This window comes from Zingiber officinale, chromosome 1A (assembly GCF_018446385.1).
Source record: "Zingiber officinale cultivar Zhangliang chromosome 1A, Zo_v1.1, whole genome shotgun sequence".
Lineage (NCBI taxonomy): Eukaryota > Viridiplantae > Streptophyta > Magnoliopsida > Zingiberales > Zingiberaceae > Zingiber > Zingiber officinale.
In genome coordinates, this window is record NC_055987.1 from 181,268,322 (window position 1) to 181,340,410 (window position 72,089).

Sequence of the window (72,089 nt, forward strand, 5' to 3'; positions counted from 1 at the left end):
ATATTGTCAAACATCGAAATCCTAGAGGTCGATTGCACCAACAGGAATATTACAATTACCTCGCATTGATATCATTCGAACTGGAATCAGAAAGTGAGACGGAACAAGATGATGAGTCTGAAGATGAATCAAGCCATGAGTTCGCACTCGTTTCCGAAGGTTTGAACGAGGTATCTTCCATCTTAGCCTCAAAAGTCTTTAGAATTATCGCATGTTTAAATAAAAAATTAATTAAATATGAAAAACAAAATAAAACTCTCCTTAAGGAAAATCAACACCTCAAAGAACATATTGAAAGTACAAATCTAAATCAAGTTGTAAAACTTGAGGAGGAAAACACAATATTAAAGAATAAAATTAACAAACTTAAAGGATTGTTAGAAACTTTTACCACTAGATCTAAAAACTTGGATTTAATTCTTAAAACCCAAAAGGTTGTATACAATAAATCTAGATTTGGATACAAACCCATCTCAATAAATAAAATATTTATATCACTTATAAGCCAAAATAAGAAACAAACTAAACCTTGGGTTCTGAAAGTATGTCTTATTACGCAAGTATGACTCAATAAATTCTATGTACCCAAAATTGAAATTCATTATCTAAAACCAAATCCAACTAAACTCATTAACTCAAAAATAAAGAATCAAATAAAGTCAAATAATAAAATAAAGTCAAACAAGTCAAACTCAAATAAATCAAATAAGTATCATCAAGTTTATTATAACTATAAAAATAAATGATGTAAACCTAAAATATAAAAATTCAATAATTTAGGAGGAGGCTCCAAATTAGTTGACACCTCCAAAATATTAGTTTACTCGACTGGGCAATTAGAATTAGATTAAATAGGGACAAAAGTTTAACTTGAAAAATAGCACTGAAGAAGTTTTGGATGATAGTAAGTTAAGGAAGTTTTGTTTATGCATGTCTAAGAAGATATGGCTTCGACCTGGTGTATTTGTCTTAGTGGAACTAACTGAAGCTACCCTCTACTAATCCTACCTAGTTAGACTAAAGTTTTATGATTAAGTTTAGTGGATAGAACTATTTAAAAAACCTTAAAGGCATAGTTACTCTAATAATGTTCAGGTAACTCACAATAGCCCAGAAGTTTATTCAAAGAATACCTATTTGTTGAACCCAAAGCTAAACTTGAATCAAACACAAAATTAAACCAAACCCTGAAATTTAATTTAACTCATCTCACAAAACTATAGGATCCCTCTTGTTTGAAAATTTAGACTAGTAAGATGAATAAGGATAATTTAAAAGTAAGTAATAATTAAACTAAAGTCAAAATAATTAATTAAAATTTTTTACAAATAATTTTAAAGATATTGCTTGTGTCTGAAAAATCTTAGATTAAAGGGATAATATTTATTCGGATAATTTTTAAAATTCTAGGAAAATAATGTACTTATATTTTCTTAAAAATATCATATTTTGTTAGTTTTCTAAAAATTTATTTTCGCCTTACCCTAGATCAAATCCCTAGAAAGCATGATCCTATAGATCTAAGAATTGAGCATCTCATAAACACATTAGGTTACCTTGATTGTGTATGTATAAACATAGAATGGTGTGAGATGTCTAGGCATTTTGCTTGAACTTCAGATGCTTATATCAGTGCATCAACATAAGTCTGGGAGAAAAATACAAGAGAATATTGATCAAATCAAGTAGTTATTTTTCAATAAATATTTAATTGGACATAAATACTTGATTTGACTAACTAGATAAACACTGCTATCTTCTGATAGTTAGTTAGTGTAGGTGCAGCATAGACCGGCAAGAGGGGGGTGAATTGCTTCTGAAAAATTAAAACGATACCCTTCTCGGATCTTTCAACTCAAAAATAAAGCAACTATAATAAAATTAAGAGCAGAAATAAAAGGAGACAGAAATTTAACCTGGTTACAACCAAGAGGGTTGTTAATCCAGGGCAGTAAGAAAAACGCAGTAGAAAATCTCCTTTCACTATGTGAAAAATGACTTTTTACTTCGTTGATTACCTGAAGTAAAAGACCTGTTTTTACCGAAGTAGACACGCGTGTAGTAAAAAGATTCATTTTACTTCGGATAAACTTCGAAGTCGTAGGCCCAGAAAAAACGAAGTCGTATTGGGTGTCGGGTTCAGACATATTACAAAGTAAAAAGTACATATAACTTCGTCGGTTTTTAAAAACACCGAAGTAATTAATCCTTTTCGACTTCATCGTTTAGTATTTGTTGTGAAGTAATATACCTACTTTAACTTCGATTAAAAATGAAGTAATGGATTACTTTTACTTTGTCAAATATCATTAATTCCTGAAGTAATTATCGATTAAATTACATTTAGCTTCGTTCTGGATCGAAGTAATAGATAGATACTACTTCAGAATTTTTGGTAATAACCGAAGTAGTTGATACTATTTTACAGCAACAAATTGTGAATTCAAATTTTGAATTTGAAATGACGTGCATTGACTGAATTCAATTTTCGACTTTCAAATGTCGCAAATGCCATGTCTTGACTGAATTTCTTTGACTGAATTCAAATTTCAAAATTTCAAATGTCGTGCCTTGACTGAATTGCTTAGAATGAATTCAAATTTTGTATTTCAAATGTCGTGCCTTGACTGATCTCGACTTTGGAAAATGTCGTGCACAGCTCCAGCGGTGACGTGCCATTCTTGAAACCACCGCCCTCCCTGTTCATTTTGACTTTCGGGGCACAAAATTTGAATGCAACCTCTCTTGCCTTGCTGGCCACGGTTTCCAAGGTTGCCACACTCTTCTTCCCCAAGACTTCACCGGAGAAACCTTTGAAGGTCTGCGGGCCACCAGAAGCAGTTGCCGTCGCCGGAAATTTGTGTTCCTTGCCTTCCCATTGACCAGTGAGGACTATGGCAGCCCCCACCACTGGTCTCATCACGATCCACAACAACAAACCAAATAAAGAACAACCGAAAACAGAAGTATCTACTCCAAGAAAGCATCATGAATCAGCCCTTTAGGTAATGACCTCGTAAACATAGAGACTGAAAAAAAAAAGCAAAAAAAAATTCCAAACACTTGTCTTTGTTGGAAGAATAGCACCAAACCTACAACAAATTGGAGACCGTCTAAAACATGATTTTGCAAAATAAAGGAGGAGAAAAAGAAGAAGAATAAGAAAAAGAAATCGAAGGAAAGAAACCTGGACCTCAGCCTTCCGCCAGCTCTGTCAAATTGAAAACATACGTTATATCTCAAACACTTGCAACCTAAACCCTGCGTAAGAAAGTTCAAGTTGCCAAACCTTATTTCGGAAGCCCTAATGAGGAAACCTTCATCTCTGTTGCCTAAGACTCCAAATCAGAAGCCCTAACGAGGGGGAACGGAGAGGACTGAAATGAAGGGGAAGGAAGAGGAGGTCCAAAAAATCCATTTCGGCAGAGGGAAGCCCTAACCCAAGAAAACGAAAAAGTAGGGGGATGGGGGAATAAAAGTGGTCTCAAATAAAAGTTAACTCTTGTACTATTACTTCGGAGTAAACACTAAAAATTGTATTCACGACGTTACTACTTCGGTATTTAACAACTTTCCGAAGTAATAGCTTATTTCAGTTTAAAGCGAAGCCCGTGTTTTTAAATCTGCGAAGTCTATATTTGTATATACTTCGTCGGTTTTTTCAGCAAAGTTGCTTATACACTTTTACTTCGTATATTTAAATTGACGAAGTAAATTGTGGTGAAGTAAAAAGTCATTTTTCACATAGTGTTTGCTGAAGGCGGAGCAGCCTTTTACACACTTAAAATGCTCACTAGTTGCTAGAAAAGACTACAGAATTGATTGCTTGAGTTGTTGTTTCTTTCCTAGCTCCAGGGGCCTTTATATAGCTTCTGGAAAGTCTATCCCGAGGGTTGAAGGCGCCTCTATAAGCCTTGAAGGTGCCTCCATGACTTTTGACCGGATAAAACTCTATCTGTGCTCGAACGACTCTTTTGACCAGGCTTGAGGCGCCTTAAACAAACTTGGAGGCACCTCAAATGTTTGAGGTGCCTCAAATGTTTGAGGCGCCTCCAAGCTTGATTGAGGCGCCTCAAAGGTTTGAGGCACCTCAAATACTGCTTGAGGCGCCTTTGGCTGTATTTCCAACACATCTTCTCCTTTGCTTTGACTTCCGAAGCTTCACTTGGTTGGGTGATTGCGGTCAACCGAAATAGGGCTCACCCGAATCCAATTTTCGGCCTTCTCCTCGAGCAGGCTTCCATTTGGCTTCTCGTCCCTCGAACGCCGCGCACATTCTTCTCGTCCACCGGAGTACTCTTCCGCAGCTCTCTCGTCCTTCAGACGCACCGAGCCCATCGACTCCCTTCCTGTGTCGTCCTTCTCGCTAGTTGCGTCTTCCGCTCGACTTCCTGCGCTCCTAAGCTCCTGCACACTCAGACACAGGGATCAAACACAAAGCAGGACCTAACCAACTTGGTTGATCACATCAAAACTATCACGGGGTCCAACAATCTCCCCCTTTTTAATGCGCATCAACCCAAGTTCAAGTTAGGGTAAAAATAGACAGAAAAGTAATTTTAAAAGAAAATTACTAAACTAACATATTAAGCATCAGTTTGCAATAAATAAAATTGCGACTACTAAATTAAGAGTTAACCAAAAAAATATTTTTAATTTTAAAAAATTCTCTCCCCCTAAACATGCACTTCTCTAAACTTGTACCTTTCTCTCCTCCTTTGATCACAGCAAAAACGGGGTAACCGAAAAAATTTTAGCATAAATTTTTAAGTTAGAAAAATTTCTAATAAAAAAAAAATCTAAGTGAAGCTTTCAAGAGACATAAAAATGAATTTCTAAGGAAATGTTTAAAAACTTTGCAAAGCATTATTTAATTCTAATTCTAATGCTTTTATCAGAAAGTTAATTAAACATTTTTATTTCGATATTTCAGCTTCCAGGTCGTGGCGAGGCACTAGACCTTCTTGGTTATTGGAGCAACAACCACTTCCTTAGACAAAGCTTCCATAAAGAAATTCAAAGTTTAATTTTCTTACTGTAAACTTTTAATTAAATGAATTAATTTAGCACAGATTTCGAAACCCAATAGAGGTTCCTTCCTACAAGGTTATTCAAAAATTTTAGGGGTACATAGTTCTTAGGCACTCTTCTAAGTTGACCCTAATGATTTCTAATGTACCAATTCAATTTTCCATAAATTCTAACTTTTGATTTTGGAAATCTATTTAAGCATACATCAGTTTTTAAATTTTTAATTTCTAATTTTAGATTATCGTACATCTCAAGTGGACATGCTTTTGCTAATTTCAATTTCAATTCAGCATTTTCTTTTTCTAATTTGAATAGGTCTTTAGAAAGAGACTTAATAAAGCGAAAAGACTGAGTCGGGGTTAGATTGCATACCTGACTTACTTGACTTGGTGATGTTCCCCCTTCATCGTCGCTTTCTACTGATGATGTTCCTCCCCCTTCATTTATGCTCATCTCTGAGCTTGACTCTTCTTCTATCTGATGGTTAGCCATTAGCACTAACCCCGAGAAGGCTTCGATGTTTGATTCGGAAGACGACGAATCTGACCAAGTGGCCTTCAGGTTCTTGTGCTTGGAGGATTCTGGCTTCTTGTACTTGACCTTTTCTTTCTGCTTGCTCTTTAATTTCGAGCAATCCTCCTTGATGTGCCCTTCTTCATTGTAGTTGTAGCAACGAACTGTTCTCCTTTTTCGCTCATGCTTCTACAATCTAAATTTGTTAGATTTTAAAAACTTATTAAATCGTCTTACCATTAATACAGCCTCATTTTCATCAATCAAGGCTTCGGAGTCAGAACCGTTTGTTCTTGCCTTCAAAGTAATGTTCTAGCTTGTCTTTTCTACTCCAATGGGCTCTGCAATTCGAGATTCGTGAAGTGCAAAAGTTGAAAATAAATTTTCTAGAGTACTTACCTCGACGTCCTTAGAGATGTAGTACGCATCTACTAAGGACGCCCATTCTTGAGTTCTCGGGAAGGCGTTGAGCGCGTATCGGATTGAATCCTGGTTCGTTACTTCTTTTCCAAGATTAGTTAGTTGCGTGTTCAACTCTTTGATCCTTACTTGGAGTTACGCTACCTTCTCGCCTTGGTTTATCCGGAGGTTCGTTAACTGGGTCCGGAGGATGTCGCACCTCGCTAGCTTAGCTTCCGAGGTACCTTCATGAAGCTTCAGGAATTTTTCCCAGAGGTCTTTCGTGGAGGAGTAGCTTCCGACTCGACTTACCTCTTGTGGTGGCTGCACCTCAGCAGGTGGAATTCTACATTTCCGTTGGCAACAAACTCGGCCTGCTCCTTCTTGCTCCACTGATGCTCTTCTTTGTCTTTCGGAACTTCAAAACCATATTTCATAGTTAGTAAAATATCGAAGTCGGTTTTAAAGAATACCTCCATCCGGCATTTCCACGTTGCGAAGTCTCTGTCAAACTTCGGGGGATGAATATTTGCTCCGGCCATCGTCTTGATCGTTGTGCTTCAATCGGCGATTAGTCCTTCTGAGGCGGTCTGACTCTGATACCAATTGTAGGTGTAGCGTAGGCCGACAAGAGGTGGGTGAATTGCTTCTGAAAAATTAAAATGATACCCTCCTTGGATCTTTCAACTCAAAAATAAAGTAACTATAATAAAATTAAGAGCAGAAATAAAAGGAGATAGAAATTTAACCTGGTTACAACCAAGAGGGTTGTTAATCCAGGGCAGTAAGAAAAGCGCAGTAGAAGATCTCCTTTGCTGAAGGCGGAGCAGCCTTTTACACACTTAAAACGCTCACTAGTTGCTAGAAAAGACTACAGAATTGATTACTTGAGTTGTTGTTTCTTTCCTAGCTCTAAGGGCCTTTATATAGCTCCTGGAAAGTCTATCCCGAGGGTTGAAGGCGCCTCTATAAGCCTTGAAGGCACCTCTATAAGCCTTGAAGGCGCCTCCATGACTTTTGATCGGATAAAACTCTATCCGTGCTCGAACGACTCTTTTGACCAGGCTTGAGGCGCCTTAAACAAACTTGGAGGTGCCTCAAATGTTTGAGGCACCTCCAAGCTTGATTGAGGTGCCTCAAAGGTTTGAGGCGACTCAAATACTGCTTGAGGCGCCTTTGGCTATATTTCTAGCACATCTTCTCCTTTGCTTTGACTTCCGAAGCTTCACTTAGTTGGGTGATTGCGGCCAACCGAAATAGTGCTCACCCGAACCCAATTTCCGGCCTTCTCCTCGAGCAGACTTCCGTCCGGCTTCTCGTCCCTCGAACGCGCACGTTCTTCTCGTCCACCGGAGTACTCTTCCGCAGCTCTCTCGTCCTTTGGACGCACCGAGCTCGTCGACTCCCTTCCCGTGTCGTACTTCTCGCTAGCTGCGTCTTCCGCTTGACTTCCTGCGCTCCTAAGCTCCTACACACTCAGACACAGGGATCAAACACAAAGCAGGACCTAACCAACTTGGTTGATCACATCAAAACTACCACGGGGTCCAACAGTTAGTAACTAAGGGTTAGACAGTTAAGGACCAATAATAGATGAATATTTTTAACTAAGATTTTATTACTACTGATCCGGCGGTAAGAATGGGGGACCCACTTCCTGAAGGGTCCCAGCTTGAGGACAGATGGAGGGCTGATTAAGCGGTTAATGGCCGCGCCGAGCAGCTGAGTAGGTCCGAGCGGAACCAAAGATAACCCAGTCGGGCTGGGGTTTCCGACGCCTAGGCGGGAGAACCGAATGGCCGGGCGGGGCGTCTGCTCGGCTGGGACCGAAGGGCCGAGCGGGTGGTCCGTTCGGCCAGGACAAGGGCGAGGGTACGAAGGTTAGCCGAGCGGCCTATCCGTTCGGCTCAGAATATGGGATGTCAGCAAAGGCATGTCTGATGATTATGCCGTACACAAGAGTGCACGATGGAGGATCTCGCTGTCATATCATGGAGAGGTTGATACAGTGGCGGTATGGCCTTATGGACGTCTTTCTGACAGACCCATATCTGGGCATAGTCCTTCTGACAGACTCATACCTGGGCATGGTCGAAAACAGTAGATTGCTTCGACTGGCGCGCCCAGGCTCCGTGGAGAGGTCTATATAAGGTCTCCGTTTCTTCACCAGAGGTACACGAGTCTTCTGCTTCTAAGCCACTTCATCTATTTCCTCGCCTGACTTGAGCGTCGGAGGGTCGTCGCCGGGACACCCCTCCCGGCTCGGTTTTGTTGCAGGTTCGCCGGAGCACCTGAGGATCTAATAGGGAGCGCCACATTCCCAGCGTTCGTTGACCCCTGGTTCGGACAGGATCAATTTGGCGCCGTCTGTGGGAACGCACCTGCATCCGAACAGAGACAATGGACGAGGCTGGAAGAATACACCATGTGGCACTCTCACAAGAAGAGTTGGACGCTCTGGTCGAGATGAGGGCCGCCAAACTTGTGGAGCAAAAACAGAAAGAGGCAGCCGAGTGGCCGGAGCAACAAGCAACATCTGCGTCGGGTGGCCGAGCGGAAGCACCTCAAGCCACCGTTGCGTTCCATCGGGCCTTATTCCGCACCCCTGAAATCGTACCAGCTCGGAAAGATAGAGGATCTTCTTCCGACGAAATGCCCAGGCGAGACGCCAGAAAGGGGAAAGCTCCCCGCATCTCCCGAGCGGATCAATCGCCAATTCTCGGAGGCTATTCTACGAGACCCTTTGCCCAAGCATTACGTGCCTCCGACGATCGGCGAGTACAATGGAACAACAGACCCGGATGATCATTTGGGTAAGTTCGATAACACAGCTACGCTCCATCAGTATACAGATGGAGTAAAGTGCCGAGTCTTTCTTACCACTTTATCGGGATCGGCTCAACGGAGGTTTCGGAGGATCGGACGGATCTATCACTAGTTTCAAGGACTTCGACGGCCTTCCTCCACCACTTCGCCAGCAGTCGGCGTTATCAGAAGACAAGTGTCAGCTTGTTCGCAATCAAGCAAGAGCCGAGAGAATCGCTTCGAGCTTACATCCAGCGATTCAACCAAGTGGCGATGGATATTCCCACAGCCACATCGGAGACAATGATGAATGCCTTCACGCAAGGCCTTGTGGATGGGGACTTCTTCCGGTCGCTCATCCGAAAGCCGCCCCAAGATTATGATCATATGCTGCACCGGGCCAATGAATATATCAACGTGGAGGAAGCGCAGGCAGCCAGGAAAAAAGAAACACCAACCGAACGGGCTCCTCCTGCCGAGCGGAGACCCTTAGCCGCTCATCAACCGCCGAGGGGACCAAGGGCCGAAGCAACCCGCTCCCCTCGTGTGAGGTCCCATGTATAGGAGGTAGCTGCCACTCAGCCTAAGCCAAAGAAGAGATGGACCCCTATGTTCTGCTCCTTCCACCAGACAGATACGCACAACACGAGGGATTGTCGAAGTCTTCCCTTCGTGGCTAATCCCGTTCCCAAGAAAGCCGAACGACGGTCTCCTCCCATCGGTAGGAGACAAAGAACCCATGAAGCCGACCAGACCCGCACCGAGAGGCAACATCGGCATACGCCCGATCGGCACCGGTCTCCAAGACAGGAGAATCGACGGGCGTCCAGAGAACGGTCCCGACCGTCCGCTCGGGAAGAGGAGAATAGAAGCAATATTGCCAGAGGCGAGATCAACGTTATTGCTGGTGGGCCTACCGGAGGAGATTCCAACCGAGCCAGAAAGGCAGGCGTCCGGCAGCTCCAGATCCACGCAGTCGGTTGCAGCCAAGAGCGGGCAAGTGGGCCGGAAATCACTTTCGGGCCCGGGGACTTAGAAGGAGTCGAAGTGCCCCACGACGACGCCCTGCTCATTAAAGCGGTAATAGCAAATTATACTATTCACCGCATATTTGTTGACACAGGGAGTTCGGTCAACGTCATATTCAAGAAGGCGTTTGACCAGCTTTAAATTGATCGAGCCGAGCTGCTTCCCATGACAACCCCGCTCTACGGGTTTACGGGTAACGAAGTTCAGCCGGTCGGACAGATCCAGCTGGCTACCTCGCTGGGAGAGGAGCCGCTCAGGAGGACCAGGACAATAAATTTTGTGGTGGTCGATTCTCCCTCGGCCTACAACGTCATTTTGGGCCGACCGGTGCTCGGCGAATTCCGAGCAGTCGTCTCAACCTTCCACCAGAAGATGAAGTTCCCCGTCGAAGACAAGGTGGGAGAGGTATGGGGGGATCAGTTAGCAGCTCGGCGGTGTTACATAGAGATGGTCCGAGCAGAATCCAACTCCGCTCGGAAGGCGCCTCGAATCGAGGTAAATGCTATCACTGAAAAGCCACCCGCCTTAATTTATGAGGAAAAAGAGGTGGTGCAGATTCATCCGACCCGATCGGAGGCCACGACTTTTGTTGCCTCTGATCTGGAGGAAAAGCAGAAGGAGGAGCTGATCCAATGCCTCCGACGAAATCATGATGTATTTGTCTGGTCGACACATGAATTGCCTGGGATCTCGCCGAGCATAGCACAGCATGAGTTGCATGTCCGACCGGACGCTCGGCCGATAAAGCAGAGAAAAAGAGATTTCAGCGCCGAGCAGAACTCCATCATCCGAGCGGAGGTCGAGCAGCTTCTGGAGGCCGGCCATATACGAGAAGTACAGTTTCCGAGTTGGTTGGCTAACGTAGTATTAGTCTCCAAGCCGGGCGGCAAGTGGAGAGTCTGTATTGATTTTCGGGACTTAAACAAAGCATGCCCCAAAGATTTTTATCCCCTGCCCCGGATAGATCAGCTGGTGGACTCTACGGCTGGCTGCGAATTAATTTGTATGCTCGACGCCTACCAAGGGTATCATCAAGTGCCGCTCGCCCGGGAAGATCAAGAAAAAGTAAGCTTCGTGACGGCCGACGGCACATATTGCTATAATGTGATGCCGTTCGGATTGAAGAATGCCGGGGCCACTTATCAACGCTTAATGAACAAAGTATTCAGAGAGCAGATCGGGCGGAATCTGGAAGTTTATGTGGACGACATCCTTATCAAGTCCGCCCGAGCGGCCGACCTCTTCAAGGACATGGAAGAAACCTTCCGAACGCTGCGCAAATATGGAGTCAAGCTAAATCCTCAAAAGTGCCTGTTCGGAGCAAAAGGAGGGCGTTTCTTGGGGTATATAGTGACCGAGCGGGGAATTGAAGCCAATCCCAGCAAGGTGAAAGCTCTGCAAGACATGCCGCCTCCAAGGAATACAAGGGAAGTGCAACGATTGACCGGTCGGATAACTGCTTTATCCAGATTCATCTCAAAAACCGCCGACCGGAGCCTACCATTCTTCAAAATTTTGCGCAAGGCCACTAAATTTCACTGGGACGAGGAATGCGACCGAGCATTTGAAGAATTGAAGACATATCTTAATTCTTTGCCTATACTAGCCAAGCCGATCGGGGGTGAGTCACTTTATATTTATCTGTCGTCAACTGAACATGCTGTAGGCTCAGCACTTGTGAGGGCGGCGAAACAACAGTGTATTTTCTAAGCCACATTTTAAAAGATGCTGAGTCTTGTTACACCGGGCTCAAGAAGTTGGCCTTTGCTTTGGTTCTAGCCGCTCGGCGCCTTCGACCATATTTCTTGGCACACACCATCATCGTCCGGACAAACAGTCCACTAGGAAGAGTGCTGTTGAATCCAGAAGCGTCCGGACGGCTCATCAAGTGGACGACAGAACTAAGTGAATTTGATATCCAATACCAGCCCCACTCGGCGATCAAAGCGCAATCCTTGGCTGATTTTGTGACGAAGTGCAGAGGCCAGAGCCGGAAGCTATGTGGAGGATATATGTGGATGGGTCGTCCACTCGGCTCGGAAGTGGGATTGGAATACTGCTACTCTCACCCCAAGAAGAAAAGATACACTTATCTGTCCGGCTGGACTACAAAGCCACCAACAATGAAGCAGAGTATGAGGCCCTCATATCCGGATTGCAGGCAGCACGGCATGTAGGAGCCGGTCGGGTGACACTTTATTCGGATTCACAGTTGGCCGCTCAGCAACTTTCTGGCACCTTTGAAATCAACAGCGTTCGGCTTAAGCTCTACGCTGAAGCCTTTGAAAAACTCAAAGCTACCTTCCGAGAGGTCCTTATTCGAAAGATTCCCCGAATGGAGAACCAGGTAGCCGATGACTTGGCCAAACTAGCAAGTTCTATAGTGCCGGTCACCATTCAGCAACCAATTGAAAAAGTATTGCTGGTAGCGCACGTCGACCGGATGGAAAGCCTCACGTTTCCAAGCGACTGGAGGACACCCATCATAGAGTTCCTCCACTCGGGAGCTACACCGGCTGATCAGGATGAAGCCCAGTTGCTCAGAAGGAGGGCCGGTCGCTTCACACTCATCGGTGATCAGCTCTACAAGAAGGCTTTCTCACGTCCGCTGTTGAAATGCATGAGCTCAGAAGACTCGGCTTACATTCTCCAAGAAGTACATCAAGGATCGTGTGGAGGGCATCTGGGCGGACGATCATTAGCCAAGAAGATCCTGCTAGCTGGATACTTTTGGCCGACCTTACAAATAGACGCCGCTCGGACAGTATCTACATGCCTTTCGTGCTAGAAGTATCACAACTTCTCCCACCGACCGGCAGAGGAGATGAAGGCATCAACCGTCTCATGTCCGTTCGATCAATGGGGAATGGATATCGTGGGTCCATTTCCGATGGCGACCGGGCAGAGGAAATTTTTGCTGGTGGCGGTCGATTATTTTTCCAAGTGGGTGGAAGCCGAGCCACTAGCTAGGATCACCGAACAGATGGTCAAAAAATTTATATGGCAACACATCATCTGTAGGTTCGGTATCCCTCGCCGATTGGTTTCCGACAATGGGCGGCAATTCACAGGGAAGGTGCTAGAAGATTGGTGCAAAAGCTATGGCATTGAGCAACACTTCACGTCCGTGGCTTACCCCCAAAGCAACGGTCAAGCAGCCAACCGGAAATTCTCCGTATTCTGCGGCTCGGCTCGACCACGTGGGAGGAAGTTGGCGGATGAAGTGCGGGCGTTTATGGGCCATCGGACAACTCTAAGGAAGCGGCAGGCGTCACCTTTTCATCTTGTGTGCAGTGTGCGATCATCCGGTTGAAGTCGGTGTCGAGTCCGTCCGGTCCAATTGTACGATGAAGACAACGCCAATCGGAGGAACATGGAGCTGGATTTGATTGACGAGGAGCGAGCCAAGGCATCCGTTCGGTGATGGCATACCGTCAACGAATGAAGCAAAACTACAACCGCCGCGTCATTCCCCGATCATTCCAGGTCGGCGACCTTGTCTGGAAGAAAGTCAAACCGGTCGGCGACGTCGGCAAGCTTGAAGCGCCGTGGGCAGGCCCGTTCAAAATCATTGAAAAGCTCCGCTCGGGCGCATATTATTTGGAGGATGAGGAAGGCCGACAGCTAGATAGACCGTGGAGCACGAACCACCTCCAGCCTTACCGGGCGGGGTGAAAGGTGTGCCAATGTAAATCATCCTGTGTACTTTTTTCGACTGAATACTTGAAATGCAGAAATGAAAAATCAAGAGAACAAATATAAGGCATCGTCAACAAGGAACGAAGGCCCCGCGCCGTTAGGCCGGAGGTAAATGGGTCGAGCCAAGTGCTCGAAGATCGAAGACCCAGTACCTTCCGGATGGAGGTAAATTATCCGAGCCAAAATGCTAGACGAAGCAAACCCTGAGCTGTTCGGCCAGGAGTACGTTCTCCAAGCTAGGTGAAAGGGGCATATGGATTATCCGAACTAAGTGCCCGAATAGTAAAGGCCTCCCAGCCGATTGGATTCGCAAGCAAATGACCCGTGCCGTTCGGCCGGGCACAAAGACTCCAAGCGCGAGATAAGTTATGAAGGCCAAGGTCGCTCGACCTGGCAAGGAGTTAGCCTAAAAGGCCGTCTAGCCCAGATGTTAAACCGTGGAGCCGCGCCGACCGGCTATAAATATCCGCGCCGTCGAGCTATAAAGATCCGAGCCGACGAGCGGAACACCGACGAGCTCCGTTGTTAAAGATCGAGAGTCGCGCCGGCCGGCTATAAACATCCGCGCCGACGAGCTCCGTCGTTAAAGATCGAGAGCCGCCGCTCGGCTATTAACATCCGCGCCGACGAGCTCCGTCGTTAAAGATCGAGAGCCGCTATAAACATCCGCGCCGACGAGCTCCGTCGTTAAAGATCGAGGGCGGCGCCTATAAACATCCGGCCGACGAGCTCCGTCGTTAAAGATCGAGCAACCGGCTATAAACATCTGCGCCGACGAGCTCCGTCGTTAAAGATCGAGGGCCGCGCCGACCGGCTATAAACATCCGCGCCGACGAGAGCCGCGCCGACCGGCTATAAACATCCGCGCCGATGAGCTCCGTCATTAAAGATCGAGAGCCGCGCCGACCGGCTATAAACATCCGCGCCGACGAGCTCCGTCGTTAAAGATCGAGAGCCGCGCCGACCGGCTATAAACATCCACGCCGACGAGCTCCGTCGTTAAAGATCGAGAGCCGCGCCGATCGGCTATAAACATCCCCGCCGACGAGCTCCGTCGTTAAAGATCGAGAGCCGCGCCGATCGGCTATAAACATCCGCGCCGACGAGCTCCGTCGTTAAAGATCGAGAGCCGCGCCGATCGTCTCTAAACATCCGCGCGACGAGCATTCTCAAAAACTAAATTGTTTAAGTCCGATCGGCCGTCGGTTTGCCAATACTTCGCATTCAAACAGTATAGCCAAGCGTTAAACGATTTCAAGGAAAACGAGTCAATTGATTAACCTGATCGGTTGTCTAGTGGGAGACACGTATAGCTTAACTAACTCTACAAATGAGCACCAAACAGACAGAAGAGGGCAATGGAGGACAGACAAAAATGGAAGCAAAGGAATGCAATTAGGCCGAACGGCACGTACAAAAATTTTACATCCGCCGAGCGGATGAGATACAGGAAGTACTTAGAAGAATTCGCCTCACTCCGGGTCCTCAAAATTGAAAAAGGCGTCCGGGATATCGTCAATCATGGCCGCCAGGTCGAAGGCTGGAATGTGCATTCCCGCAGGAAGGTGGCCACCCTTCTTCAAGTACGCCATGGTGACCTTGATCGCCTCAGCGAAAGTTGATGAGACGTTGCCGCCGAATTTTTCGCCGAACCGTTCCGAGCGGAGGTAGTCTTGGCGCGCTGCTGCTAGGCGACTCGGCTCCCCTTCCTTGTACTTTCTGAAAGCCACTCGGGAAGCGATAAGTGAATCTTGGAGGACTTTCTGGTCCACCTCCGCTTTAGTGCGCTCAGCAGAGCGCCCCTCCCGTTCGGCAGCTAGTTGGGCCTCCAGATCCTTGGATCGCTGATCTAGCGCACGGACATCTACTTTCATCTTGTCCAGATCAGCTATTGCTCGCTTCTTCCGGGCAGTAGCGCGTTTGGCATCCGCTTCGCGCTTCTTGATTTGGCCCTCTAGCCGAGCCACCTCTGTAGCCAGGTCGGCGGACTTCTTCTGTTCGGCCTCAAGGGTTTGTTTCTCCCGCTCGGCCGATGGACCCCCTGACACTTGGAGTTTCTCCAGGAGATCCTCCAGCTCGGCTAGCCGATGGCTAGTGGCGATTTGCTCAGCCCAGCGCTGTAAGGGAAATAATAAAATGAGGAACCGGACAGTAGCATAGCACAGAAAGAAAAATGAATTTACCTGAGTGGCCTGCTGCATGTTGTTATCGCCGAGCTGCTTGGGCGTCATGAGGGCCACTTGAATCTGGGCGTCCTCGAAGAGCTTGGCGAGCGGGCCCATCAGGGTTATTTCATGAACGGGGCTTGATGGCCGATCAGCAGACAATAAATATTCCTCCGATGGGAATCGAAGGGTAGTCTTGACGGTTGGGTGGCCGGCCGGCGCTTCCTCAGCCGCAGTCGCCTGGCCTGAGGACTCCCCTATGGTAGAGGTTTCGCCCAACCGTCGTAAGCGACGACGAGTTTGGGGGGGGAGAGCCAGAGGGCTGTGCGGTGGGCGAAGCCACGGGGGTCCCGATCTGCGGCGGTGTGCGGTCCGGCGAATCTACCCCGATCGGCGCTTGTGGTTCGCCTTCTTGGGTCGGCGGAAGGTTGGGGTCTCTTCGGCGTTTCCGCCGAACTTCCAGTGGAGGATCCCCGACCTGGGGGACTCCCAGCTCTGCTGGAGCAGAGGAAACAGGATCCGCCTCAACCTCCGTTGAAGCGGCTGAGGTAACTTCTGTTTCAGGGGCAGACTGCGTCCCCCCCTCTCCTGTAGCTGCCGGGCGGCTGGGGATAAGACCCAGCTCGGCGAGTTCTTTTTTAGTCGCCGCTTCAATTTCCACGGACTTCAACTTCAGATGATCGGTGGCCTTGGAGCGCCACATGACTTCAGCTGTAATGGAAGAAATTAAAATCAGTTAGACAAAAAAGGCGAGGAGAGTAAAAAGTCCTTACTCATGCGGTAGGGGAGATTGGCCCGAACGGGAGATAATCCGAAAATATACAACACCCCCTTGAGTAGCAGCTGGTCGATCTTGTACCGCTGACCGGACAACCAGTTCGCCGCATGAAGGTAAGCCGGGTTGCTTCTGAATTTGCCAAGCTCCGGCTGGGTCGGCACAGCGGTCTGCCATTTGGTTCTGAATGCTAGCCGCTCGGGAAGTCGTATGTAGAAGAAGAACTCCTTCTAGTGCTTGTTAGAGGTCGGCATATTATCAAAAAATTTAAAGCCTATTCTACTTTGGAAAATGAAAGTGCCCGGCTCGGATTGTTTGGGGTAGAAGAAGAAGTGGAATATTTTGGGGTCAAGTGGGATACTGTGCAGCTTAAAGAGGACAACCACCCCGCTCAGCAACCTAAAGGAGTTCGGCACAAGTTGGCCGAGCGGGATGCGAAAATAATTACAAACCTCCAGAATAAAGGGATGGGTAGGAAATCTAAGGCCGCCCTGAAATTGGTCTAGAAAAAAGCAAATGGTGCCGATCGGCGGGTTATGGGGCCGATCGGACGGGTCGGCTATAATTATTTCATGGTTATCAGGGATCCCATACGTCCGAGCAAGACGCCGAGCGCCCTCTTCATCAAACCGACTCTCCATGGTCATATACCAAGGGCCATGAACACCAAAAGCGGGCTCAGAGGAGCTTGCCATCTCGGAGAAGCAATAAGATGGAAAGAGACCAGAGGAACGGGAACGAAAGAGGCAAAACGACTTGGGAGGACCTTGTAAACGAAGGGAGAAGACTCACTGAGAAGGAAACGGGCGGAAAAGATCACCGGTGGGATGGTAGCCGCCGAAAAACAGGAACCGGATCGTCGGAGGTCGCAGCAGAAGAAGAGGCGGAAGGACAACGCACAAGCAAGTATGCGGCGAAGGAAGTAGACGGAGGCTTTATATGGCCGAGGCTGGTCGGCCTCCACCGTCGGATGCAGGTCACGAGAGACGAGGTCATCATCTAACCGTCCATTTCAAAGTAATCGGCGTCCCATCGTACGGATCATCACCGCCATGCAAGAAGAGCCACGTGGCGCTGTCACCAGGCGCAATTAAGGCGCCCATACCACGCATGCTTCGGTTTAATGAAGATTGCGTGATTTTCGGAAAGATTTAGACAAGCAAACATCCACGTTGAGCGACAAGACCACCAAGCAGGCGGTGAATTTGGCGAAGGGCGAACGGCCGAGGATATTATAGCGGCGGAAGGCGGCGCCGCTCGGACAACATAGTCGATCGGTCGGACTCCGCCTCCTTCGACTAGACTTGAAGGGAGGCAAGTGATCGGCGGTAAGAAAGGGGACCTTCGAAGGGTCCTAGCTTGAGGACAGATGGAGGGCTGATTAAGCGGTTAATGGCCGCGCCGAGCAGCTGAGTAGGTCCGAGCGGAACCAAAGATAACCCAGTCGGGCTGGGGTTTCCGACGCCTAGGCGGGAGAACCGAATGGCCGGGCGGGGCGTCTACCCGGCTGGGACCGAAGGGCTGAGCGGGTGGTCCGTTCGGCCAGGACAAGGGCGAGGGTACGAAGGTTAGCCGAGCGGCCTATCCGTTCGGCTCAGAATATGGGATGTCAGCAAAGGCATGTCTGATGATTATGCCGTACACAAGAGTGCACGATGGAGGATCTCGCTGTCATATCATGGAGAGGTTGATACAGTGGCGGTATGGCCTTATGGACGTCTTTCTGACAGACCCATATCTGGGCATAGTCCTTCTGACAGACCCATACCTGGGCATGGTCGAAAACAGTAGATTGCTTCGACTGGCGCGCCCAGGCTCCGTGGAGAGGTCTATATAAGGTCTCTGTTTCTTCACCGGAGGTACACGAGTCTTCTGCTTCTAAGCCACTTCATCTATTTCCTCGCCTGACTTGAGCGTCGGAGGGCCGTCGCCGGGACACCCCTCCCGGCTCGGTTTTGTTGCAGGTTCGCCGGAGCACCTGAGGATCTAATAGGGAGCGCCACATCCCCAGCGTTCGTTGACCCCTGGTTCGGACAGGATCAACTACTACTCTTCTTAAATTCTAATCTCAATTAGTCTTCCAACCATTTCAACTTAATATTTAACTTAATTACTAACTTAAAACAACTCAAAATAACCTTTAAACTTGAATTAATTAATCCTTAAGTTAATCTATTCAATCAACCATTAATTAAATTCATACTTTTTCGTAAATCAATCTTCTTAAGCTAATTAATCATTAAAATTAATTATAATCTATGTTAATTAACTTAAACTTAATTTCACAACTTGAAATTAACTTATAGCTTACACAACTTATTTAATTTAATCAATTATATAAATTTACTTAATTCTTAACCTAAATTGAAGAATTGACCTAACCTAATTATCTCTTAACTTATTTAACAAATTGATTAATCTATTAAAACTCTCAATTAAAATCCTTAACCTTAACAACTAAATTAACCATTTTAACTTATCATCTTCTTTACTTAATTTTCAAGTTCACCTAATAAAAATTAATTAAACAATTTAACTTGAATCAATTTGTCACTTAAATTAATCTTTAATTTAATAAATTTTAAATTAAATAGATCCTAAAACTTAATTATTTATTTTATATATATATATAAAATAAATAATCACGAACGGGAGCCCAAAACCAAGGGTGCCCGCCCCTAGTATCCAAGTCTGAGAGCCCGGAAGGGGGTTTGGGCGCCCCACATCGCGCCCAAATCCAGGCATTTGGACCGAGTTCGAGCACCCGGATCGCCCTATAAAAGGGGAGGGGGGTAGGGGTGCCCCAACCCTTGCCCCTCACCTTTTTCTCTTTCACCAAAAGCCCCTTACGGAGTTTTACGAGCAAAAGCAAGAAAAGGAAACATATTGTCTCTAAAACTTTCCTATTTCGTTTATCAAGTCGTGCATTGTGGATTAACCGAGGTCGTCAGTTCTTTTATAAATATTCCTGATGTCTCAGTAAATTATTTTTTAACCTTAAACTTTAATTTAATTTTCTTTCTTGCTTAGAATTTCATTTTAGGCTATTGTTTGTTAATTAGGAAACAATCTCGTTATGGTGCTGGTCCCTTGACCGCTAGTACAGACCCTAGGTTCCACACTGATGAACTTACGATTAGATTTTCCTTACCATATATGTTCCTATTCCCTCTAGACTTTTAGATAGACACTTTTTTATGCGATCATGCATTCTCACTATAGAGATTATTGATTACTACATCTTGCAGTGATTAGTTTATTGCTCTAGTTCAGTTAATGTAGGTCTGTGTGCTGAGCTGTATAACAATCTAGTTAGAGTCGATGACTTTACCTACACTACTAGGGTCGTCGGTACAGATATGACCTTATCTCCCACTATTATTCGCGACTTTTTGGGTTTACGTCCATCCACATGTCTTTTCCAGTGCTACCCTCCTCGAGATTCACCATTTGGTGATCCCTGCTCACTCACATATCACACTTGATACGATCTATTCATATTTTTTGGGGGTTAGTGTATACCAACTGTGACCCTATTTAAATCAGTTATCTTTAGAGTTCAGGACTATGTCCTCTATCGAGTTCTAGTTACATGCATTCTGCCCCTAACCACTTGTGATGTAGCAATGATGCGTCCTTTTTATTCCTTTCTCTTTTATGAATTATGTCATAGATTAGATATAGACATTAGTTTGCATATCTTTCAGACCATCCTCTATTCAGCTAGTATTACCACTAGTCAGCGGGTCCACATGCCATATTGTCATATTTTGACTGCATACATTGCCTCATTGGACGTTGATGTCACTATAGGTAATGTTAGAGTCCTAAATGACTTTGGCATGGTGGGTCCTAGGAACTTCTCCTTAGGGGGTGTATGTATAGATAATGAGGGCTGATGTGCGTAGATTATATACACTTTTATGCATGCTTTGACGCACATCTACTTGTATTTCATTAGCATAATTTATGTTTATTACACCCTATTTCATTGTAATGTCATAGTTCCATTATATTTTGTTCGGAGATCTGCTCTTTGTTTGTTTTGATTGATAGGACATGATTTCGAGCAAAAATGGAACTTAAATGAAGTCTAGAGCTTCCAAAGTGTCACGGGCATGCAAAAACTAAGTCCTTGCAGGTTCTGGCCGTGTGGAGACCACATGGTCGTGTGGAGGCCGTGTTGGGGGTGTGTTGAGGCCGTGTGAAAGTCACACGGCCATGTGAAGGTCGTGTGAATGTCACACGACCGTGCGAAAGCCGTGTGGAACTTTCAGCACTGCAGACCAAAAGTAAAATGACCGTAACTTTGTGCTTGGTTAGAGTTTTGGGCTATTATTTATACCAATTTGTAGATAACTTCAAGATCTACAACCTTTATGAAGACTTCAACTAGAGAAAACCCCATATTGATGGTGTAAAAGACGCTGAAATGAAACTTATCCATTTAGAGCTATGACAAGGTTCATACAAGGGGTGTGCAAGGGCCATGACAAGGGGTGTGCAAGGGCCATGCAAGGGGTGTGTGAGAACCACATGTCCATGACATGGCCGTGTCACATTTGCAGAGCACAAGCAGTATATGGTCGTGTCCTAGACACGGTTGTGCAAGCCTACTAGAGCTAAAGTAGTGCATGGTCGTGTGTGTCACACGACTGTGCAACATTTCTAGAGACCAAGGAAGCCTTGGCCGTGCAAGAGTTCCAGAGTCGGAGGTAGAGCAGGCCATGTAGATCTACGTGGCCATGCAAGGGTGCAATGGTTGAGCATGCCACGGTCGTGTAAGCTTCACACGGCTGTGTCACCCTGGCAGAGAGGGGAGTTGGGCGGGCCGTGTGAGCTTCACACGGCCGTGTCTTGAGGTCGTGTGGCGCCCAAACCACATCTCTATATAAGGGTGTCTTCCACCATTTGAAGGGGATCTTCTCCCCTTTGAGAGAGAGCAAGATTTGGGGCGTTCCTCCATCTTCTTGGAGGGATTTTTCGGCGATTCAAGGGCAGATCTTCAACGTATCGACTCCGTTATTGAGGATTGGATCTGAAGATGTTATTCATCGTAGATAAGCTTTCTTTCCCTCATTTCTTGAATTTGGGGATCAAGAATGCTTGTAATCTTTATCTTTTCGGTTTCCCTTCCTCGTTCTATGGATTAAATCTCTATGTTCTAGGATGGAGGGAGTATTTGTAAGATGAACTGATGTAAAACTATTGTGGATTTGCCAATTTCATATTTCTATGATTTTGTCCTGTTTGTACCTATTCAATCTTGTGTGGATTGTTATGATTTGGACCTAATTCTCATTCTTGATTGAATGTTTGAATATCTTGTGGATCTTGTAGAGATAATCTCTCATTTGATTTTTCGAGGGGTGTTCGTGACAGACAAGCCCGTGTAAGGACGTTTGAGGGATGATCTTGAGGGTGAAATAGGATTATTCAAGGGGGTAGGATAGATTGTATGCGTTCATATCTTATATCTTGATGCGGTTGAGGAGTGATGAATTCCATGTTGATTATCCGAGGGGCGCACATGACAGGCAAGCCCGTGTAAGGACAACATATATTCATTCCTAATTGATCACAGTTTGGTATAGATTTCAGTTCTAGGGCGGTTGTCTATTGCAAGAGAGAACCGACAACCTTCTACAAATGATGGACAATTAAGGAATAAGATTTGGTAGATCATTTACATTGATTAACCTTACAAAGAAACCAAAACTCCTAGAACATCCATTTATCATAACTCTTATTCTTGTTTCTATTTCTTTTATTTCTATGTTTGCTTTTCATTAGTTGCACTTAGTTTCTAAAAACCAATTGATTAGTTGTTTAGCTAATTCGTGTTGAGAAATCTTTAGTGGTTATTCCAGTTCCTATGGATATGATATCTTTTATTATTACTTACGATATTTTTGTACACTTGTGGAACGTCAACAAGTTTTTGGCGACATTGCCGAGGACTACGCTATAACATTAGAGATTATCAATTGAATTAGACTAAACATAACTTTTCTTTTCTTTTCATTAGCAAAGTTGTAACTAATCTTTAGAATTTTGTTTTCATAATTTTTGCATATCTTTCTACTTCTTGACAATTCATTTTGTTGCAATTTTAATTCTAATTCTAACTTTGCATTCTTGATTTCTAGCACTCTAGTCTAGCTTTTCTCTGTTTTTTCTTTGATCTAACTTTTCTTTTTTCCTTCTTCTTTTCTTTTGAACAATATATCTTGCAATCTTATTCTTGTGTATGAGAAGATCAAACTTCATAAAGGCATCAAGAACTTATAAACACATTAGTTGATTAACATATGAATTATTCTTGACATTTTTCTTTTTCCTCTTGTCTTTTCTTTCTTGTTTTCATTATGCACTTTCTTTCTTGCAATTTAAATTTTGTATTTTCTTTCTTGCTTTTCATATTGCATTTTATTTCTTGTCTTTGATTCTTCAATCTTTTCTTCTAATAATTTTTTCTTGAATATCCATGAGCACTAACATGTCAAGCAGGCCCATGAGAAATTTTTCTACACCCTTTTCTGCAAGATTTTTATCTCTCATTGTACAACCTCAAATTGAAGAAGAAAGTTTCCAACTAGATCCAGAGTTAATTTCCATGATACAAGGTCACAAATTTGGAGGAGAAGTATCAGAAAGTCCTTATCTGCATCTTGAAACATTTTTAGAAATTTGTGATATGGTGAAATGTGAAAGAGTATCAGCAGATGCAGTTCGATTGATGGCATTTCCTTTCAGTATCAAGGATAAAGCAAGGACTTGGTTATATTCTCTCTATCCTCAAAGTATCACAAGTTGAGAGCAATTGGAGAAGCAATTTCTGAATAATTTTTTCCCTCCAAGCAGAACAGTGTATATAAGGAATTGCATAACAAATTTTGCTCAGACATATGGAGAATCATTATTTGAAGCATGGGATAGATTCAAGAGTCTTCAAAGACAATGCCCTCATCATGGTTTTGAAAAATGGTTGATTCTGCACATATTCTATGGGAGAATTTCTTTCTCAGATAAGTGTTTGTTAGATTCATCAGCTAGAGGTTCTTTTATGGATAAGAGTGTAGATGAAGCATATATGTTAATTGATCAAGTGGCATTGAACCTCCATGAATGGTCGAACAAAAGTTGGATGGAATCTCCCTCAAAAATTCAAGAAGTGCAAGCCATAAATGTAAGAGAGCCTGTCAATCAAAATGCAGCTCAACCATCCAAGAAAGTTGAAGTTCACAAGTCACAGAATGAGGAGTTCAAACATTTGGGGGAAAAGATTAATAGTATAGTTTCAAAATGGTTCAAAGAAGACCTTCCTCCTTCACAAAAAAGATCTAGTATAAATGATAATGATCTTAAGTTGAGAAGTGGCAAGAATCATGAAGAACTTCTGAAAAAGGACATGTTTAGAATTGAAGAGAAGAACAATAGAAGTCCACATGAACTCAGTTCCATTATTCCAGGAGGTTCCCAAATGCCACAAGTATCTTTCCCTCAACGATTGATCATACCAACACTAGATAATCAAGTTGAACCACCTCCACAAGCTAAAAGAGAATATGGGAAATTAGAAGTACCTTTCCTAAGACCTTCACTAAGGGTTCATTTTCCACATAGGTTAGTGGGGGTCAATGAGAACAATGACTTTAAAAAATTCTGTGACACTGGTAAGGTTGAGTGCAGATTTCATAGTGTGTATAAAGATGAAGACTCTTCAGATGATGATTGTGATGATAATGCAGTGGATAATGAGTTTTTAGATCTACTTCCAAGTTTTATTGGAAGTTATAGTGAAATTGAATTTTCAAATGATGAATGTGATGTGGTAGATTAACTTAAAACTGCAAGTGAAATTATTGATCCTCCTATAGTTGATTCTCCTATTGAGGATATTGATGTTGGTTTATTTTTTGATGTTTGTGTTGATGATGTTGATATGGAACAATGTGTAGGGAGCTATGTTGTGGAAGCAGCATCTCAAGAATCACCTCCTTTGCCCACACAATCCTTAGATGTTGTAAGAGTTGCAAGGATTGAGCATGTTATGGACCAATGTGTAGGGACTCAAGTAAATATGGTTGAGTCTCAAGAATCACCATCTTTGATATCACCAACACCTGAACCAAAGCCAGAGCCATGTTGACCTCCGCAAGTGTACAGAAATATCGCAAGTAATATAAAAGATTATCGTATCCACAAGGACTGGAATAAGCACTAAGAATGTCTCAAAGCGAATTAGCTAGACAACAAATCAATGGATTAACAAAGTCTAAGTGTAACTATGAAAAGTAAACAAAAGAATGAAAGAATAGGCAACAAGAATAAAGGCAATGATAATGTCATGCCCCGGAGGAGTCCCTGTCCGAAGAAATTTCGACAGCATCTCCCCTGTACGGCGGACAATCTGAAACTTTTCTACATCCTCATATACCTCAGCCACATGCGGCTAGAATAAAATAATAATAAAATACAATCACACAAACATCCACGCAGTTTATATATAAGTAAACAAAATAGTAATACCATGACTCGAAACCAACCCTACTCCACTACACCCATAAAACACAAATCCGATAAACTCACCTCTTCTGCCATCCAGGCAGGCATGTAGTAAAACATATCGAATAAAAATCCATCGACATCACAAAATCCATACAATGTCTATGCCATCGACCAGAACATGTTTAGCATAATCTAAGTAAGAAAACCAAAAGACCAATAATATCTTTGAGATCTGCAGGGATTAGCAACTGGAACTCTCTCTTGATAGCATCAACCTGAAAAATAACAACAATGGAGGCGGGGTGAGTCCAACACTCAGCAGGTACAACTGATATGCAAAGTAGGGAAATAACATCTAGCACTAATCATGCGTACAGTCTCCTGATATAAAAGGATGAAATACAACTGAAGTAAACAGGAGAAAAACTGTACTAACCAGGACCTGGGTATAAGGACAATCAGTCCGAGTGGCATAGAAATCCTGTATGCATGTCAATCATAGGCGTCCAAACTGTTGGTTGCTACTCGGAAAACCTAGAGGTTCCACTGTACAAAATTTTGTACAAAGGTCTGAACCTTTCCTAGCTACCATGTGTTCTTTTAAATTAAATTTTGGATCGCCTGCGGAACTTAACACGTTTGATCCAAAACTTAATCTATTCGTTCTTTTAGGTTTTGACTTGGGTCTCCTGCGGAACTTAACACGTTCGACCCAAATCACCTTAAGTTATTAATTCCATTAAATATTAATTTCCATAATTGGTTCCCAGTACTGACGTGGCGAGGCACATGGCCTTCTTGGATATGGGAGCAACCACCACCGACTAGACAAAACCTTTTATAGAAAGCTAATATTTAATTTCCTAAAATAACTTTAGGTTAACCGAAAAGAACAATCAAATCACAAGGAAAAATAAAACAAAAGAACACAACATCGAAAAACATATTTGAAATACTAGAATTGTAAGCCTCTTGTATTTGGTATTATTTCCATAAATAACTAGTATGATGCGGAAAAGGAAAAACAACTAGTTATACCTTCTAGAAAAACCTCTTGATCTTCTACCGTATTCCTCTTCTAACCTCGGACGTTGTGTGGGCAACGATCTTCCAAGATGAGAATCCACCAATCACCTTCTTCTCCTCCTAGCTAGGTTCGGCCACAACAAGGAAGCTTCACCAAGGATGAAGATCAAAACTCCAACCAAGCTCCAAGAGATGCAAGCTTTCTCTCCTTCTTCTTCTTCTTCTTCTCCAAGTAGTATCCGGCCGCCACAAGAGCTCCAAGGGGAGAGAGAGGTTCGGCCACCACAAGAGGAAGAGAGGGAGAGGATGATGGTCGGCCACACCAAGGAACAAAAGAGGGAGAAAAATAATAGAGGTTGTGTCTCATGAAGGCACCCTCACCCCTTCTTTTATATTCCTTGGCCTAGGCAAATTAGGAAATTTAATTACAATAAAATTTCTATAATGTCCTTGACATGATTTAATTGAGAAAAATAAAATAAAATTTCCCCAATTAAACTATAATGGCCGACCACCACATGGAGAAATAAATTAGACAAGTTTTAATCAACAAATTAAAACTTCCTAATTTGTTTCCGAAAATTTTAAAATTAAAATTTCTCTTCAAAAATCTCTTCATGGTTGATAAAAAGAAATTTCCATAATTTTAATTTTACAACATGTGAATAATTTTTAAAGAGAAAATAAAATATCTCACCAATCTACAAATAAGGAAAGAGATCTAATCTCTTTCTTTAATCTTTTGTAGATCTTTTACAAGAGAGATATTTTAATTTTAATTCTCTTTAATAAATTATATCTTCCACATAATAAAAATTAAAATTAAAATTCTTTTTTAATTTAATTTGGCCGGCCCCTCTAGCTTGGGTTCAAGCTAGGGCCGGCCACCCCAATTTATGCTTAGGCCGGCCCTAGCTTGGTTCCCAAGCTAGCTTGGCCGGCCCCTATTAGGTGGGTATAGAAAGTGGGTATAGGTGGGTATAGTACTCTATAAATAAGAGGCTACGATAGGGACCGAGAGGAGGAATTGGTTTTGGTCTCCCGATAAAATTAAGCATCCCGTGTTCGCCCCGAACACACAACTTAATTTTATCAATAATAATTCATTCCACTAGAGAACTATTATTGAACTACCGCACCAATCCCAAATTACATTTTTGGGCTCCTTCTTATTATGACTGTGTTAGTCTCCCTATGTTTAAGATATCGAATGTCCACTAATTAAGTGAGTTACTGACAACTCATTTAATTAATATCTTAGTCCAAGAGTAGTACCACTCAACCTTATTATCATGTCGGACTAAGTCCACCTGCAGGGTTTAACATGACAATCCTTATGAGCTCCTCTTGAGGACATTATCAACCTAGTATCTCTAGGACACAGTTTCCTTCTATAATCAACAACACACACTATAAGTGATACCATTTCCCAACTTATCGGGCTTATTGATTCATCGAACTAAATCTCACTCATTGATAAATTAAAGAAATAAATATCAAATATATGTGCTTGTTATTATATTAGGATTAAGAGCACACATTTCCATAATAACCGAGGTCTTTGTTTCTTTATAAAGTCAGTATAAAAGAAACGACCTCAAATGGTCCTACTCAATATACTCTGAGTGTACTAGTGTAATTATACAGTCAAGATAAACTGATACCTAATTACACTACGACCTTCTAATGGTTTGTTCCTTTCCATTTTGGTCGCGAGCTACTGTTTATAATTTATAAGGTACTGATAATATCATCTTCTGGATGTGGCACCACATACTATATTATCTACAATATAAATTAATTGAACAACTACAACTAAATGTAGACAATTTGACCAAATGTGATTCTTTATTCATAATGAATGTTTACAAAGCTTAGGCTTTCAGTATACACTCCAACACAAACAATATATAGCATATAAATGCAGTAAGCACAAACACAAGCAATAAATGCATCATGCATATGATGCCAATGATGCGTCCTAGTCACCCCTGACACCAGTCAACCATCTCACACACAATAGTGAGGTCGAGTGGGTAGAGCTGTGACAACCGTGCACTCTGTCGTCACTACTCCTGATGAGTGACCGAGTGGACGGGATGCTGTCGGAGTACACCTATCCTCCTACCCCAAATCATAAATGGGGGAGCGCAATGCTCTCAACTCCCGGTACACGATGACGGGGAGGAATCCCTGCTGGCTAACACGTTGCATCACGCTACCCATGAGCGGACCAACGGAGCAAAACAAAGTCCCTGCTGCAACAAACACTGCCTGAATCGACCACTAACCCATGAGTGGTGGTGTGTGCAGATCCATGTAAATGGCGATGTGCTCAACAATAATGGAACGGACTATCGCACAGCATGCAATCATGCAAATGGTGCATGGCACTAACCACAAAATATCCTGAGCTAATCCATAGATATATAAAAGTGCACCATAGGTCAACGAATCAAATCAAAGGTACACTGAAGGTATAAAACATAGGTCCAGAACATGGTGAAGCATGGTATATCACTACCCCTATAAGCATGTATCAACAGGTAAGGAATACATAAGATGCAAAACAAACAATCAACCAATCATGTAACAGGTATCGGGTAGTGATTAACCGAAACAAATAAGAGAACATAATTATTGCTACTTGTTAAATTCACTACTATGCATATCAAAGACATAAATTCAAAAGTACCCACCTCCAAATCGAAAAGTCCAATCTGGTCCACGACGTCGAGATACTCGTCTCGCGTCAAAGTCCTGTATCACCAATATATACATTTTTATTTAGCTAATATCCAAATGAAATAGCTAAATAAAAATCTTTAACACTAAAAACAGGGCAAACCCTAATTAACACATAATATAAACCTAATTTCATTTACACATGTACAACTAATTACGAAATCCATTTTCTACACCTCACCTCAATTCATAGCCCTTAATGAATTTCTGCTGGAAAGGGTAGCCGATACCAAATGGAGCTGCAGTCATCCAACTCCAATTTCCCAACCTAGCGCTGTACTTAGACCCATACTTAGATAAATCAAGCTTTAGTCAATCCTATATACCAATTCAAGTTCAATTCGATAACCTTACCATAGATCTGTGTCAGTAATGCAAGGACCAACAGTGGACCTAGATCGGCTCCATCTGGCAGGTGAAGCAGCAAGTAATGTTGATCAAAGCTAGGGCACGAATGAAGAAAACTATGGCGTGTAGGTGGCTCGGCAGAACCTGGTGTCCAACAATCGGCACAGTGAGGACCTCCCCCATTCTAGTGACGGCTGGACTCAGCAAAGTCGGCGTGGCACCATGCGATGAAGAGGAGAAGAGGCTCAGAGAAACAAGCAGTGGCCGGCGCTAGGGCTGTGGAGGGGTGGTGATGTCGGCCAGAAGGGGTGCGCCCGAGAAGAATCGGCTGGGGAAACTCGGGATGGAGGAAGAGGAGAGAAGGCCGACACTACTCGGCGTCGGCGGAGATGCTAGGGCATAGAGGGACGGCGGCCAGCGCTGGGGAATCGGTGTCAGCAGTGGCGTCAGGCTAGCTAGGGCACAGACGGCGTCGGGCAGAAGATGAAGAGAAGGGCGTGCGCGCTCAGGAAGGAAGAAGAAGATGTAATGGCCGAGGCTTATACGCGAGGGAGGGAGGAGAAACCGCCGCGGCCGGCGGTTAGGGCTCGAAGGAGAAGATGGTGTCGACGCCGAGTGAGGCTCGGGAGGAAAGGCCCACGAGTGAGGGAATAAAAACGAAGGAAAAGAAGAAAAACAAAAATAAAATAAATGAAAAGTAAAGGAAAAGAAATTAAATTTTTCCTCGTTTAAATGGGTAGCCTAAACAGGCTTTTTCCCGGCCCCGTTTTTATCCCCGTTAACTCGTCTGTACGAGCTCAGAAAAATTCCCGAAAATTTTCCAAAAATTCTGAAAATTTTCCTTATTAATATTCGCCTATTTTCGGTATTTTACATTCTCCCCCACTAATAAAAATTTGGTCCCCAAATTTCGTTATCTACCATCAGCACGTACTAACAACTGACAGAAAATATAAATGCTGAACGGTAAACTGAATCACATACCTCACGTAAAAAGATGGGGATATCGAGCTCGGATAGTATCCTCGAGCTCCCAAGTAGCCTCCTCGTCCGAATGATGCTGTCATCCGACTTTAACCAGCCGGATAGTCTTGTTCCGCAACTGACACTCTTTCCGGTCGAGAATCCGTACCGGAATCTCCTCATAAGTAATGTCAGGCTGAACTGGAACTGGGATATCTGCCAGCACATGTGTCGGGTCAGGTACGTATCTCCTCAGCATAGATATGTGGAATACATCGTGCATGCCTGACAGGGACGGTGGTAGTGTCAGTCGATAAGCTACCGCTCCGATCCTCTCCAAGATCTCGAAAGGACCAATGTACAACGGAGCTAGCTTACCTCTGAGGCCAAATCTCTTCACCCCTTTCGTGGGTGAAACTCGCAGAAATACATGGTCGCCTATAGAGAACTCTAGTGGTCTGCGTCTCCGATCAGCATAACTCTTCTGACGGTCCCGCGCCTCTGACATCCTCCGTCTAATAGTACGGACCAACTCTGCATCCTGCTGAGCTCTCTGAGGTCCCAACATCTGGGCCTCTCCAACCTCATCCCAGAGGACGGGTGTCCGACAAGACCTACCATACAACGCCTCAAACGGTGCCATCTGGATAGCCGAATGAAAGCTGTTGTTGTAAGCAAACTCTACTAACGGCAGATGGTCCTCCCAACTACCTCCGAAATCCATAACACATGACCTCAGCAGATCCTCTAAAGTCTGAATGGTCCGCTCTAACGGTCCATCTGTCTGCGGATGGAAAGTTGTACTGAAATAGAGCTGCGTATTCAAGGCCTGCTGCAGACTCTGTCAAAAACGAGACGTGACCGGGGTCTCTATCCGAAATAATAGTCAAAGGGACACCATGTAATCTGATGATCTCCCGGCAATACAGATCTGCCAATCGATCCAGGAAATCAGTCTTCCGGATCGCTAAGAAATGCGCGGATTTGGTTAATTGACCAACGATTACCCAAATCGCGTCATGGCCTCGTCATGTCCTTGGTAAACCCACCACAAAGTCCATAGTAATGTGTTCTCATTTCCACTCAGGAATAGAAATCTGCTGAAGTAACCCGGCAGGTCTCTAATGCTCAGCCTTCACCTGCTGATAGACAAGACATCTAGCTACAAAATCCGCGATGTCTTTCTTCTTACCGTTCCACCAATAGGAACGCCTCAAGTCTCGATACATACGGGTCCCGCCTGGATGGATCACAAATCGAGAGCGATGAGCCTCCTGAAGTAACTCCTGTAAGACCGGATGAGACTGAGGTACGCATTGTTGGAACCCCAAGGTGTTTTGATGTGATCAAACAAGCTAAGTTAGGTCCTGCGTTTGTTTAACCCTTGTGTCTAAGCGTGCAGGAGCTTAGGAACACAGGAAGTCGAGCGGAAGACGCGGCTAGCGAGAAGGACGTCACGGGAGAGAGCCGACAGGCTCGGTGCGTCCGAGGGACGAGGTGTCCGCGGAAGAGTACACCGGTGGACGAGAAGAACGTGCGCGGCGTTCGAGGGACGAGAAACCGGGAAGGAAGGCTGCTCGAGGAGAAGGCCGGAACATGGGTTCGGGTGAGCCCTATTCCGGAAGGCCGAGATCACCCAAGCTAACGGAGCCGGAGCGAACAGACCCGGACCGAAACGAGCTAAACCGGAGCAGTGGAACCGGACCACAAAAAGTCAACAAAGTTGACTTGAGGGGTCCGGGCGCCCGGAATCATTCCGGGCGCCCTGGGCGCTATTGAGGGTCCGGGCGCCCTGGGCGCTATTGAGGGTCCGGGCGTCCGGAACCCCTCCGGGCGCCCGGAGCTGACTTTTGACCAGGATCGCGTCAAACGCGATCTGATCGTTGGGGGATAAAATTTTATCCCCCCCAGGGCGCCCGGAACCCCTTCCAGGCGCCCGGACCAGTACTACAAATATAGTACTGGTCTGCACATATCAAAAGAACTACTAGTAATCCAGTGCTTTCATTTGTGTTATTTCTTTCTGTGCTTTCAACGCTGTAAGAGGCTACTCCGCCCAGAGGAGAATCAATTAGTGCGCCTTCTTTGCCTTGGATTAGCAATCCTCTGATTGCAAACCAAGTAATTCCTCTGTGTCTATTTTCTGTTTTAATTACAAGTTCTTTTAAGTTAGTTGAATATCCGAGAAGGGTTTTGGTTTTATTTTGTAGGGCAATTCACCCCTCCCCTCTTGCCGGCCTCCAAAGGGACCTACAAGTGGTATCAGAGCCAGGTGCTTCAGGAGGACTAACCGCCGATCAAAGCAACAAGATGGTCGGACCAAGCATCGTTCCACCAAAATTCGAGGGGAACTTCGCAGACTGGAAGCGTCGTATGGAGGTATTCCTAAAAATAGATTTTGAAATTCGGTTTATTATGAAATATGGTTTTGTAGCTCCAATAGATAAAGATGGAAAAGAAAAAGAAGAGAGCGATTGGACAAAGAAGGAGCAGAATGAGTCGGTAGCAAACAGCCGTGCGGAACATCACCTGCTGAGCGTGTTACCGCCTCAAGAGGTCAACCGCATCGGGAACTATTTATCTGCTAAAGAACTTTGGGAGAAGTTCTTGGAACTCCACGAAGGCACATCCGAAGCAAAGCTCGCTAGAAGGGACATCCTCCGCAACAAACTGATGAACATCCGTCTGGAGAAAGGTGAGAAAGTAGCTGGTTTACACGCAAAGGTAAAAGAACTAGTTACTGGTCTCAAGAACCTCGGTGAAACGGTAACAAACCGGGACACTATACGCTACGCACTCAACGCGTTTCCAAGAACTACGGAATGGACATCAATCGTCGACGCCTACTACATCTCAAAAGACCTGGAGGTAAGCACTTTAGAAGAGTTGTTTTCTACTCTTGAATTGCATGAAACCAGGTATGTAGGAACGACAAAGGATACAACCCAGACTTTGGCGCTGAACGCAACCCAGAAGGATGAACTCGAATCAGACTCCGAAGATGATCAAGAAGCATACATGGTAAGAAATTTTAAAAAGTTTTTTAGATCTAATAAATTTAAAATGCAGAATAAAAGGAATCAAAAAGGTGGAAGAAAGGTGCGGTGTTACCAGTGTCAGAAGGAGGGACACCTAAGAGAAGACTGCCCAGAACTCAAAAAGGCCAAAAGGAAGTCTCCCAAGAAACACAACCTAAAAGCAACTTGGGACGACACTTCTTCATCCGAATCAGAAGCTCAAGAATATGCCGGAATAGCACTAATGGCAAGCTACGATAGACAAAGTATATCAGAACCTAACATCGATGAAGGGGGAGCGACCTCGGATGAAAGCAGTGAAGCAGGGGGAGATTCAGGCTTCAAGTCAGACATGGGAAGTGAGGTATGCCTCTTACCCCCTGATCAGCTTTACTCTGGTATCAAAGCTATGACTAAATCCATGTATAAATTAGAAAATAAAAATGCCAAATTAGAAAATGAAATTTTAGAAACAAAGAGAATTTTGGCAAAATCATGTCTTATAGAGGATTTTGAAAAATTGAAAATTGAAAATGAAAAATTAAAAGAAGAAATAGAAAGATTGAAAAAATCTAATGGTTCAAATATTCCTACTTTTAGAAATTTAAATTGGTATTATAGATTTCATCAAAGTCAAATTAGAAATATATCAAAAATCTATATACCTAGGAAATACTTGGTTAATCCTATAGGTAAGAACCTTTATTGGATTCCAAAAACCTGTTTAACATAAATTAAAGTCAGACTTAGCATTTTCAGCAAGGAAATTAAACAACTAATTTCTTTATGAGGCTTTGTCTAAGGAAGTGGTTGTTGCTCCAATAACCAAGAAGGCCTAGTGCCTCGCCACGACCTGGAAGCCAACTATCGAAATGAAAAGTTTAATTGACTAATTGAAAAAGCATTAATTTAAATTACTTAATGCTTTAAAAAAGTTATTCAATTTGTGTTAGAAAATATTTAAAAAACTTTCTAACTTAACTTAGAAATTTTTTTTATCTTAGAAATTTTCATGAAAATTGACTTAGAATTTTTTTAAAAGTTAACTTAGATTTGTTTAAAATTGCCTTATCATTTTTTTAAAAAAATTGACTTAGAATTGTTTCTTATGAATATTCACTTAGAATTTTTTTAAAAAAAAAAAATTAGAAAAATTTTTTTGGGGAATGCTGAGATAAGTTTTAAACTTAAATTTTTTTTAACACTTATGACTGTTCTTATCTGAAAAACACTTAGAATTGTTTATAACCCCAATTTTTATGTGATCAAAGGGGGAGAAGTATGTTAAGTCTAGGGGGAGGTACTATAATTTTCAATTGAAAAATATTTGGACTTATTTTAATATAAATTGTTTTTATTGCATATGGGTACCCTAACTTAACTTGGGTTGCTCACATCAAAAAGGGGGAGATTGTTGGAACCCCAAGGTGTTTTGATGTGATCAAACAAGCTAAGTTAGGTCCTGCGTTTGTTTAACCCTTGTGTCTAAGTGTGCAGGAGCTTAGGAACACAGGAAGTCGAACGGAAGACGCGGCTAGCGAGAAGGACGTCACGGGAGAGAGGCGACGGGCTCGGTGCGTCCGAGGGACGAGGTGTCCGCGGAAGAGTACACCGGTGGACGAGAAGAACGTGCGCGGCGTTCGAGGGACGAGAAACCGGGAAGGAAGGCTGCTCGAGGAGAAGGCCGGAACATGGGTTCGGGTGAGCCCTATTCCGGAAGGCCGAGATCACCCAAGCTAACGGAGCCGGAGCGAACAGACCCGGACCGAAACGAGCTAAACCGGAGCAGTGGAACCGGACCACAAAAAGTCAACAAAGTTGACTTGAGGGGTCTGGGCGCCCTGGGCGCTATTGAGGGTCCGGGCGCCCGGAGCTGACTTTTGACCAGGATCGCGTCAAACGCGATCTGATCGTTGGGGGATAAAATTTTATCCCCCCCAGGGCGCCCGGAACCCATTCCAGGCGCCCGGACCAGTACTACAAATATAGTACTGGTCTGCACAGATCAAAAGAACTACTAGTAATCCAGTGCTTTCATTTGTGTTATTTCTTTCTGTGCTTTCAACGCTGTAAGAGGCTACTCCGCCCAGAGGAGAATCAATTAGTGCGCCTTCTTTGCCTTGGATTAGCAATCCTCTGATTGCAAACCAAGTAATTCCTCTGTGTCTATTTTCTGTTTTAATTAGTCTCTGTCTTTTTTAATTACAAGTTCTTTTAAGTTAGTTGAATATCCGAGAAGGGTTTTGGTTTTATTTTGTAGGGCAATTCACCCCTCCCCTCTTGCCGGCCTCCAAAGGGACCTACACGCATAACCTGCCTCGGAAGTACATAATACCCTCCTCGTCTCGTGTGAACTCGGTCTGCTGCCCGGAAGCTATCTGGCTACAAATAAACTGCAAATACTGATCAGCAGCCTAGGGCTCTCGGATCCTCATCCTGATTGACGACTGAGCAACCATGGTAACCAGAGTACCCTGCTCTGTCTTTCCTATCCCCTCAAGGCTCAAATCGGAGAAACCTTGAATCAAGTCTGTGACCACAACTCGGTGGCAAGCCAAAGTCCCTCTGGACTTCCTGCTAAGTGCATCGGCAACCACATTAGCTCTCCCCGGGTGATAACTAATGGTACAATCATAATCCTTCAGGAACTCCATCCATCTCCTCTGTCGGAGATTAAGTTCCTTCTAAATAAACATATATTTGAGACTCTTATGGTCAGTGAGAATCTCAAATGTAACGCCATATAAATAATGTCGCCAAATCTTCATGGCAAAAATAATGGCGACTAGCTCCAGATCATATACAGGGTAGTTCTTCTCATGCTCCTTCAACCAACGAGAAGCATAGGAGGCTATCATATCGTGCTGCATCAGAACAGCGCTCAAACCCTGAATAGATGCGTCGGTGTAGAGGACATATTCGTCCTCTCCAGAAGGTAAAACCAAAATCGGAGTCGACACTAGTCTCCGCTTCAGCTCCTAGAAGTTGGTCTTGCCATCCTCAGTCCAAGTGAACTTCACGTCTTTCCTGATCAGGCGTGTAAGTAGCATAGCAATCCGTGAGAAACCCTTAACGTATCTCTGGAAATATCAAGCCAAACAAAGGAAGTTGCGAGCCTCTTCTATAGACTCCGTCTACTCCCAACGGTAACAACCTCGATCTCCTGTGAAACCACGGGATACTCCTACTGGTGACCGTGTGTCTCAAACATCTCACAGAAGACAATCAAAATACGCACTACTGATCTTCACATCTAGACGTTTCCATCGAAACATCTCTAGAACTATGCAAAGATGAGGTGCGTGACTCACCGTGGATCCGAAATATATCACAACATCGTCAACAAAGACAATGGAAACCGATCCAAACATCCTGGAAATACCAAAATCATCAAGTCTCTAAAAACATCTAAGGCTTCCCAAACCCTAATGGTAAAATTATGACACATAATGTCTGTATCACAGACATTTCTAACCATAAGATCCCTGACAATAAGTCTGAAATATAAACACCAACAACATAAATCACCAAAGAATAAATCCTCCAGTGTGAGAGCAACGCTCCATCACAAGAAATACCACATATGTGGGAGCAACGCTCTACCACAAACAATCCGTAATATGTGGGAGCAACACTCCATCACAAACCAACAATAATATGTGGGAGCTCCGCTCCACCACAAACGATCCATAAGTGTCCAAGGCACCTAACTATCCAACTAGAGGCTGCATGAGATCACTCAACCACATATCACTGTGGGCAGCCAAAGGCATAACAATACAGCAATCGAATCAAACTCATCGTCAAATCTATCAACATCGTAGTGAGTCACCCACTGATAAGAAAATGGGTTGACAGGGAAATCCAACAAATGACATAATGCAGACACTCCACATCCTGCATTCAACATAAGTAGAATCATCATGCGGCTACCAACAATACACCTGGCACACGTGCTCACACAACATATGTATGATCGACATAATCCTCCAATTTGTACACACCACATACATATACTCACAACATAGGTATAATTCATTGTGATACCTCCAACAATGCATACCGAACCCATGTGCATATATCAACATAGGTATAATCAACAATACACCTCAACAACACTCACATGACATATATACACCTATGCCAAGAGTATAATCAACGTAATACTTCCAATAAATCATAATCGACACGAGTATACACTCAGAACAATTATATAATAAACAAGATACCTCAAATATTACACCGAACACATCTGCACATATCACAACTCAGATTAAATCGATAAGATACACCCAATAAAACACTCAAACATATGTGCACATTTCACAATATAGTTTTTAATTGACAAAATACCTCCAATAAACAATCGACATGTATGTCTAACCACTCGGGTATAATCTACTAGAAACCCACAATAATCATATGTATAAATGTGTACGACCCAAAAGAAAAAGTCAGAATTCAAGAACATCAAGACACTCATTTTTTATCCTAAAAAATATCAGCCCACATAATATCAGATGAATAAGTCTCTACTCCCCATGAGAGTAGTTAGCATTTAAAACATCAAATCATTATTTATCCCCATAGTACAATATCAGAAAAAGCAAATATCAATTTTATCATCCTGTTAACTAACCACAACTAACCAGATTATTAAAATCTCATAGGCACACTCAACCGTAAACTCTCTAGCACCCGATTTATAATCTGATCACCAACTATAATCATCAAACCTGTGAATATCATACATGACACTCACTATGTCACCATCAACGACAACCCAAATAATAGATCATCAAAATAGTTATCCACTAATAGATCATTAAAACAAATATCTAGTAATAGATCATCAGACAACCACATAACATTTACTCTCATAATCATTAGAAATCAACATATCACAATATCTGATCTCACAATATCCCTCAACCTCAAATCATTCTTAACAATGATCAAACATGATAACTCCCCAATGACCAATTTTCATCGTATCGGGTACCCAAATATCCAAAAGATATGAGTATAAAAACTCTACTGGCTAAGTCAACAGGAATATGTAGGTATCATCCATTACCCAGCTAACAATAGCAGAGACTGGTATGTGCCTCCATCTCCTACTAGTAGTAACAAAAGCTAAAACTACTGATGGTATGATATGAAAAATCTCTAGAGACTATAATCCTTGATCTCTATTAAGGTCAACCATGCTCAATGGCTAACCCATCACATGTAATATGTGTTACAACAACCAGATAGGTACTAAATAAAAAAAAATGCTAATACATGTCACAAACTATAAAATAAAACATCATACCTATATGCTGTCTGGAGATGTTCCATCGCTGTTCAGTCCCCAACTTCTGACCTCAAAATTCCGAACATGAAAATCGTCGGAAATCTATATAAATCTGAAACGGAAGTCCAAAACATATACGTAATGGAAAACCCGTGAAACCAAAATAACTACCCAATTTGACTCGCAAACTTGGGCTAGCACAAAATATCCAAAATACTAAAAAAACAGGTATCACACCCTGCTCTAATACCAATGATTTGGTATCAGATAAATCTCGAAAATCCAACACACGAAAATAAAACAAGTATCGCCAACCTTGGCGCTCTGATACCAACTAAATTGGTATCAGGTTATCCCAAATATCCCAAAATATGAAAATAAAGATCATAAAACTTAAGCTCTGATACCACTAAATTGTCACGCCCCGGAGGAGTCCCTGTCCGAAGAAATTTCGGCAGCATCTCCCCTGTACGGCAGACAATCTGAAACTTTTCTACATCCTCATATACCTCAGCCACATGTGGCTGGAATAAAACAATAATAAAATACAACCACACAAACATCCACGCAGTTTATATATAAGTAAACAAAATAGTAATACCACGACTCGAAACCAACCCTACTCCACTACACCCATAAAACACAAATCTGACAAACTCACCTCTTCTGCCATCCAGGCAGGCATGTAGTAAAACATATCGAATAAAAATCCATCGACATCACAAAATCCATACAACATCTATACCATCGACCAGAACAAGTTTAGCATAATCTAAGTAAGAAAACCAAAAGACCAACAATATCTTTGAGATCTGCAGGGACTAGCAACTGGAACTCTCTCCTGACAGCATCAACCTGAAAAATAACAACAATGGAGGCGGGGTGAGTCCAACACTCAGCAGGTACAACTGATATGCAAAGTAGGGAAATAACATCTAGCACTAATCATGCGTACAGTCTCCTGATATAAAAGGATGAAATGCAACTGAAGTAAACAGGAGAAAAACTGTACTAACCAGGACCTGGGTATAAGGACAATCAGTCCGAGTGGCATAGAAATCCTGTATGCATGTCAATCATAGGTGTCCAAACAATATACAGCATATAAATGCAGCAAGCACAAACACAAGCAATAAATGCATCATGCATATGATGCCAATGATGCGTTCTGGTGACCCTTGACATCAGTCAACCATCTCACACACAATAGTGAGGTCGAGTGGGTAGGGCTGTGACAACCGTGCACTCTGTCGTCACTACTCTTGATGAGTGACCGAGTGGACGGGATGCTGTCGGAGTACACCTATCCTCCTACCCAAAATCATAAATGGGGGAGCGCAATGCTCTCAACTCCCGGTACACGATGACGGGGAGGAATCCCTGCTGGCTAACACGTTGCATCACGCTACCCATGAGCGGACCAACGGAGCCAAACAAAGTTCCTGCTGCAACACACACTGCCTGAATCGACCACTAACCCATGAGTAGTGGTGTGTGCAGATCCATATAACTGGCGATGTGCTCAACAATAATGGAGCGGACTATCGTACAGCATGCAATCATGCAAATGGTGCATGGCACTAACCACAAAATATCCTGAGCTAATCCATAGATATATAAAAGTGCACCATAGGTCAACGAATCAAATCAAAGGTACACTGAAGGTATAAAACCTTGGTCCTGAACATTGTGAAGCATGGTATATCACTACCCCTATAAGCATGTATCAACAGGTAAGGAATACATGAGATGCAAAACAAACAATCAACCAATCATGTAACAGGTATCGAGTAGTAATTAACCGAAACAAATAAGAGAACATAATTATTGCTACTTGTTAAATTCACTACTATGCATATCAAAGACATAAAGTCAAAAGTACCCGCCTCCAAATCGAAAAGTCCAATCTGGTCCACGACGTCAAGATACTCGTCTCACGTCAAAGTCCTGTATCACCAATATATACATTTTTATTTAGCTAATATCCAAATGAAATAGCTAAATAAAAATCTTTAACACTAAAAACAGGGCAAACCCTAATTAACACATAATATAAACCTAATTCCATTTACACATGTACAACTAATTACGAAATCCATTTTCTACACCTCACCTCAATTCATAGCCCTTAATGAATTTCTACTGGAAAGGGTAGCCGATACCAAATGGAGCTGCTATCATCCAACTCCAATTTCCCAACCTAGCGCTGTACCTAGACCCATACTTAGATAAATCAAGCTTTAGTCAATCCTATAAACCAATTCAAGTTCAATTCGATAACCTTACCATAGATCTGTGTCAGTAATGCAAGGACCAACAGTGGACCTAGATCGGCTCCATCTGGCAGGTGAAGCAGCAGGTAATGCTGATCAAAGCTAGGGCACGAATGAAGAAAACTATGGCGTGTAGGTGGCTCAGTAGAACCTGGTGTCCAACAATCGAAATAGTGAGGACCTCCCCCATTCCAGTGACTGCTGGATTCAGCAAAGTCGGGGTGGCACCGTGTGATGAAGAGGAGAAGAGGCTCAGAGAAACAAGCGGTGGCCGGCGCTAGGGCTGTGGAGGGGCGGTGATGTCGGCCAGAAGGGGTGCGTCCGAGAAGAATCGGCTGGGGAAACTCGGGATGGAGGAAGAGGAGAGAAGGCCGACACTACTCGGCGTCGGCGGAGATGCTAGGGCACAGAGGGACGGCGGCCGGCACTGGGGAATCGGTGCCGGCAGTGGCGTCGGGCTGGCTAGGTCACAGACGGCATCGGGCAGAAGATAAAGAGAAGGGTGTGCGTGCTCGGGAAGGAAGAAGAAGATGTAATGGCCGAGGCTTATACGCGAGGGAGGGAGGAGAAACCGCCGCGGCCGGCGGTTAGGCTCGGAGGAGAAGATGGTGTCGACGCCGAGTGAGGCTCGGGAGGAAAGGCACACGAGTGAGGGAATAAAAATGAAGGAAAAGAAGAAAAACAAAAATAAAAGAAATGAAAAGTAAAGGAAAAGAAATTAAACTTTTCCTCGTTTAAATAGGTAGCCTAAACAGGCTTTTTTCCGGCCCCGTTTTTATCCCCATTAACTCGTCCGTACGAGCTCAGAAAAATTCCCGAAAAATTTTCAAAAATTCTGGAAATTTTCCTTATTAATATTCGCCTATTTTCGGTATTTTACAGATAAGGGATATTTTAGGAGTTTTGGTTTCTTTGTAAGGTTAATCAATGTAAATGATCTACCAATTTTTATTCCTCAATTGTCCATCATTTGTAGAAGGTTGTCGGTTCTCTCTTGCAATAGAGAACCGACCTTGGACTGAAATCCATACGTAGATTGATCAATTAGGAATAAATCTATGTTGTCCTTACATGGGCTTGCCTATCACGTGCGTCCCTCGGAAAATCAACATAAGAATCCATCACTCATCAACCCATCAAGATATAAAGATTAATGCATCAATCTATCCTACCCTCTTGAAATACCTAATTTCCCCTTCAAGATAATCCCTCAAACGTCCTTACACGGGCATGTTCCTGTCATGAAGATCCCTCGGAAATTGAATGAAGAATTATCTCTACAAGATCCACAAGATATCCAAACATTCAATGAAGCACGGTAATTAGGCACAATCACAACATTCCACACAAGATCAAATAGATACAAAATAAGACAAAATCATAGAAATGGGAAATTCACATATCCAAAAGAGTTTACATCAAGAAATCCTTACAAATACTCCCTCCATCCTAGAACAAGAGAACTACTCCATAAATCGAAGAAAGAAATCTGAAAACATAAAGATTACAAGCATTTCTAATCCCTCAAATCCAAGAAAGGAGAGAAAGAAAACTTATCTACAGAGAAGAATGGTCTTCGGATCCAATCCTTCGATCTTGGAGTCGATTCGGTGAAGATCTTCCCTTAGAACGCCCAGAAATCCACCCAAGAATGGAAGAAATCGCCCAAATCTTCCTTTCTCCCAAAGGGGAGAAGATCCCCATTTAAATCAAGGAGGAAGGCTTATATAGAGGTGAGGTTTGGGCGCCACACAACCCCGAGGCACGGCCGTGTGAGGTTCACACGGCCTGCCTCACTCCCCTCTCTGCACAACTCACACGGTCGTGTGTGAGACACGGCCGTGGCACACCCTGCATCTGCTACCTTCGCATGGTCATGTAGATCTACACGACCTGGGCAGTCTCTGGCACTGGAGATCCCGCACGCCCATGTAGTGTACACGGCCAGGCCCTTCATGGTCTCTGGAAACCTCACACGGCCGTGTAGATCTACACGGCCATGTAAGTCTTCAACACTGGAATGCTAGTATGACCGTGTACTGCACACGGCCTGCTCCTGCTGGCTCCATATCTTGACATGGTCGTGTAAGGTTCACACGGCCGTAGCAACTTCCTTCTCTGTTTCAGCCACATGGCCAGAAATCTCCACACGGCCAGGGCAACCCCCCATGGAAGGGTCGTGTGAGGTTCAGGAATGATGCGTTCCTCCTTTGCTCTGCTTGCAGATTTGGCCTTGAACATGAAATCTTCACCAAATTTGACGCCTGTGTACAAAAAATACGCAAAAGCAGATCTCCGAACAAAAAGAGTAAATATGCCAAAAGGAAAGCTGGAAGTATGAAAATACGTAGATAAAGCATGTACAAAGTATTGAATGTGCGTCAAAATATGCTAACAAGTATATACAATCTACGCACATCAAGCCAGAACAATTATTTGATTCAGAAGAAGACACGTCTACATGTTTATAAATTTCAGGTATCTCTCAGCAAAGTAAAGTTAGTATTTCTTGTGATCTTTTGGAAAACATTATAGAGGTACCTATCATTGACTTTGTTGGATGTGATTCAGTTTTTATTTTTTATTCTGCTTATCTTAATATGGTTATGGCTCTATCTTATCTAATATATTTGTGGGAGATTTGTATTTTCTTTGCATGTGCAGATTTCACTTGGGCTAATAATTGGAAGCTTACACTGAACCATCTTCGACCACCTGAGAGAACTTCAAAGAAGACGAAGATGGAGAGAGCAATACTTCATTTTGTAATTCCTATATTGGAAGCTCCCTCCATAATAAGAGCCCTCGGTAGGAGGGTGTTGAAATATCTTACCCCTCCAAGAGCGAGATTTAGATGAATCTTATGAGGTGGTCGAGCTAATGACCTTAAACAAGCGCTTCTTGGGAGGCAACCCAAGTTCTTCAATCTTGTTTTCATTCATGTTTTTAGTTTATTTTTAGTTTCATTATTTATTTATAATAAATTTGTATCCTCTACTTAATTTTTGTTGTCTATTTTCTTTTATGGGACTCAAAGATTAGGAGGACTGCAACCACATGATGGAAAAGTTCATGACATGGACATTTGGCACACATCATTTGGTAATTTCACTTACTTTTAATCTCCTCCACATTATTTTTAGATTTCATTGGGGTAATGAAAAGTTTAAGTCTGGGGGGGGTACATTAGATGCATTTGGTTTAGTTTGCTCATTTCATTTTGCCTAATAAAATTTGCTAGTTGCATCATTCATCACATCATGTTTGTTTGTCCTTATTGCAAAATACTAGCACGTTTATTCTAGATTTCATGTGGTTTATTGGTTACTTATGGTGCTATTATGTTTAGTGATCTATATTTTTCTATCTATGATAGCATGAAGTGGGCAATGTTTTTACTATAAGAGTATAAGTATTGGTCTTGTTTTAGGATCTCTATACACTATGCCTATTTTTGATGGTTGATAACTCTAAAATAGTCATGATTCATAGAATTGGACTAGTACTTGTGCTTCTATGGTGACCTCTCAACTACATTTTGGTTACTGGATAAACTCAGATCATGTAAGCTCATTTGGAAAAATCAATCCCAAGAAAAAAAATGAAAGTTTGTTCAAGTTTGATACTTTGAAAACATTTAAAGAAAAAAAATAAGGGATAAAAAATAGTTATCGTGAGTGAAAACTTGTAATTCACCCCTTTGAGACTGAGTTAGGTTACTGGAGAAATGAATGCTATGTTTCTCTTGATACTGAGTATTCCTTTGAGACCTTGTGTAGACGATGCATAGCATTTTTGAGGGGAACGAACCTTGCGTGTGGCAGGTAAGTGTCTATCGCCGGAAGTATAAGGAACACAATTTTATGATGACTTTATTAGACTTAGGGATTGAAACTTGATAAACATAGGCCACTTTCACACTGAGCACGGAGGACTACTATTTAGGTCATACTCAAACTACTTTTGTATCTTGCTCACCAATGAAATCATTTGATAGGATTAGATTAGTTTGCTAGAGATTATGATGCACTATTTAACCACATGAATCTAGATTGCGGATTTTGCTTGAGGACAAGCAAAGGTTTAAGTCTGGGGGTGTGATGTGCATAGATTATATATACTTTTATGCATACTTTGACGTACATTTACTTGTATTTCATTATCATAATCTATGTTTATTGCACCCTATTTCATTGTAATGTCATACTTCTATTATATTTTGTTCGGAGATCTGCTCTTTGTTTGTTTTGATTGATAGGATGTGATTTGGAGCAAAAACGGAGCTTAAATGAAGTCTAGAGCTTCCAAAGTGTCACGGGCATGCAAAAACTAAGTCCTTGCAGGTTCTGGCCATGTGGAGACCACATGGCCGTGTGCAGGCCGTGTTGGGGGTGTGTTGAGGCCGTGTGAAAGTCACACGGCCGTGTGAAGGTCGTGTGAATGTCACACGACCGTGCGAAGTTCGTGTGGAACTTTCAACACTGTAGACCAAAAGTAAAATGGCCGTAACTTTGTGCTTGGTTAGAGTTTTGGACTATTATTTATACCAATTTGTAGATAACTTCAAGATCTACAACTTTTATGAAGACTTCTACCAGAGAAAACCCCATCTTAATGGTGTAAAAGACGCTGAAATGAAACTAATCCATTTAGAGCTATGACAAGGTTCATACAAGGGGTGTGCAAGGGCCATGACAAGGGGTGTGCAAAGGCCATGCAAGGGGTGTGCAAGGGTCATGCAAGGGGTGTGTGAGAACCACATGCCCATGACATGGTCGTGTCACATTTGCAGAGCACAAGCAGTATATGGCCGTGTCCCAAACACGGTCGTGCAAGCCTACCAGAGCCAAAGCAGTGCATGGTCATGTGTGTCACACGGCCGTGCAACATTTCCAAAGACCAAGGAAGCCTTGGACGTGTCCCAGACACGGCCTGCCCAACTCCCCTCTCTGCCAGGGTGACACGGCCGTGTGAAGCTTACACGACCGTACAAGGGGGCAGTGGCTGAGCATGCCACGACTGTGTAAGCTTCACACGACCGTGTCACCCTGGCAGAGAAGGGAGTTGGGCAGGCCGTGTGAGCTTCACACGGCCGTGTCTCGAGGCTGTGTGGCGATCAAACTGTTGGACCGTTAGATTCGATAGAGGGGGGGTGAATATTGATTCGAAAAACAAGAGTATAAGCGCAGCGGAAAAGTAAAATAGACACAGTTGCTTTACTTCGTTCGAAGCCTGTGACGACTCCTACTCGAAGGCCCGTGGTCCTTGACCACTTTCGTTGGGCAATCACTAGCAATTCGAAATAATGATTACAAAGGAACCGTACAGTGAATGCTAATGAAAACTAAAAACAAAATACCGACAAGAAGGGAAAAGAATGGAGCGTAGTGTCGGAGCTTTGTTGGCGTCGCACTGAACGTTGAGCAGCAAGACCAGCAGTAGAAGAATTCTCAGCTTAATTGATTGATTCTGAAGCTCCTGCCTGGGGCTTCTTTTATATGCTGTTCCAGGCGCCTGGATCCCTTCCGGCTGGATAAAATTCGCCTTCCGGGCGCCCGGATCCCTTCCGGGCGCCCGGACCTCCGGGCGCCCGGATCCCCTCCGGGCGCCCGGACCACCTTGTTTCAGAAAACTCCCTTTTCCTGCAAAACAAAGTTAGTCCGAGGCAAATATGTATCCTGTAAAACAGATTGTTAGCACAGTTAAAGTTCAACAGATGGATAAAAAGAGTATGACTTAGATTCCGTCTTTGCGAGACCGGAATCTAGTCACGATCTCGACTTAGACATCCGAAATGGATCTAAGCCGGATCGACACCTAATGTTCCCTTCCCGGGAACGCGTCCTCGCAGTCACTCCCCTCCAGTGACTTACCTCACTTACCTGCCAGACGTCCGGTCAGCCCGTCGACCCGTCTGGACTTCTCGCCAAGCGTCCGGTCAGCCCGTCGACCCGCTTGGACTTCTCGCCAGCTATCCGGTCAGCCCGTCGACCTAGCTGGACTTCTCGCCAAGCGTCCGGTCAGCCCGTCGACCCGCTTGGACTTCTCGCCAGCTATCCGGTCAGCCCGTCGACCTAGCTGGACTTCGTGCCAGACATCCGGTCAGCCCGTCGACCTGTCTAGGCTTCTCCTGCACACTTGATCAAAGTGTCAGACAATAACAAACTAACTTAACCTGATTTGTCATTCATCAAAACCTGGGTTAAATCATTAGTGCTAACCGCACCAACAATCTCCCCCTTTTTGATGGAATGACAACCTGGTTAAGTTAGTGAAAACATATGCAAGTAACAACATGCATTTATGTGGTTTTTAAGTTAGTTAGTATTTTCAAATTGGTTTAGCTAACTTAACCACCTAACCCTTCTCCCCCTTTGGCATTCATCAAAAAATGAACAGAGGTAAATAATCATAGTGAAGAGTTATTGTAAAAAAAATAAGCACAGATTTTTTGAAATGTCAAGATAATCTGGGGGAATTTATACTTTTGAAAATTTGTTTAAAGCATTAGCTTTTAGCTTTTAGAAAGCTAGCTAAGTTTAGATAGTTTCATTTACAAACATAAGTTTTCAAACACCAAAATTCCAAAACTAAGTTTGAAAAATTTATTTTTCCAAAAACTGATTTATTTTTCAACACTAAGTTTTGACAATGATTTAAGTTTGAAAAATCTAACTTTCATAATTTGCAACACTGAGTTTTTGCAAATCAAATTGATTTTGAACTTTACTTTTAGTTTTCAAAGGAGTTTGGTAGAACTAATTTTGATAAAGTAAAATAATTAAATCTAATTTTCAAAAATCAAAATTTTAAAGTTCAAAAGTACTAGTTTCAAAACTATGGTTTAAAATACTTAAAAAGTTGAGTTTTCAAAGACTAAGTAAAAAAGGATAAAAGGTTTGTGATTTAAAACAAACAATTTTGAGTTGATTTAGAGAAGCTTAGTTTGTAAACTTAAGTTTTGAAAAATCTAATTTCCACAATTTTCAAAACTAAGTTAAATCTATTTTTCAAAATCGATTTTCAATAAAAAGTAAAACCCAATTCTTAAAAACAACTTAGTTTTATAAGAGTTAGTTTTCAAAAGTAGGTTTAAGAAATTTTTAAGAAAACATTTTTCAAACAAAATTTAAAATATTTTATATAAAGGGAAATTTTTACTTAGTTCCTCCCCCTGAACCTGACATAAAATTCGAAAATATTTGCTAAAAATATTCAAAGTAGATATATATATATATATATATTATATATATTTTTTAAATTGAGGTAGAATTTTCTAGAGAGATTTTAAAGAGAAGATCAAAAAATAGCACTTAAGGAGATAATTAAAAAATAAACCTCCCCCTTAACTTTAACCAGCTGTCTAACCAATTAGGTACTAACTAGCTATCAGAAGATAGTAGCTTTCACATGGTTAGTCAGATTAAGTTGATTACAAGCAGTCAGTTTTTTTGACTTGACTGAATAACTTTAATCTGATTAATATCTGAGTTGTATTTAACGTCCAGACTTATGTTGATGCACTGAAATAAGCATCTTAAGTCCAGACAGTTGGCCTATGCATCTCATCCCTTTCTATGTTTGTCAAACACAAGCAAGGTAAACCTAGGGTGTTGATGAGATGCTCAAAAACTAGTCCTATGGGTACATGCTTTCTAAGGATTCAAAACTAGTCTAAGGCCAAAATTGTTTTTGAAAATCTAAAAATGGAAAGTTTTGAAAGCATACAGTTTTAACTTATAAGTTTAAAAAACATTATTTTAAAAATAGTTTTAAGACAATCCTAGTCTATTAGGCGCATCCCTAATTTTCGTCGTAGGTTGCTAAATTCACTTTCAGGGAGTGGTTTTGTAAAAATGTCAGCTAAATTTGATTTGGACTCAATGTACTTGAGTTCAATATCACCTTTAGTAACATGATCCCTGATGAAGTGGTGCCTAATTTCAATATGTTTGGTTCTTGAATGATGCACAGGATTCTTGGTTAAGTTAATTGAACTTATATTGTCAATTAATACTTTTACATTCGTGATGTTTAAGTTGAAATCTTTTAGAGTATGCATCATCCATAATAATTGTGCAACACATTCGCCTATAGCTATGTATTCTGACTCAGTTGTAGATAGAGTAACACAATGTTGCTTTCTACTAAACCAGCTAACAAGTGATGAACCTAATAATTGGCATCCACCACTTGTGCTTTTGCGGTCTAATTTGCATCCAGCATAATCTGAGTCAGAATACCCTATTAGTTCAAAATTATTTGTCCTAGGATACCAGATTCCTACATTTGTTGTTCCTTTAAGATATCTAAAAATTCTTTTAACTTGTGTCAAATGGGATTCCTTAGCACAAGTTTGGTATCTAGCACACATACTAACTGCAAATAAGATGTCAAGTACAGTAGGCTACCTATTGCACTTCTATAGTATTTTAAATCAATTGGTTTTCCATTTGGGTCACTGTCTAAGATTGTGTTTACTGCCATAGGTGTTTTTATTTCTTTTGTATTTTCCATTCCGAATTTTTTAAGTAATTCTTTGGTGTATTTATGTTGATAAATATAATTTCCTTCATTTGTTTGTTTGATTTGTAATCCTAAGAAATAGGTTAATTTTCCCACTAAGCTCATTTCAAATTCTTTTTCCATTAGATTAATAAATTCTTCTAAAAATTCTAAATTTGTTGAGCCAAATATTATATCATCTACGTATATCTGTGCAATAAATATGTCTGTATTTAATGATTTAACAAACAAGGTTGGGTCAATTTGACCTTGTTTGAATCCTTTAGATGTTAGGTAATATGTTAGCCTCTCATACCATGCCCTGGGTGCTTGTTTAAGTCCATATAGAGCTTTTTTTAATTTAAAAACATAATCAGGGTGTTCTAAGCTTTCAAAACCAGGAGGCTGACCTACATAAACTTCTTCTTTGATTAGTCCATTAAGAAAGGCAGACTTAACATCCATTTGGTATAGTTTAAATCCCTTATGGGCTACATAACTTAGTAACATTCTAATGGATTCTAATCTGGCTACTGGGGCATATGTTTCGTCATAGTCAAGTCCTTCAACTTGACTAAATCCTTTGGCAACTAGCCTAGCCTTATTTCTAGTAATTTCCCCAGTTTCACTTAGTTTGTTTCTGAATACTCATTTTGTTTCTATTATTTTCTTATTCTTAGGTGGTGGGACTAGGTCCCAGACCTCATTACGCTCAAATTGGGCTAGTTCTTCTTGCATAGCTATAATCCAATCTGGGTCTAGTAGGGATTCATCCACAATTTTAGGTTCAATTTTTGAAATTAATGAAATTTGACTTAGGTTTCTAAAAGATGATCTGGTTTGAACTCTTAATTCTGGGTCACCAATTATTTGATCAGTTGGGTGATTTAGGTTAACCCTTATTGTTCTAGGAGGTTGATCCTCCTGATGTTGTTCCTCTTCTTCATGACTTAGAGTTTGGTTGGTTTCTGGAACAAACTCAGGTGTTTGTGTAGATCCTATGTCTTGTTTAGTTTCTTCAAATTTTACATTAGTAGTTTCTTCAATTTTTAAGGTAACCTTATTGTAAATTCTGTAGCCTTTACTATTTAGGGAATACCCTACAAAAATTCCATTTTCAATTTTAGAGGTGAATTTTCCTAAGTGTTCTCTTGTATTTAAGATGAAAACTGGGCACCCAAATACCTTAAAATATTTTATATTTGGTTGTTTATTATAAAACAATTCGAAGAACGTTTTGTTATGAGTTTTATTTATTGTTGTTCTGTTCTGTACGTAGCAGGCTGTACTAACGGCTTCTGCCCAAAAGTATTTAGGTAGGTTATACTCATTTAACATTGTTCTAGAAGCTTCAAGTAAGGTTCTATTTTTTCTTTCTACAATTCCATTTTGTTGGGGGGTTTTAGGGCATGAGAACTCATGATGGTAACCGTTTTCTAGACAAAAACTGTTAAAGTGGTGATTTTTAAATTCTCCTCCGTTGTCACTCCTAATTCTTTTAATTTTAATATCTTTTTCGTTCTCAATCTGTTTGCAAAAATTTGTAAAAATTTCAAAAGTTTCATCTTTATGTTTTAAGAATTTTACCCAAGTAAACCTAGAATAGTCGTCTATAATTACTAAACAATATAAGTTTCCATTTATAGATTTGACTCCATGAGAGTCAAAAAGATCTAAATGTAGAAGTTCTAAGATTGAGTTAGTTTGTGGTTGATTTGTTTGTTTGTGGGTTGATTTAGTTTGTTTGCCTTGTTGACAAGCATTACATATGGTTGAATCTAAGTTAGGTAGCTTTGGTAAGCCTTTTACAAGTCCATTTAGTTTACTTATATTTCTAAAGTTGGTGTGAGACATCCTCCTATGCCATAACCAAGTTTCTTTTTTTTGTGTTAAATAACACTTAATGGGAGAAATGGTTAGGTTGATGGCATAGATGTTGTCTTTTCTAAAACCTTTTAAGCTTATGGTAGGATTATCTAGATGTTTGATTAAACATTCTGTAGATAGAAATTTGACCTTATACCTAGTATCACACAATTGACTTATACTTAGAAGATTATATTTAAAATTCTCAACAAGTAAAACATTTGTAATTATAAAGTCTAATTTTAATTCAATATTACCTATACCAATTACCTTGAGTTTGCCGTTGTTTCCAAAGGCAACTGTTCCTAGGCTTTTGTAAGTGAGTTGAGTGAACTTGGTGTGATCTCCAGTCATATGTTTGGAGTAACCACTGTCCAAAATCCACTTGGTTTTCTACAGTAAGTAGGATTTAAAGTTAGTCTTTTGAGCATGCATTATTTAAGTGTAGAATTAATTTAAGTTTAAAATTTTGAAATTAATTTTTAAGTTTAAAATTAAAATTTTGAAATTAATTTTTAAGTTAAAAATTAAAATTTTGAAATTAATTTTTAAGTTTAAAATTGAAATTTTGAAAATAAATTTTTAAGTTTAAAATTAAAATTTTGAAAATAAATTTTAAGTTTAAAATTAAAATTTTGAAAATAATTTTAAGTTTAAAATTAAAATTTTGAAAATAATTTTTAAGTTAAAATTAAAAGTTTGAAATTAATTTTTAAGTTTTAAGATTAAAATTTTGAAATTAATTTTTAAGTTTTAAAAACTTTAAAATTAAAATTTAAGCCTTATTCATCTCACCCGATCTATATTATCAATCAGGGAATCCTATGATTTTGTGAGATGAAATTAGTTTGATTACTGAGTTTTGGTTTAATTGTGTTAGATTCAGACTTAGCTTTGGTTTCTACAAATAGACATTCTTCGGATAAACTTCTAAGCTTGGTGAGTCACAAGGACATCATTAGAAGTAACCAACCTTTCGAGGTTTTCCGAATAGTCCTATCCACGGAACTTAGTACTAAATCTTGGTCTAACTCGTTAGGATTCGTTTAAGGGTAGCTTCGGTCAGTTCCACTTGGCCAAATGCACCAGATCGAAACCATATCTTTCTAGACATGCGATGCCCAAGTTTCCCTAACGTACTATCATCCAAAAATTTCACCAATACCATGATTCAAGTTAAACTTGGTCTCTAATTCTAATTGCCCTGCCGGGTTTGTTAGTTTTGGGTTACCCTGTCGGGTAAGTTAGTTTTGGATGTGCCAGCTATTCTGGAGCCTCCCCCTGAATCATTGGCCATTAATTTAAGTTTTGATTTTAGGCTTGTGTCGATTCTTTTTATAGTTATGATTAACTTGGTGATAATTTTGTTGATTTTCAAACTGTTTAGATTTTGAATTTGATTTAGGTTTGTTTTTTGGATTTTGGTTTGGTTTATTCGATTTTATATAATGTATTTTTTCTTTAGGTATATAATATTGATTAAGTCCTACTTGCGTGGTCAGACACGCTTTCGGAACTCAAGCTAGATTGGTTGATTTGTATTGGGTTATTAATGAGTTGAAGGTTTTATTTGAATTCGACTTATATCCTAGTCCGGTTTTATTATAACATGCTTTTTGATTATTTAGGATTAAGTCTAGATTTTTTGATCTTGTTGCAAATTTTTCTAACATTTCTTTTAAATTTTTAACATCATTTTTTAACGATAGATTTTCCTCTTCAAGTGTTAGATCTTGAGTTGGATTCGAATTTTTTAATTGTTCCTTGAGGTTTTGATTTTCCTCAAGAAGTGATTTATTTTCATTTTCAACTTTAGTTAATTTACTATTCAAACAGGAGATGATTCTAAAAAATTTTTTGTTTAAATTAAAGTATACCTCATTCGAGCCTTCGGAAACGAGTACGGACTCGTGGCTTGTTTCGGGTTCAGACCCGTCTTCATCTTCCGACTCGTCTTGCTTTGACCCGGGCCATCGGTCGAGGTGGCTCGATGTTTCGTTCTTCTTCCGATTCGTCCGAGGAGTCGTCCCACGTTGCTTTGAGTGCCTTTCTTTTGGTTGGCTTTGGTTTGTCGAACTTCAGTTTTGGGCATTCGTTCTTGTAGTGTCCCTTTTTATTGCAGCCGTAGCAAGTCACGTTCTTTTGTTCTGAGGGAGAGCTGATCTTTTGAAGGTCCTTTTTGCTGAAGCTCCTCTTTCTCCTGGTGAACATTTTTCTTACCAAGTTCACCAGGTGTTCTTCGTCTTCGGAGTCTTGGTCAGATTCATCTTCATTTTCAGGCTTGCTTTTCTTTTCTTTGGAGGAACCTGCAAATAGAGCTATACCTTTCTCGGCTCCAGCATTAGTTTGTTCATGTAATTCTAATTCATAGAAAAGCTCATCTAATTTTAAGTTAGAAAGATTCTTAGAAATTTTGTAGGCATCTACTATTGATGCCCACAAACTATTACGTGGAAAGGCGTTTAATGCGTACCTTATTAAGTCTCTGTTCTCCATCTGGTGGCCTATCGCATGGAGCCCGTTGAGGATGTCCTTGATCCTCGCGTGTAGTTGATTCGCCGTTTCACCTTCCTGCATTTTTATATTAAAAATTTTATTTAAGAGAAGGTCTCGTTTTGTTACCTTGGCGTCGTTCGTTCCCTCGTGCAGCTCGATCAACTTGTCCCATAGCTCTTTAGCGTTTTTGTGTGGACCGACTCTGTTCAGTTCTTCTCTTGTCAATCCACATTGTAGAGTGTTGATCGCCTTATTTTCTGTTGATGCTTTTTTCTTCAGATCTGCTGTCCAGTCTTCAGGATCTACTAGATTGCCGGCGTTGTCCACTGGAATTTTGTAGGGTCTCGTAATGCTCATCCACTGGTCGAAGTCTGTTTTGAGGTAGACCTCCATGCGCTTCTTCCAGTACGGGAAGTCGTCCCCGTTGAAGAGTGGAGGTCGCACCGTGCTAAATCCTTCTTGTTGGGACATTCTGTGCACAGGTAAATAACCGAAAAAAAATATCCCAAGACTTGGTCTTGGATTAGTAGTGCGGGAAGAGAAAAATAGTAAAAAAAATCTAGATTGATATTGCAAAAAAAATGATAAACAAGTTTTGAGTGTAAAACTGAAAACCAAAAAAAATCACCCCCAGTCTGATTGGTGGTTGCACAAAATCAGAGCGGTACCTGCTCTGATACCACTTGTTGGACCGTTAGATTCGATAGAGGGGGGGGGGGTGAATATCGATTCAAAAAACAAGAGTATAAGCGCAGCGGAAAAGTAAAATAGACACAGTTGTTTTACTTCGTTCGGAGCCTGTGACGACTCCTACTCGAAGGCCCGTGGTCCTTGACCACTTTCATTGGGCAATCACTAGCAATTCGAAATAATGATTACAAAGGAACCGTACAGTGAATGCTAATGAAAACTAAAAACAAAATACCGACAAGAAGGGAAAAGAATGGAGCGTAGTGTCGGAGCTTTGTTGGCGTCGCCGAACGTTGAGCGTAAGACCCAGAGAAGAATTCTCGACAATTGATTGATTCAAGCTCACCGAGGCTTCTTTTATATCTTTGTTCGGTGCGCTGGATCCCTTCAGGCGCTGGAATGTGACGAATCGCACAAACCATGATGCTCCACGTGGCAACGACTCGGCTGGATAAAATTAGCCTTAGGCGCCGGATCCTCCGGGCGCCGGACCTGTTCGAAAACTCCTTTTCCGCAAAACAAAGTTAGTCCGAGGCAAATATGTATCCTGTAAAACAGATTGTTAGCACAGTTAAAGTTCAACAGATGGATAAAAAGAGTATGACTTAGATTCCGTCTTTGCGAGACCGGAATCTAGTCACGATCTCGACTTAGACATCCGAAATGGATCTAAGCCGGATCGACGCCTAATGTTCCCTTCCCGGGAACGCGTCTTCGCAGTCACTCCCCTCCAGTGACTTACCTCACTTACCTGCCAGACGTCCGGTCAGCCCGTTGACCCGTCTGGACTTCTCGCCAAGCGTCCGGTCAGCCCGTCGACCCGCTTGGACTTCTCGCCAGCTATCCGGTCAGCCCGTCGACCTAGCTGGACTTCTCGCCAAGCGTCCGGTCAGCCCGTCGACCCGCTTGGACTTCTCGCCAGCTATCTGGTCAGCTCGTCGACCTAGCTGGACTTCGTGCCAAACATCCGGTCAGCCCGTCGACCTGTCTGGGCTTCTCCTGCACACTTGATCAAAGTGTCAGACAATAACAAACTAACTTAACCTGATTTGTCATTCATCAAAACCTGGGTTAAATCGTTAGTGCTAACCGCACCAACACAAACCTCATCTCTAGATAAGGGTGTCTTCCACCATTTGAAGGGGATCTTCTCTCCTTTGGGAGAGAGCAAGATTTGGGGCATTCCTCCATCTTCTTGGAGGGATTTTTCGGCGATTCAAGGGCAGATCTTCAACGTATCAACCCCAGAATCGAGGATTGGATCCGAAGACTTTCTTCATCGTAGATAAGCTTTCTTTCCCTCATTTCTTGAATTTGGGGATCAAGAATGCTTGTAATCTTTATCTTTTCGATTTTCCTTCCTCGTTCCATGGATTAGATCTCTATGTTCTAGGATGGAGGGAGTATTTGTAAGATGAATTGATGTAAAACTCTTGTGAATTCGCCAATTTCATATTTCTATGATTTTGTCCTGTTTGTACCTATTCAATCTTGTGTGGATTGTTGTGATTTGGACCTAATTCCCATTCTTGATTGAATGTTTGAATATCTTGTGGATCTTGTAGAGATAATCTCTCATTCAATTTTTCGAGGGACGTTCGTGACAGACAAGCCCGTGTAAGGACGTTTGAGGGATGATCTTGAGGGTGAAATAGAGTTATTCAAGGGGGTAGGATAGATTGTATGCGTTCATATCTTATATCTTGATGCAGTTGAGGAGTGATGAATTCTATATTGATTATCCAAGGGACGCACGTGACAGGCAAGCCCATGTAAGGACAACATAGATTCATTTCTAATTGATCACATTTAGGTATAGATTTCAGTCCTAGGCCGGTTGTTTTTTGCAAGAGAGAACCGGTAACCTTCTACAAATGATGGACAATTGAGGAATAAAATTTGGTAGATCATTTACATTGATTAACCTTACAAAGAAACCAAAACTCCTAGAACATCTATTTATCATAGCCCTTATTCTTGTTTCTATTCCTTTTATTTCTATGGTTGCTTTTCATTAGTTGCACTTAGTTTCTAAAAACCAATTGATTAGTTGTTTAGCTAATTCACGTTGAGAAATCTTTAGTGGTTATTCCAGTCCCTGCGGATACGATATCTTTTATTATTACTTACGACATTTTCGTACACTTGCGGAATGTCAACAAGGGCGTCTTATCCTGGAGGAGAGCGGCCCAGCACCAGCCCGATCCAGCTGCCCTACCCCAGCCTGATCCTGAGGCCCAGGATCAACCTGATCCAGCTCTAGACGAGGAGGCAGAGCTAGATGCGTACGTTGCTGATCTATTTGGGGCATCGGCACAGACACCTTCAGTCCCTCGTACGTTAGACGACCAAGTTACCAGACTTGAGGCTGCCATGACGAGTCTTCGACGGGAGGTCTCCGATCTTCGATGGGACATGTCCAATTCTCGTGAGGAGAACCAGACTCATCATACTGTGTTGATGGATTTCTTACGATCCTGGGGTTCCAGCCAATCTTCGTCATCTTCGCAGTAGTGTAGTCTTTGACTGTTATTATTCTTGTTTGTTTCTTGTTGACTTGATATGACCTTACTTTCACTTCAATTACTAGTATTCCATTTTCCTTTAGCCATTTTCACTTTAATGATTTGCCTTGCTATTGCCTTTTATATAATGTTTGATCTCACTATGTTATCAGATTAAGGGGGAGGATTTATTTAAATATGTTAAAAATGATTTTAAAAAATAATCTCACTATGCTTCTTTCCTTTATAACATCTTTCTGGCTTTGAAAATTTTCCTAATTTTTTAACTACTTTCAAAATTAGACTTAGATAGTTATATTTTTCAAAGTACTTTGGATTTTTGAAGAAAAATATTTATCTCTTTGAAAAATATTTTTAAAATGTTTTGAAAAGTTATTCTATAAAAAAATACTCTTCAAGTGTTAGAAAAATTACTTTGAGAATTTTTGACTATCTTTTACCTTAAAAATCCTTATTAGAAAGATTTTTTAATTCTTATTAGAATTTTTTTTCAATTACTTTGCAATTAATTTCCTACAAAAATATTAAATCTTTAGAAATCACTTTTCTAATTTTCCTTAAGAAAAGTTTTTTTAAAAAAATAAATAACTTTAATTTTTTTAAAACTTAAAGAAGTTTTTTACAAAGCTTTAATTCAACAAAGCTCTTAAACAAAATTCCTTAGAAGTTTTACTTTAAACTTCCTTTGAAAATATTACTTAGACATTTCTCTTTAAAGTCTTACTTAGAAAACTTTTAATCTTTGAAAATCATTTTGAAAACCAGATTTATCATATCTTGAAAAGTTATTACTTTTAAATTATTTAAAAACTTACTTGTAAAATTTATTTAAATATTTACTCCTCCCTCAAATGAACCTGAGCTTTTATTTAACATCACTTGCAAAAGTTTGTTTACAGTAATTAGTATTCAAAGTTCCTTACATGGCCATAACTCTTTAAAACTTGCTTGAAAATCTCAGCTTGCAATATTTTCTTACTTATTTTTATGCATTATGTCTTTCATTTTTAATGTATGCCAAAGGGGGAGGATAGTGGGTTAAGTTAGAAAAATAAACTCACTTTTAAAACACTTTATGATTTATTGCTTTATTGTATTTTTTTTCTAACTTTAACTCAGGTTGTCACTACATCAAAAAAGAGGAGATTGTTGGTGCAAGTTACACTAACAATCTAGTTTTGATGTATGACAAATAGGTTAAAGTTAGATTAGTTGTTTGTCTAAACGCTTCTATTAAGTGTATAGGAGTTGATTGGTCTGAAGGACCTGACACCAGGCTGAAATCTAGCTAGGTCTGTGAGGCCCGATAGCTGGTCGAAAATATAGCTAGGTTCACAGGGCCCGATAGCTAGTGTGAAGTGCAGATAGGTTTGCAGGGCCTGATATCTAATGGGAAGTCCGGTTGGGTCCGCGGGACCTGACAACCGACCAAAGTTCAGTTGGGTTTGCAAACTTGACAACTGGTGGGTTGAAGGCAAGTCAAGTAACTGCAAGTGGTAAGTAAAGGTAAGCAACTGGAGGAGAGATCCGGTGAGGATGCGTTCCCCATTGAGGAAACTATAGACGTCGGTCCGGTTAGGTCTATTTGTGAAACCTAAACTGAGACATTGAATAGATCCTGGTCTCAGGGAGACCGAATCTAATTACTACTCATATTTTATTAAGTTGTGCTAACTCTATTTTGTAGGATGAATTTATTTTTTGTTGCCTAGGACTAACCTTTTTTTGTAGGAGAAAGTGCTGAAGAAAAGGGGTCCGAGCTCTCGGAAGGGGTTCGGGCACCCAGAGCTAGTTCGGGCGCTAGGACCAAGCTCGTCCGAGTGAGCCACAGGTGCCCAGGCGATCTGGGCGTCTGGACCCAAAACTTCATTCACAAGTTGACATGGAGCGCGTCGATTACCTAAGCCACGTGGTCTAGGTACCCGAAGGGGTTCCAGGCGCTTGGAATGGATCTATATAAAGGACTTTGACCCGGAGCTTCAATACAACAACTGCAATGATCTTCTTTGCTGATCGGTGCTCCAAAAAGGCTCCCACAACGCTTTTACGCTCCATCGACAATTAAACTTTAGCTCTAATAGTTTTTTATTGTCGGTAATTTTTTTATATAGTTTTTGTACTTGTAATTTGTTACCAATTTTGAACTATTAGTGGATTGCCCAATGAAAGCACTCAACGAGTGTGAGCCTTGGAGTAGGAGTCGCCGAAGGCTCTGAACCAAGTAAAAAAACTTGGTTGTGTTAGCATTGCATTTTATTCTTCCGCTGCTTTTTTGTTTTAAAATCAAATTTTTGACGATCGCTATTCCCCCCTCCCCCTCTAGCGTTCTTTTCGATCCTACATAATGACGGATAAGTTTATTCCATCGCTAATTGCAACGACCATTAACAAGTCGATTGCTACATAGAGATGGAATTTTAATAGTAGCCGCTATTAACTACTTTTTTTGTGGCATCTTTTTCAAAATGACGTAAGAAGGTGTTTCAACCTCTCCATCTCGATCATCTCCAAAAATATTTATTCAGTTTCTAATGTAGTCCCCATCTCTAGTGCATGTTTAGGATTTATATTTCACACATTAAATTGTATTCTTTAATTTTGTATTGGGTTGAAGGTTCCATAGTTTCTAGCAACCACTCTATTTAGGGTTTAGGGTATATAAGTTCATCTATGAGTTTTAATCAAAATTGATTGGATTTAAAAAATTAGCACTAGGGTGGTGTTAGATTTCAAACAACATCACCATCCTGAATTTCACAACCAACACCACTATGGTGTTCCTTTTAAAAAAACCAACATCACCCTGGTGTTGGATTTCAAAGAACAACACCATCCTGAAGAGCAATTCTAATTCTTGGGTATTCTGAATAAGGTGGTTCTGATTTCAAGAACCAACACCATTGTGGTGCTAGATTTTTGAAATCAATGTCACTGTGGTACTCAATTATTTAAAAATCAGCATCACTGTGGTGCTGGATTTCTAAAACCAATACCATTGTGGTACTGAATTTTTAAAAAACCAGCACCACTATGGTGTTGCTGTACAAAAACTATCACCACCCAATTTTAAAAAAATAGAGAAGTCAGACCAACCAACGTGGTTCTGTTTTTGAAAAACCATCATCACTGTGGAGCTGCAATATGAAAACTAGCATCAACATATTACTAAAGACAGAATTCAAAGGACATAGTGTTATATCAATATCAAAATTTTATAACCATTGTTTGTGCATCTAGACATTTATTTTTTTCATATTAATAATTTAAAATTTAAAAAACTGTAGGCATTAGTTGATATTGGCTAGAAACTCTAAAGACCAGTGTTTTAGGTCACTTTAATGATTTATTTTGGCGCTCCAACAATGAAAGGAAAGTATCATGGGTTTGTTTGTTTACATGATCAACACAAAGTGATCATTAAATAGTCCCCTTTTGGTATTTTTTTGGACATATTGGATATTTATCAAATTCGTGGTATATTGTGAATATATTTTAAACCTTTAAATTTTCATGCACATCTTCCAAGTTTGAAAGTTAGAGAAATCTTATGTGTTTTTTCAATTTGATCAGCATATAATAGAAAACTAACCATTTTAGATTTTCAGATGTCTTAGTTTCTTTCACTAAAAGAGATGTGTCTATGTTGCTTAGTATTGCAGACAGAGATGCTTTTGTTTCTATAAACTCAACTAATACATCGGGTGTTCTCTTTCTTGTTCACTTCTCTAATAAAAAACAACTTACAAGATTTAAAATTGAGGAGTTTCTTAAAATATATTTTCATAGAGTTAGAAGTAGATGATGATGTTTTAGTATTTTTGTAAATTGTATATTTTGTATATATTCGTTTGTATATTATTTTCTTTTAGTATATATAAGGTTTCATTAGGTCTTATAGATATTATAGATGATTTTGAAAATATAGGTTGATTGGGTCGAAGTCATCTATCAATTTATTGCTTCCTAATTATCTACCATCAGAGACCTTTTTTCATCAAGTAAGATATATCAAACGACCACCTCAATTCCCTACCTAAAAGGATTTGCTAGATTTTTAACTGTAAGTTTCTTTTTTAATGGTAAATTTGATTTTTCATATGAACATTGATATGTATGCAACACTACATATTATGAAGTAGACATAGTTTTGGGAGTATGTCCTAATCCAGAAACTATATAATACTGAATATGCATGAATAAATAAGTGAAGGTCTATTCCTTCACATATTAGGAAGGTAAGAGCCTTATTCGACCAAGTCTCAACCTGAAGTGGTAAATATCAAATATTTTTACCTAACTTTCTTTCATTTATAATTTTTAAATAATTTTTTCTAATTTAATAAATTATTATCGAACTAGTCTCTACCCTTTTGAAAATACATTGGTTGAGAACTACCCTTACCTCAATGATACTCCACTTCTATTAAAAGCATCATCATTATATGCTATAGAAGCCAGATGCCCAAGTGATAGTGAATGCCCTAACTGCATTATTCATCAGAACCGAATCAAGAAGCTAACATTAGAGAACATGCAGATAAGCATGGGCAGACCTACTAATATACTTTTAAAATTTTAACTAACAAAGTAAATTTATTGATAAAAAAACCCACAAAACCCTCTTTCCAATCCTTTTTAAGTTGCCTCTTGCCCTCTTCTCAACAAAAAAATTCTTTTTCTCCATTACCTTGTGATTTATGAAAGTATCATATTTCCCTTGTGATTTATAAAGGTATCATATTTTCCCTTATTTCCCTCCTCTTTTGACCTTTTCGATTTTGGTATTTTGGACACATATATCATATTTATTTGTTGTTCTTTATGTGTTAATTGTTAATTTGGTGCTTTGAGTTTTCATCTATTTTGAGAATTTTAAGCTATGAAGATTGTGAAGAATCAACTTTGTAATAGAATGAGTGATCAATGGTTAAATGACATTTTGATGGAATATTGAAAATATATATATATATATTTAGTAACTTATCAAATGATTGTATCATGAATTATTATCAAAATATATGAAAAATCGTAAAAGTCAATTACAAGTCACATTTGAATTAATGATAATGTTTTAACATTTTTGCTCTTCTTTTAGCTAATATAAATTATACTTTTATGATTTTATATGAATTGTGCCTTCCCTAAATAAAATTTTTGGGTTTGCCCCTGCAGATAAGTAAAAAGGTGAAAGAATTACTTAAAATAATACAAAATCAAGGCACCTTAGTTGAATCAAGAAACCTTGTAGTGGATCCCCACCCTGAACCAATTGCTTCTATAACTAGGACTAAGAGAGAACATGACCGAACTCGCTATGATTAAAGGGATACTGTTGGTGCGGTTAGCACTAACGGTCTAACTCAGGTTTTGATGAATGACAAATCAGGTTAAGTTAGGTTTGTTGTTGTCTGAGACTTTTATCAAGTGTGCAGGAAAAGTCCAGCTAGGTCGACGGGCTGACCGGATAGCTGGCGAGAAGTCCAAGCGGGTCGACGGGCTGACCGGACGCTTGGCGAGAAGTCCAGCTAGGTCGACGGGCTGACCGGATAGCTGGCGAGAAGTCCAGCTAGGTCGACGGGCTGACCGGATAGCTGGCGAGAAGTCCAAGCGGGTCGACGGGCTGACCGGACGCTTGGCGAGAAGTCCAGACGGGTCGACGGGCTGACCGGATAGCTGGCGCACTGGAGGGGAGTGACTGTGAGGACGCGTTCCCGGGAAGGGACATTAGGCGTCGATCCGGCTTAGATCCATTTCGGATATCTAAGTCGAGATCGTGACTAGATTCGGTCTCGGAAAGACGGAATCTAAGTCATACTTTTCTCATCTATAAAACGTGCTAACATTCTTTGCTGCAGGTACATTTGCCTCGGACTAACCTTTTCTTGCGGAGAAGGACTTTCCGGAGAAGAGGTCCGGGCCGGAGGATCCGGCGCCGAGGTCGGCGCCGGAAGGATCCGGCGCCGGAAGGCAAATTTCATCCAGAGTCGTCGCCACGTGGAGCATCATGGTTTGTGCAACTCGTCACATTCCGGCGCCGGAAGGGATCCAGCGCGGACATATAAAAGAAGCCTCGGTGAGCTTCGAATCAATCATCTCGAGAACTTTCATTGCTGGTCCCGCTCTACGTTCTGCGACGCTAACAAAGCTCGACAAAGTGCTTCTTCGTTTTGGTTAATTTTCTTGTCGGTATTACTTTGTTTCATTAAGCATTTCTGTATTCATTTTGTAATTATTATCGAATTGCTAGTGATTGCCCAACGAAAGTGGTCAAGGACCACGGGCCTCGAGTAGGAGTCGTCACAGCTCCGAACGAAAAACAACTGTGTCTACTTTACTTTTCCATTGCGCTAATACTCTATATTTTCGAATCGATATTCACCCCCTCTATCGAACCTATCGGTCTTACAAGTGGTATCGGAGCAGTACGCTTCGATTTGGTGCAACCACCAATCGAGGGGTGAAATATTTTCTAACTCCAAACTGATATTATTATCGCTTTGGAAGATTTTTCGTTACACTTAGAGTTTCTATTTTTCCCGCACTAATCCAAGACGAAGTCTTGGAATTTTTCTAGTTAATTTAGTGTGTGCAGGATAAGATGTCTCAACAAGAAGGCTTCAGACAGTTCGTCCTCCCTATTCAACGGGAATGATTTTTCTGGAAGAGAAGAATGGAGGTCTACATGAAGACAGACTACGACCAATGGATGAGCGTCACAAAGGCTTATAAAATTCCAGTAGACAACTCCGGGAAAATAATAGACCCTGAAGAATGGACAAATGATTTAAAGAAAAAGGCATCAATTGAAAACAAAGCCATCAACACTCTACACTGCGGACTAACACGAGAAGAACTGAACCGGGTCGGACCGCATGAAAACGCTAAGGAGCTCTGGGATAAACTGATCGACGAAGGAACAAGCAACGCGAAGGTAACAAAAGAGATTTTTGTTAAATAAAATTTTAATATAAAAATGCGGGAAGGAGAAACGGCAAGTCAGCTCCACGCGAGGATCAAAGATATCCTCAACGGTCTCCACGCGATAGGACACCAAATGGAGAACCGAGACTTAATAAGGTACGCGTTAAATGCTTTTCCACGAAATAATTTGTGGGCATCAATTGTAGATGCCTACAAAATTTCAAAAAATTTATCTAAATTAAAATTGGATGAACTCTTTTGTGAATTAGAACTTCATGAGCAAACTAACGCCGGGGTCGAGAAAGGTGTAGCTTTAATTGCAGGTTCCTCTAAAGAAAAGAAAAACAAACCCGAATCTGAAGAAGACTCCGATCAAGACTCTGAAGACGAAGAACACCTGGTGAACCTGGTAAGGAAAATGTTCACCAGGAAAAAGAGAAACTTCAGCAAACAGGATCTTCAGAAGATCAGTTCGCCAGCCGACTCAAGAAATGTCACATGTTTCGGATGTAACAAAAAGGGGCACTACAAGAACGAATGCCCAAGATTGAAACTTGACAAACCAAAGTCAACAAAGAAGAAAGCCCTCAAAGCAACATGGGACGATTCCTCCTCAGACGAATCGGAGGGAGAAAGGCAAAAGCACCAAAGTCACCTCGCGCTGATGGCTCGTGAAGCTGAAACGGAAGACGAATCAGAGGAATCGGAAGACGGGTCCGAACCCGAATCGAGCCACGAGTCCGCACTCGTTTCCGAAGGTTCCGAAGAGGTATACCGAAACTTAAATCATAAATTCTTTAGAATTATCTCGTGTTTAAATAAAAAATTAGTTAAATTGGAAAATGAAAATAAATCGCTTCTTGAGGAAAATCAAAACCTCGAGGAACAATTAAAAAATTCGAATTCAACTCAAGACCGAACACTTGAGGAGGAGAATTTATCATTAAAAAGTGAAATTAATAAGTTAAAAGAATTGTTGGAAAAATTCACAACAAGATCTAAAAATTTAGATTTAATTCTAAATAACCAAAAGGCATGCTATAATAAAACCGGGCTTGGATATAAGTCAAAATCAAACAAAACCTTTAAATCATTATTAACCCAACACAAAGCAACTAAACAAGCTTGGGTCCCGAAAGCGTGCTTAACCACGCAAGTAGGACTTAATCAATTCTATATACCTAAAGATAAAATACATTATATAAACTTGAATAAATCAGATCAAAAACTAAAAATAAATTTAACTTAAAATCAAAATTCAAAACTCAACAAAATTTAGACTATCACCAAGTTGATTATAACTATAAAAAGAATCGACACAAACCCAAAATCTAAATTAATGGCCAATAATTCAGGGGGAGGCTCCAGAATAGCTGGCACCTCCAAAACTAACATACCCGACAGGGTAACCTAAAACAAACTAACCCGGCAGGGTAATCGGGATTAGTTAAAAGAGACCGAGGTTAACTTGACTCATGGTACTGGTGAAGTTTTTGGATGATAGTACGTTAGGGAAGCTTGGGCATCGCATGTCTAGAAAGATATGACTTCGATCTGGTGCATTTGGCCAAGTGGAACTGACCGAAGCTACCCTTAAACGAATCCTAACCAGTTAGACCAAGATTTAGTACTAAGTTCCGTGGATAGGACTATTCGGAAAACTTCGAAAGGTTGGTTACTTCTAATGATGTCCCTGTGACTCACCAAGCTTAGAAGTTTATCCGAAAAATGCCTATTTGTGGAAACCAAAACTAAATCTGAATCTAACACAAGTTAAACCAAAAGTCTGTAATCAAACCAATTTCATCTCACAAAATCATAAGATTCCCTGATTGATAATATAGATCGGGTGAGATGAATTAGGCTTATTTTAATTTTAAACTTAAAAATTAATTTCAAAAATTTTAATTTTAAATCTTAAAAATTATTTTCAAAATTCTTAAACTTAAAAATTATTTTCAAAAATTTTTTAACTTATTTTCAAAATTTTAAACTTAAAAATTATTTTCAAAAATTTTTAAACTTATTTTCAAAATTTTAAACTTAAAAATTATTTTCAAAAATTTTTAAACTTATTTTCAAAATTTTAAACTTAAAAATTATTTTCAAAAATTTTAAAACTTAAAAATTATTTTCAAAATTTTAAACTTAAAAATTAATTTCAAAAATTTTAAAACTTAAAAGTTATTTTCAAAATCTTAAACTTAAAAATTAATTTCAAAAATTTTAAAACTTAAAAATTATTTTCAAAAATTTTAAAACTTAAAAATTATTTTCAAAATTTTAAACTTAAAAATTAATTTCAAAAATTTTAATTTCAAACTTAATTTCAAAAATTTTAATTTTAAACTTAAAAATTAATTTCAAAATTTTTAATTTTAAACTTAATTTCAAAAATTTTAATTTTAAACTTAATTTCAAAAATCTCAATTTTAATTTCAAAAATTAATTTTAATTTTAAACTTAAAAATCATTTTCAAAAATTTTAACTTAACTTAAGTAATGATTGATTAAAAATTGATAAACTAACATAAATCCTACTTGTTGTAGGAAACCAAGTGGATTTTGGACAGTGGTTGCTCCAAACATATGACTGGAGATCACACCAAGTTCACTCAATTAACCTACAAAAGCCTAGGAACAGTTGTCTTTGGAAACAACGGTAAACTCAAGGTAATTGGTATAGGTAATATTGAATTAAACATAGATTTCATAATTTCAAATGTTCTACTTGTTGAAAATTTTAAATACAATCTTCTGAGTATAAGTCAATTGTGTGACACTAGGTATAAGGTAAAATTTCTATCCACAGAATGTTTAATCAAACATCTAGATAATCCAACTATAAGCCTAAAAGGCTTTAGGAAAGACAATATCTATGCCATCAACTTAACCACTTCTTCAGTCAAGTGTTATTTAACACAAAAAGAAGAAACCTGGTTATGGCACAGAAGAATGTCACACACCCATTTCAGAAACATAAGTAAATTAAACGGTCTAGTTAGAGGCTTACCGAAATTACCTAACTTAGATTCAACAATATGTAATGCTTGTCAACAAGGCAAACAAACAAAATCTACCCACAAACCAATTAATGAATCCCAAACCAACTCAGTCCTAGAGCTTTTACACTTAGATTTATTTGACTCCCACGGGGTCAAATCAATAAATGGAAGTCTGTACTGTTTAGTTATAATAGACGACTATTCTAGGTTCACTTGGGTCAAATTCTTAAAACATAAAGATGAAACCTTTGAAATTTTTACGAATTTCTGCAAACAAATTGAAAATGAAAAAGGCATAAAAATTAAAAGAATCAGAAGTGATAATGGAGGAGAATTCAAAAATCATAATTTTGATAAATTTTGCCTTGAAAATGGCTACCATCATGAATTTTCTTGCCCTAAAACTCCTCAACAAAATGGAATTGTAGAAAGAAAAAATAGAACCTTACTTGAAGCATCTAGAACTATGCTAAATGAATACAACTTACCTAAATATTTTTGGGCAGAAGCTGTGAGCACAGCATGCTATGTACAAAACCGAATAACACTAAACAAAAACCACAATAAAACATTTTTTGAAATATTTTACAACAAGCGACCTAATATAAAATACTTTAGGGTATTTGGTTGCCCAGCCTTCATCCTAAATACTAGAGAACACTTAGGCAAATTCACTTCCAAAATAGAAAATGGAATTTTTCTAGGTTACTCTCTAAATAGCAGGGGCTACAGAATTTATAATAAAGTCACTTTAAGAATTGAAGAAACCACCAATGTAAAATTCAAAGAATCCAATCAAAACCTAGAACAAGCCCAACTACAACCAGTTGACTCTGTTCACGAACATATCAATTCCGAGGGAACAAACCAAACCCAAATTCATGAAGAAGAAGAACAACTACAAGAAAGTCAACCGCCTAGAACCATAAGAGTCAACCCAAACCATCCTACCAATCAAATAATTGGTGACCCAGACCTGAGGGTTCAAACTAGGTCATCTTTCAGAAACCTAAGTCAAATCTCGTTAATCTCAAATATTGAACCCAAAACTGTAGCTGAATCTCTACTTGACCCAGACTGGATCATAGCTATGCAAGAAGAATTAGCTCAATTTGAGCGCAATGAAGTTTGGGACCTAGTACCTCCACCTACCGATAAGAAAATAATAGAAACCAAATGGGTATTTCGAAACAAATTAAGTGAAACTGGAGAAATTACTAGGAATAAGGCCAGGTTAGTTGCCAAAGGGTTCAGTCAAGTTGAAGGTCTTGACTACGATGAAACTTATGCCCCGGTAGCTAGACTAGAGTCCATTAGAATGTTACTAAGCTATGCAGCCCATAAAGGATTCAAACTATACCAAATGGATGTCAAGTCTGCCTTTCTTAATGGATTGATAAAAGAAGAAGTATATGTAGGTCAGCCGCCAGGTTATGAAAGCCTAGAACACCCTGATTATGTCTACAAATTAAAAAAGGCATTATACGGACTTAAATAGGCACCTAGGGCATGGTATGAAAGACTAACCTCTTACTTAACCTCTAAAGGGTTCAATCAAGGTCAAATTGACCCAACACTATTTGTGAAATCAATAAAAGAAGATATTTTTATAGCTCAAATTTATGTAGATGATATCATCTTTGGTTCAACCAATTCAGAATTTTTAGACGAATTTACAAACCTAATGGAACACGAATTCGAAATGAGTCTGGTAGGAAAATTAACTTATTTTCTAGGGTTACAAGTCAAACAAACAAATGAAGGAAATTATATTTATCAACAAAAATATACTAAGGACTTACTTAGAAAATTTGGAATGGAAAATACTAAAGAAATAAAAACACCTATGGTCGTAAACACAATCCTAGATGAGGATCCTAATGGAAAATCAGTAGACTTAAAACATTATCGGAGCGCGATAGGTAGTCTACTTTACTTAACTGCAAGCAGACCTGACATTTTATTTGCGGTTAGTATGTGTGCTCGATACCAAACCTGTGCTAAAGAATCTCATTTGACTCAAGTCAAAAGAATCTTTAGATACCTAAAGGGAACCACAAATGTAGGTATTTGGTATCCTAGGACCAACAACTTTGAATTAATAGGATATTCTGATTCAGATTATGCTGGATGCAAATTAGACCGCAAAAGCACAAGTGGTGGATGCCAACTACTTGGTCCATCCCTTGTCAGCTGGTTTAGTAGAAAGCAACACTGTGTTGCACTATCTACAACTGAGTCAGAATACATAGCTATAGGCGAGTGTGTTGCACAAATATTATGGATGATGCATACTCTAAAAGATTTCAACTTAAATATCACAAATGTAAAAGTATTAATTGATAATATAAGTTCGATTAACTTAACCAAGAATCCTGTGCATCATTCAAGAACCAAACATATTGAAGTTAGGCATCACTTCATCAGGGATCATGTTACTAAAGGTGATATTGAACTCAAGTACATTGAGTCTAAATCAAATTTAGCTGACATTTTTACAAAACCACTCCCTGAAAGTGAATTTAGCAACTTACGACGACAATTAGGGATGTGCTCAATAGACTAGGAAATTTCAAAAATCCTTTCAAAAAATGATTTTATCAACTTATAGGCTAAACTTGTGTGCTTTCAAAATTTCCATTTTTAGACTTTCAAAAACAGTTTTGGCCTTAGACTAGGTTTACATCCTTAGAAAGCATGTACCCATAGGTTGAGTTCTTGATCATCTCACCAACACCCTAGGATTACCTTGCTTGTGTTTGACAAACATAGAAAGGGGTGAGATGCATAGGCCATCTGTCTGGACTTAAGATGCTTATTTCAGTGCATCAGTATAAGTCTGGACGTTAAATACAAATCAAATATTAATCAGATTAAAAGTTCATCAGTCAAGTCAAACACTGACTGATTACAATTAACTTAATCTGACTAACCTAGTGAAAACTACTGTCTTCTGATAGTTAGTTAGTACCTAATTGGTTAGACAGCTGGTTGAAGATAGGTATCAAATTCAGGGGGAGAAATATAACTATTTAGTTTTCCAAATTGAGTTTTAAACTTAATTTTGAAAATCAAAGTTTAATAATCTGTTTAAAATTGTGAAAATTTTAAACTCACAAAATTTGTTTAACCTTTCAAGTATTTTAAACCATGATTTTGAATCTAATATTTTTAAACTTTGAAAAATTTGATTTTGAAAAACATATTTTTTACGTTTACCAATACACCCTTGAAAACTAAAAGTAAAGATTTAATCTTAATCTTACTTAATTTGAAAGATAAATTGAGCTTTCTCAATATTAGTTTCCTTGATTTTGAAAATTGAATCTTAAACACCTAGTATTGAAAAATAAATTTCAATTAGTTTTGAAAAATAAACCTTTCAAACTTAGTTTTGGAATTTCGGTTTTGAAAACTTATGTTTAAGTAGCATTTCAAAGTTAATCTGATCTTTTCTTGGATTTAAAAACTCAGTTAGTTTTCAAAGTCTTATTGTTTTCAGTAATTCTCACTATGTTTGTTTACCCTCGGTTTTTGATGTATGCCAAAGGGGGAGGGTTAGGTTGGTTAAGTTAGAGCAACTTAATGCAAACTTAAAAAAAAAAAAAAACTAACTTAAACCTTAAAAATCATGCTTGATTCTTGCATATTTTTTTCACTAACTTAACCAGGTTGTCATTCCATCAAAAAGGGGGAGATTGTTGGTGCGGTTAGCACTAACGGTCTAACTCAGGTTTTGATGAATGACAAATCAGGTTAAGTTAGGTTTGTTGTTGTCTGAGACTTTTATCAAGTGTGCAGGAAAAGTCCAGCTAGGTCGACGGGCTGACCGGATAGCTGGCGAGAAGTCCAAGCGGGTCGACGGGCTGACCGGACGCTTGGCGAGAAGTCCAGCTAGGTCGACGGGCTGACCGGATAGCTGGCGAGAAGTCCAGCTAGGTCGACGGGCTGACCGGATAGCTGGCGAGAAGTCCAAGCGGGTCGACGGGCTGACCGGACGCTTGGCGAGAAGTCCAGACGGGTCGACGGGCTGACCGGACGTCTGGCAGGTAAGTGAGGTAAGTCACTGGAGGGGAGTGACTGTGAGGACGCGTTCCCGGGTAGGGAACATTAGGCGTCGATCCGGCTTAGATCCATTTCGGATATCTAAGTCGAGATCGTGACTAGATTCCGGTCTCGGAAAGACGGAATCTAAGTCATACTTTGCTCATCTATAAAACTGTGCTAACATTCTTTTGCTGCAGGGTACATTTGCCTCGGACTAACCTTTTCTTGCAGGAGAAGGACTTTCTGGAGAAGAGGGGTCCGGGCGCCCGGAGGGGATCCGGGCGCCCGGAGGTCCGGGCGCCCGGAAGGGATCCGGGCGCCCGGAAGGCAAATTTCATCCAGCCGAGTCGTCGCCACGTGGAGCATCATGGTTTGTGCAGCTACGTCACATTCCAGGCGCCCGGAAGGGATCCAGGCGCCCGGGACAGCATATAAAAGAAGCCTCAGGCAGAAGCTTCAGAATCAATCATCTACTGAGAACTTTCGACTGCTGGTCCCGCTGCTCTACGTTCCTGCGACGCTAACAAAGCTCCGACAAAGTGCTTCTTCGTTTTTGGTTAATTTTCTTGTCGGTATTACTTTGTTTCATTAAGCATTTCCTGTATTCATTTTGTAATTATTATCGAATTGCTAGTGATTGCCCAACGAAAGTGGTCAAGGACCACGGGCCTTCGAGTAGGAGTCGTCACAGGCTCCGAACGAAGTAAAAAACAACTGTGTCTACTTTACTTTTCCGCTGCGCTAATACTCTATATTTTCGAATCGATATTCACCCCCCCCCCCTCTATCGAACCTATCGGTCTTACAGATACTCCTATTGATAGTCCTTTGCAACACTAGTTTTTATCTCATAAGAAGAGAAGCAAGATACAAATCTATAAGCCTTCTGAGAACATCACAAGACAAGGAGCAGAAGCTATTGTGGATAAGGAAAAAAATTGATATGGATGATACACAAAAAGAGAAATATTATATCAATTTTTGAAGATTATTATGAAGAAGAGGTTGAGAAGGAGGTAGCAAAAATTGTCAAACTTAATAAAATGAGATTAGAAGTCATTACTGTTAGTCTATATTTACACATCAATTAGTTTGAGTAGTTTGATTTCAATAACTAATTACATGTTTTCTTATTTATGGTAGCATGTCAAGAAATAATTTAAGACTTCCAAGAAGAAAAAAAAAAATGAAAATGTAGCATGCTTATTAAATACATTGAAAAAAAAAATTAAAAGTATGATAGTTTCAACATCGTATTAGATAGTTACCTTAATTCGGCAAATTATTGAACCACGTCAATAAATTTATAAAATATCCAAATCACATATTCTAATTTTAAAATTATCAAATTACATATCTAATACCAATTTAGCCCCTATTAGTATTCACAATTGATGCTATAGTGTAGCAATCGATTCAGGATACTGTTCATAGCG

The 72,089-nt window shown here is 40.7% G+C and overlaps 1 non-coding gene across 1 annotated transcript; it reads right to left on the reverse strand.

Annotated features, from left to right (window-relative positions):
- Positions 1–23,288: 23,288 nt before the first annotated feature.
- On the reverse strand, positions 23,289–23,394 carry LOC122039126. The gene has a single exon (XR_006128021.1). It is a non-coding gene; the product is annotated as a small nucleolar RNA R71 (small nucleolar RNA).
- Between the last annotated feature and the right edge of the window lie 48,695 nt (positions 23,395–72,089).